This window comes from Lissotriton helveticus, chromosome 7 (assembly GCF_964261635.1).
Source record: "Lissotriton helveticus chromosome 7, aLisHel1.1, whole genome shotgun sequence".
NCBI classification, from domain to species: Eukaryota; Metazoa; Chordata; class Amphibia; order Caudata; family Salamandridae; genus Lissotriton; species Lissotriton helveticus.
In genome coordinates, this window is record NC_136068.1 from 175,780,897 (window position 1) to 175,852,985 (window position 72,089).

Sequence of the window (72,089 nt, forward strand, 5' to 3'; positions counted from 1 at the left end):
AAGCAGACAGGAGCCTAAATAACTAAAAGCAGACCGGCTGTGTGCTTGCGTTATACAAAAAATGAGTAAATCTATATACATTTAAATGGTTGGTTTTGCGTTTTGTGCTCTGTAAAAAAAAGAGAATGCACATACTTCTTTTTATAGAAATGTGATCCGCTTGACTCAACTAGAGCTTGGGTGACCAACCGTCCGTATATTTCACAGACCGTTTGTATTTTGGATCTCACGTCCGTTGTCCATGATGATCCCTTTTATGGATGCCTTTCGTCCGTAGTCTTGGGCATTGGGGAACTTCACTGTTCCCCTGCCAGAAGCCTCACCTCCCTGATGGGGCCGCCACACAATCATCCTCTGAGCGCACTGACCGCAAGGCAAGCCCCATCCACCCATTGTCATTCTGTATGGGTCTGATTGCCACATACAGAATGACAATGGGACATTCTGGGCTCTTAATGCATGTGTTGGCCTCCTGCCGGCTCGGTCTGAGGCAGGGCATTCAGTCAGGTGGAAGAAATGCACAAAAACGCCAATGCTGCTACACGAGAATCAGGTTCACAAAAAGAAGGCGGTGAAACAAGTACAAAAAAAAAAGGGTTATGGTTCTTTCACTGTCTCATCATTTTAAAACGGATGCATTTTCAGTGTTATATTCAACAAAGCCACGCTTGCTTTTATTTTATGCAACTGAAAACCATTGACAAAGTCAATAGTTCTGGCTTGTAGGTGTAACTCTACTTGTTGTGTTATATATCTGGATGCAATGAAAGAAGCAGCAAATTACCAGTCGGGCGACAAACTATGCTAAGCACAGATTTTTAGCTTAGTTGTTATAACCCATGCCCTTAGTTACATCGAACACCCCCTTTGGAAAGACCCCCCCAGTTTTTTCATCCCACTGAAAGCCCTGAAAACAACACCATGTCACAGTGGCACTGCGCTTCATGCATGACTCATGACTTCCACCTTTTTTGGATTGCCCATGTAAAGGGGTATAGTGAGCCCTACCCTGTCCCACCCCTTGATTTAGGAACTACAGAAGGGGTGAAGTACTTGATGGGCCCCTTCTGTCTGAAAGGGTATAGTGAGCCCTACCCTGTCCGACCCCTTGCTTTAGGAACTACAGCAGGGGTGAAGCACTTGATGGGCCCCTTCTGTCTGCAGACAAAGGCTCAGCTCATAATTAATGTGAAAAAGTGAATAAGTGAAGGGATGGATGGATGGATTAGTGAAAGGGTGAATGGATGAATGAAAGGGTGAATGAATGGATAATGGGAGAAAGAATGGACGGATAAGTGGATGGATGGATGAGAGAAGGTAAATACATGGATGTATGGGTGGAAGTGTAGATGGACGGATAAATAGATGGATGAGTGGATGGATGAGTGAAACGGTGGATGATAGGTGAGTGAATGGGTGGATGGATGAGTGAACTGATGGATTTATGGGTTGATAAGTGAAAGGACGAAATGATGGATGGATGAGTGAAAGGGTGGATGTAAGGCTGGATGAGTGAGTGCAAGGGAGGGTAAATGGACAAAAGGGTGGAAAGATGAGTGAAGGAGTAAAAGGGTGGATAGATGAGTGAAAGGATGGATGGATGAGTGACGGAGTGAAAGGGTGGATGGATGAGAGAAAGGATGAATGATGAGTGAAAGGATGGATGAGTGATAGGGTCAATGGATAGATTCATGAGTGGATGAGTAGATGGATGGATGGATGGAAGGATGGATGACTAAGTGAAAGGGGATGGAGAGAGAAACGGAGGATGGATGGATGACAAAGGGTGAATGGGTGGATGAATGAGTAAGTGAAAGTATGGCTGGATGGGTGAAAGGTTAAATGGTTAGATGGATGAGTGAATGGATGGATGAGTGGAAGAGTGGATGTATGAGTGTACGAATGGATATGATGAAATGATGAATGGAGGTATGGATGAGTGAAAGGGTGAGTGGAGAGATAGATGAGTGGAATGATGGATGGATGGAAGGATAGATGATGGATAGGCTTGCAAATGGTTGCATATTGATATGGATGGGCACACAGATGGAAGGATAGAATGAATGGTGAAAGATTGAATGATGGATGAAATAATGATTACACCTTGTAACCCCCATTATCTTAAGAAACATTTCCTATACATTGACTTTCATGTTTATATGAGTCATTGTCTCTGTATGATGAGTGTGATGTAACGCACCCAACACTCTGTCCTACTTACTTGGGATGAGTAGCACTATAAAAGAAATAAAATACACATGAGAGAGGGTCTTTGTGGAGATTAGGGGCACCATTGGAGGGTGGTTGCAATGCCGGACTGGTGACCGGGCATCATACGTTTCCCTGGGAGGCTGGAAAGGTGGGGTGGGGGCGGTTTTGTTACCACAAAAAAACCTGCTCATTTGCTCAAAGCTGCACATACTGAAAAACCATGAAGTGCACAATTGGCTCAACCTAATATAAACTTATTTTCACTTGTACTTAAGTGGTTGTCTATGTACTTACTGATATACTTTTGCGCAACCTCCTCTGATGTGTTTGTAAAACGTACCTTTTGTCCTGAATTCCGACTTCCTGTCCTTAATTTTTGTCCTGCATTTTAACCCTTTGTCCTGAATTTTTACATTCACTGTCCTGAATGTGCACTCATGGCAGTTCGTCACCCTAACTAGAGCTGATTAAGTGGGTTGCGAAGCGCTATAAAAGACTTCACGTACAAGATTTGCGATACAGCAGAAGAATGTGTAGGGACCCGCCTAGTACAGAATGATGCAGCCAGTCCAGGCGGAGCCTTCTTGACGTCACTGAAAAGGGCTTTACGAGGGGGTCTCTGAAAGGGGGGTGGTCTATGTAATTAAGGGTGTGACTTAAAGAAGAAACTTAATTTCTGTGATTCTGATAGTGTGCCAACCAATCGGTATTTTGGTTCCTCTCTGAGCTTTCTGTACTTGTATCCAGATATATAACATAACTTACAACCTAAAATCATCCAGGACTATTGGCTTTATCAATGATTGTTAGCTCTTCAAGATAAATAAGTAACAGCAATTATTTTGCTATAAATAATTACTATTGATTTTTTTAAATTATGGGACCTGTGGAAGCTGTAGTGATCTTCAGAGTGTTTAATCGCTCAAACACACAATGCACACACTCACCTATAAACACTGTGTTTTATTTTGCCTTATCAGCCTTTAGACAGCTGTGTATCTCCAGCGCAAACATTACACAAAATGGCAACTGGAATAGTGACCAATTGCTATGTGCACTCTACAGAGAGGCCAACGATTGGATGGCTGTCTTCTGAACAACTTTTTTGACCCAGTAACCGGAAGGTCGTAGGATTATTAAACCGCGGCTGATGAGGAGGCGTGAGGTGAGTGGCTGAGTGCTCCTGCAGCTGGTGCCTGGGCGGCTTTTGTTGATTGACCGTCTTCGTTTTCCTTAAAGGCACCTCCTAGTTACTGATAAGGACCTGCATAGAGTGCGTGGGTAGCACCTCTCTCACCCGGGAATAAGGGAGGAGCTATACCTGGGGCCCACAGTGTGTTTCCTGCTCCCTGTAGGCAGGGGACATGCCATAAATTTGAACCACAGGTGGTGGCCGGGGGATGTAGTCTCAGGTAAGGGTTCATGGGTGAGACACATGGGTACATGCAGGTAGGTGCACAGATGCAGAGACGTTTTAACGCATGGGCAAAGTGGGCTCTTGCCCAGGGCCCCAGCCTTTCAACTGGCCCCCTTACAAAGCCAGTTCTGTTCTGCAGAGTGTTGCCCTGATGACTGACAAATTTTTTAATGAAGTCTTTTAAATACAGTTTACCTTTAATTTATTTTTAATGTGGGTGATGTGTGAGAGTCTATTACGAGCATTTTGCAGCCAAATGTTGTGTTTAGGTTTCATCAAACATCCATAAATATTTTTCTTTTAGATCAAAACCAGACCCCATGTATGAGAAATGGGAGGGGGTCTCGAGAGATTATTTGCAGTAATATTAGTGAGCTGCTGCTGTGTTACAATATTGAAAACACACATCACTGTTCCTGAATTTTTAGAAATAAACACATTTAGAATTTAGATGAGCGAGTCTGTGCATTTTCATTGACCTGGCCAAAGATGGCATAATAGAGCTGAAATAGGATCAGAAATTCAAAACCGTTCTGAACAGGGGCCCCCTAAATCAGTTTGGCCCTGGGCCCCCAAATTCCTTAAGATGTCCCTGATCACTAACAAACACTCCTACTTACAGAGCCCTCTAAATGCATATCCCAGGCCTGTAACTCAGAGGGCCCCCACCCCATCCTTGTTCTGGGCCTGGCTGGTCGCTCTGACTGAAAAGAAACAATGTAAGTAGATACTTTGTTTCTCTTCAGTCAGAGGAGGAGCTCAGAGCAGGGTGCAGACTGCACCTGTTTTAGAGGGAGAACGGCTTGCTTTAGCGCAAGCAAGCCTCTCTCCCACAGCTCTCTATCGAAGAGCTGAGGGTGCCCCCTTCACCTACTGAAGCCTGGGGGGCCCTCCGCACTGCGGGGGCTGCGGGGGTGTTTGTTACACCCCTGGTCCATGTCTACAATTGCCATACAGATCCCTATGTTGGGGCTGATATCTGTAGTAAGGCCTAGTTAAATCCTCAATTTCAATTCAATACTGGACATCTTGTAATCTTAACCTATACTGCCATGGTGGGCCTCACACTACCTGCAAGCATTGTGCCTACTGTACTAGTCATGGGTTCCAGCCAGCGATAAACACCAAAAATAAAACAAGAACAGGAAAAAAAACTATTTATTGTATTAGAAACAGGAGCAGTAACAGTAATGACTTCTGGAACTCAGCCTTACATAAACCCACTGTTGCCTACTCTTGTTTTAACACACTAATGATGTCTTACTGTTTGTTGAAATGCTTTTTCTTTTTGTATACTTGTGGTGGTTTGACCAGCTTCTGCAAATGAACAACACACACCTAGATATGCTCTGCCGAGCAAATAGTGATCTTGTAAAACTGGTTAGGAACAAATGTTTATGCTTTTTATGATTTGGAGTTTCCCTGTAGCTAGTGGGTGTGAAGGAAAATTGCCATATAGCTAAGCTTTAAAAAGACATGCATCGACAAACGATTGGTGGAGTGTTTTTCAAAATTATACAGCCAATTGATAAAAGATCAATTGGCCTGCATGTTACATGCAAAATACGCAGTGGGCAAGTGGTCTGTCCACAGAATCCTGTTTAAATGATATTCAAACTGGATCAAAAGACCATCAATTTACATTCAATTGAGCTAAGAGGGGAGGGGGTCTGCCTTCTGTGACCATAGCAACATTGCGATTTGAAGATTGTGAGCGTGCTGGCCTGAACCTAGCCATATGCAAATCAGCCTTAACCCTGCTAGCCAAGGGAACAGTCCAGCCCGAACTGTCAAGCCAGGTCCTCCCTGGACCGGAAGCAAGCATCTTAGGGCCGGTTTCAGGATATCAGCAGCAGCAGCCAAGATAAAATAATTATTAGCTCCCTGTACATTTCATTGTTCTCAGCACATTTTTGACATTTTACAAACTATTTACAGGTTTTTAAAATGTTATAAAATATTTGAAAGTATTCAAGTAAAGAGAAAGTGTGTGGAAACGTCAGCAAAGAAAGTGAAATGATTGTAGCTAAGGAATCAGAGCAAGGTTTAACTGTGACTAATAAAACTGCAGGCACTGGCCAACACACCCATTCATTTTAAAAAGAGCTTAGCTGCGTTTTAGGCTCAGCTAAGCAGTGAGCAGCTGCCTAATTATTCTTTACAGGGAAGCCAACCAGGCCACATCACCCAGTCACCCCAAAGAGGCTTGCATTTATATTATTATTTTACTTACAAAGCCTTTGAACACTCCTTAGCCAGGGGTAGCTCCTCCGCTAAGGCGGAGAAGCATTGCCCCACTGCTCTTTGAGTAGGAAAAGGAAAATGATAATAACTATGGGCCATATGTATGAAGCAAATTCGCATTCGCAAATGCCGAAATTCGCATTCGTTTGCGAATGCGAATTTGCAAAATGGTATGTATAAAGGAAAATCTGGTGCAAAATAGGAATCGCAAAATTTGCGATTCCTTATTTTGCAATTGCATTTAAGGAATCGCAAATTTTGCGATTCCAAAAATGCAATGTATGAAGCAAAAAAAATTGCAAATTGTCCCTAAGGAATCGCAAATTACCACCAACTTCAAGTTGGTGGTAATTTGTGAATTCCTTGAAAAATGCCAATTTTTGCATTTTTCAAAGTTCCATGTGACGCACATACATGCCCTTAGGGCATGTATGTGCACCACATGTGCACCCATGCTTATTTCAGGGGTGCAACAGGGTGTCCTTTGGACACCCCTGCACCCTTGAAATTATTCTCAATTTGCGATTTTCAAATTGCGGATTGAGAATACCTTCCTATTCATTTCCATGGGCCTCCTGGCCCATAGAAATGAATGGGAAAGTATTCCTTAATTGTGAATCACAATTTGCTAATGGCAATTAAGGAATACTAAGAATTCACAAAAAATCGCAAATGGGTACCTTGATACATATGGCCCTATGTTATTATCTTTTTATTTTTTGCAGGTTCGGGGCTGGGTTAAGGCGGGGCGTGTCTGGAGGCACCAGGGGAGGAGTGGTTTGCACACTCCAAGCGCATATTACTGCTTGGTCGGCTGTCTTGACCTGGTCAAACAGTCATACAAACTTTACATGTTCCCCACCAGGCTGCATTACACAGCCTGGTGGGGAACATATCCAGGCCTCCAGCCACATCTGAGCACCGATCCATGGAGCTCAGACCAATCACAACTCTGTATTGCAGCCTTGTGAATGACTTTGTGGAGCCTGGGTGTCTCCTGGTTCCCCTCGCTGGAGAAGTGGAGGAGAGATGAGGCAGAAACGTTAAGTGGAATTTCTTTTTATTTGTATTTTGTCCCCCTCACCCCAAAGCTCCACCCTCATTCCCTGGCAGCTGCTACTGTCTCTAGCGAACCATGGCGCTGATATACAAGTTTTGCAGGATTTCCCCTAGGCAGAGGGGGGTAGGAGAGCAAAAAGGGCTAATAGGACAAGAGGGTCTAAGTGTTCTCCTAAAGAGGAAGTAGTCCATCTGCTGATGGAGCGTGAAAGGCATAAAGTTACACATTTTGTGCCCAAGATAGTAAGTGAGCACCCACATCCACAAGACAACAATGCTGCTCTCTGAACCTGAATGCAGCTAGCACATGTGCCCTGTTACAGTATAATCATCAATGTTTGGGCTGAGAAAAGGGTGTAGGAGGACAGATACCCTGACATTATGACTCACAAAGGCTTCCGAGAGGTGTGTGGGATGGTAATGTATAAGATAAATGGAGACATTAACATCAGTACCCACAAAGAGTAATCGAAGAAAGAAGCGCATGTGGTAGAAAGAGACCCTGTTCGATGTACTTTTCTCCTTTTCAGCTGTGATCTAAGAAACTGCTTTTTATTGTCATTTCTGCAGATTTCAAAGATATCCAATACAAGGGTTTTAAAAACATTACCTGCAACGTTTCACACATTTTTTTCTTCAGATTTAAACTTCCTCTTCCTGACTGCTTCCTCTGTGTGGGAGGGGCTAAGCCCCACAAAGTTGTCTCTGCAGCATTCAAGGTGCGGAGTCCTTATGAACTGTGCATGTATCCACTCATTGTGCGACTAGAGGGAGAGGTCAATCTGTTGTTGTGGCCCAAAAAAATAGGACCGTATAGCAAAAAATGGCACTGGTCCTAGGCCATCAAGGAAGAGGGATCACCTGAGGCTTGTATATTTGGTGTAGGATTTGTATATGTGCCTATGTCTCTTAACAGGATTTACTGCATTTATTCCCTCAGTCTTTCCAAAGAATATTCCTTGTCTATAATTCAATACCATAACTTACTTATTAAACAACCAGTCGGTTCTCATACAATAGGAAACAGTACTGACCCCAACCTGACCTCTGTGGATGCCCTGTCCTTCGCACCAATTAGAGAATCACCCTGGCATTGTAAATCATGAAGTACAGACACTATTTTAGCTTCCAAAAGATGTTGATATCAAGAGAGAGTAATAACAGAACCCCATGGAAGGTAAAAAGCAGGTGTTAAATCCACCTATGCAAGCCCCTCTCACCAATTGTTGTCGGTGTGAGTATCAAACTTGACTGTCCATAGCATAACCTCAGCCTACCAGACTGTCATGAAAAGACATACATTGTACCTATGTCTATAGCATACACATGCCACGGTTTGGGAGAAAACAAAAGAATTCGTGCATTGGAAAGCACTACAAATAAATGTGACATAGATGCTGCAGTCTAACATAAGTCAGGGCAAGCAACTTAACTCCCACCAGATTAATTTCTCCTCATACTCTGTAGTCCTAACTAAAATAACATCAACCGACTCATTCATGTTAAGTAACAACACTTTTCTTCAAATTTCCACAAAAGATTTTCTTCCACTCTCACTTTTTGCTATCATTGTCCATTTATGCCACTAGCCCAGGTTTCTTTGTAAGCTGCAGTTAATCTTTTGAGTCTTGTTTGTAAACCACCAGCCTCTGTTCTCTCACATATAAGAAACTCTACCAAGTCACACACAGCCAATTTACACTTCAGTAGGGTTACACCTAAATTTACTCAACGTTTCATAAATCAAGCACAGTCTGTTCATCCATCCAGAGATACCTCACTTACTGCCCATTGTGCTGACTGGCATCTAGGATAGCAAAGAAGGAGCTCCATTTTTGCCTGTCTTGGGTCAGTTTTTAATTGGTGCCCTCTCTGTGGTTTAAGAACTTCATTTTTGTGTCCGAAATTCGCATCTAGGTGCTCTTTGCCCTGCCTCTCCTGTTTGCCTGCTGGAGTCCAGTGTAGATCTTTTCATGTGAAGGAATCTTGTTCTTTTCTGATGGTGTGTCCTATCCAGCTACTTATTTTTCTCATGATAACAGTGCCCATGCTCTCTTGCCTGCATCTAGTGAGCAGTTCCTGGTTGGAGTTGGTTTTCAGCCAAAAAAGGTGCAAGATTCTCCTCATGTTACTGTTGTGGAAGGTGAACAGTTTAGTGATGTCACTTTTAATCATCTACCAGCATCCTGATCCATACAAGACTCTGGACAGGCTCTGGTAGAGACTCAGTTTGGTTTTGTTGCCGCACTGACAACCTTTCTTGCATATGATGGTGTGTGTTGTAGAGCAAGGCTAGATCATCCACCTAGCCAAGGTCCTCTAGTGTAGAGAAAAAGGTCTGCTGATGCCTCTGGCTTGGTCTTCATTTGTGCGTTGCATCACCTAGTTGATAACTAGGTTGAAGAGCAACGCTTACATCACACATTCTGGTGTCACACAACTCTTGACTTCAAAGCAAGTTTCAATATCTCCCACTTTTCAGGTAAAATTATCCTAGAAGCTTTTGATGAGGAGAATTATATGCTGCAGTATGTCAGAGGCTGCCACAGTGGACTCTGTCAATGGCTTTTTTTTTTAAATCTATGAAGTTGATGTTTAGTTATCTCTGCCTTTCTGTTCACTGCTGGGTGATGTTATGTAGAGTAAGTATCTCATCCACACAGACACTGCCCAACTTTTTCTTTTTCCCTGCTTGTACAGTGCATCAGAAATGCTCTACATAATGATTTTCTCCAGGGTTTTACTTTGGAATGACACCAGGATGATTTCACACCTGCTATTGCAGTTGGTTAACGCTCCTTTTTTTGAAATCTTGATGATAATTCCTTGGTACCAGTTATCTGGTACTTTCCTTCCCTCCCAAATTGTTATAAACAGTAAATGAAGGATCTTGGCTGAGCTTGGCTTATATTTCAGGGTTTGCCTTGACCATTTCTGCATTGAGGTTGTCTTGGTGCTGAGTTTTTCTGTTTTTGAGAGATTTCACAACAGTAACAATTTCTTCTTTCTGTGGTGGGACAGTTTCACAGTCAACTCTGTCTCTGCATCTTGGATGGCCTCTTCTTAGCTGTTTGGGACTGGTCTGTTCAAGACTTCTTTGAAGTGCTTGTCCCAAGGTGCTTCCATCTCTTTCTCAGTTGTGCATAGTCTGACTTGCTCGTCCATGATAGGGGTGTTGTATGTTGTGCAAAAATTAACACTGGCTATTTTTGTGATCTTAAAGACCTTCCCTAGTTCTTCTCATCTGGCTGCCTTCTCTGCTTGACTGACAGTATGTCCATGTACGCCTGCTTATTTGCATTTGTTTGACTGCTCTGTTTGCTTTTATGTACACTTGCCTGTACTTCTTCTGCATCCTCTCAGATTTGAACTCCATGAGTTTATTTTTGTTGCCCAACTGTCGCCAATAGCTTGCCATGTGGCTTTTCTTATCCATTCTTACCTCTTCTTTTTTATTGACTTTCTGCATTGCCATTGATGCTGAAATGCCGCACACATAAATGGCAAGCATTTACATTGGTTTTCGAGGTGGCAGATCCTGCCAAATAAGGAAAAATGTAACAATCTATTGTCTTGGGATGGAATAATTTGCTTTCTCCCTTCAGACAATCATTGAACTAGCTAGATGTATGCCCGTCTATCAGCACTTAGCTCTCACACATTCCAATACATGGGAAGGACACAATCCCTTAATTTTAGAGACATTTGCTCTAGTGGCTCAGATGACAAAAATAGCTGCATCTGCTAATCAGGATTTCTTTTAATGTATTCATACCCCTAATAACAACCATCACATTGCTAGCATCACAAAAGCTGGTCATTTAGAATTAAGTGGCGAAAAATGAAGGAGTCATGTGTGCTCCCAGGCCAACAAGCCAGAATTTAATTGATGGGTTACTTGACATTGTTCACCATTAAGTTGTTCAGTAAGAATTGGCTCTTTTTGTTACCATTTATATACTTTAATTCTGGGGTTGACATATCAAGTTGCGTGTGCTCTTCTCACGTCCTATAACACAAGAGAATTTGGTAATCCTGTACAATTGCACCTTTGTGTCCTGCAGATTGCTTATCTAAGAAAGACCACATGTGTACATTCTGAAATTACATTACATTCACAAATTGCATGAATGTGATCAATAGGGAATTTTGCCATATGGCACCTGCAAGCTGGATTGTTGATTGGCAGCGTTCAATGCTAGTAGGTGTAGCACACTCAAAACCTGAACATTTGAGGGTGGTGCTTAACTTGTGTCTGTGTTTGCCAGTGCTCAGCACTGGCATTTAATTCTTAACACTAGCACTTAATTATGACAATCCACCACATGATGGCGATGCCTGTCTATATTTGAACACAGATATATTAGTTTAGCAAGTACAATAAAATAATGCTTACAGCTTTGGTGGTGGAGGCTCTGGAGTTGCCAAACTGTCCCTTTTGAAGGCATGTGATCAGTGCTTAATTTGTGTCGATGTTTATCAATGCTCAGCACTGGCATATAGTTCAATACACCAGCACATATTTATGACAGCCGAGCACATGGAAACAAGAAAATGAAATATAACATGCAGAATCATTTTAAATATACTGAATTCTGCATGTTTTGTCTTTTTTCAGGCCCCTTTTCCTCATTTTAATGTTTAAAGCCAGGATAGGAAGCATTTAGTAGGGGTGTGAGAAATCTGCACTGTTTGTATTTGTGTAATTCCATCAAATGTCAGCAGAATTACACAAATTGGCTTCTTTTAAGGTATTTCATGTTACAACCATAACAAAATAATTAAACAAATTATACCAGTGTAATTAAACTTTTTCTCCAGGCCTAGTATTTACCACAGGTAGTAAACTCCTCACCCTGGAGTAATGGTATTTACTGTGTGGTAAAATACCCTTTTCTATTCCAGCCAACTTGTAATGAAGTTCAGAGAGATACCAATTCATAAATGCATTTTGTGGTACATAAAGTAGAATTTCTGTAGTCTTTTATGTAATCTTACCAACCTTTGAAAATTTGCAGCAAAACATCGACAATGGTAAAAAAAATGGGAATTTTAAGGGAATTTACCTTCTTGCATTATTACAAATAGGGACGAGGATGTTTCAGACAAATTAAAAAAAGGCATGTAAGAGTATGAAAGAGAGTTCAAACCTATTTGAAAACATTCCCCATTATCTTTCATTTGGAGCATTATCGAACTAGGATCTTCAGTGCCGGGTAATGTAGCTGAATTATGTCAATCCATTGTTAATACTGAGATGCTTGAACTACACTATGAGGTTTCAGGATGGACTTAGCCAAGAGCCCAAAGTAAGTAGGAGGGTGGATGTCTTAACTGCTAGGATTAGGCCAACCCATTGAGCAGGGAGATGAAGTGGAACATTTCTACAAAATAAATGTAGGTCCAGGCAGGAATTCCTTACTTCTGTAAGCGACCCTTGACCCTGCGACCCTTGACCCTGTGACCAGGCAGGTCGCTCCCTCTGCCACCGCGCAGACCCCCTGTGTACCGCTGCTACCGCTCCTGTTGTCTGCTGCCTTGCAGACTGGTCTGTTGCTCGGTTTTCACTGCTCCCTGTTGTCTGTTTATTTTTGGCTGTTTTTTTACTTCCCCCTCATTTCCTCTTGTGCCCCTAGTTTTTCTTTTGTTTAGTTGTGCCGCTGTGCCCGTCACTCCCCCCTGCCCCCTCTTGCCTTCTGTGACACTCTTTTCCCGCCGCTCGCATCCCCCGCGGCCCCGCCCCCTCGCTTCCCATTGGCCGCCCCACTCCCGCCTCCCAGCTGCTCCTCCCTCCCTCTCCCCTTCATATGGAGGCCGCGCCTAAGGCAAGCCGGTCTGCGCCCGTCTGCGCCTGGACCGCGCCCAGCGCTAGGACCCCTAAATTGATACTTGTATAGCGCACTACTCACCCGCAAGCGTCTCAAGGCGCTTGCACGAATACCGCTGTGGAACCCATCCTGGCTTTCCCTGTGAGGTGTCCACTCCTGGGCACCCCCAAGGTGGGGGCCAGGCATCCTTAGCGTTGTGGGGGCCGTTGTGGAGATTAAGCAAGCTATTGCCCAGAGTTGCAGAGTGGGACTCCATGATTGGAATAGGCACCGAGGTGAGAATTATCAGGTCCGTGGAATTTTTGAGCCCAAGACCCGCCGAGGCGGGGAATTGAACCCTGGTCCCGGGCTAGACCTCTGCATCAGGGTCTGCCGCTCTAACCATTGAGCCACACTTGTCCCCTGGCCCTCGACGTTGCCACCCAACCCGACGGAGCTACGCCGCCGCCACCCTCCGCGCACTCAACACCGGCCGGACCACCGCCTGCCACCAAGCCACCCCGAAATGCACCCACGGACCCTTCACCTGCAAAGCCTGAAAATTTACCGGCGTCCAGACATACACCGCACCCGCCAGACCAGGCACCAGCAACAACCACCTCAAGTGCATCCTGCTCAACACTCGCTCCGTCCACAGGCACGCTGTCGAACTCTGGAACCTCCTCGACACAACAGCGCCAGACGTCGCCTTCCTCACAGAAACCTGCATGAACGCCTCCTCAGCCCCCGACATCGCCATAGCCATCCCGGATGGCTACAAGATCACCAGGAGGGACTGCGCCAACCAAACCGGAGGAGGCATCGCCATCGTCCACAGAAACACCATCCGCATCACGACCAACTCCGACGACACCCTCACCACTGCCGAGGACCTTCACTTCCAGATACACACCGACCCCAAGACCACCCTCAGAGGCACCCTCATCTACAGACCCCCGGGACCACGCACACAATTCAGCGAAGCCATCGCAGACTTCATCAGCCTGCTCGCCCTCACCTCCTCAGACTACATCCTCCTAGGGGACCTCAACTTCCACCTGGAAAACATCAATGACAACAACACCACCACCCTGCTGGACAACCTCGCCAACCTCGGACTCAAACAACTGGTGACCACCCTCACCCACTACGCCGGCCACGCGCTTGACCCAGTCTTCTTCTCCAGCAACCACATCTCCTTCAGCCACTCCACCGAATTACACTGGACAGATCACAGCTGCGTCCACGACCCACCACCACCTGCAACAGGCTCCCCGAAGATGCTGGAGCAAGATCACCATCGACCAGCTCACCACCTCGCTGAGCCAGAACCCTCCCACCACCACTACGGACCCCAACGAAGCAGCCCACAACCTCATTCAGTGGCTCACCAACTGTGACGATGCCCTTGCACCACTGAAGAATACTCCCAGCACACCCGGCAACAAAAAAGCCTCATGGTTCACCAACGACCTCAAGAACTCCAAGAAATCCTGCCGCTCCCTCAAGAAAGCCTGGCGCCACGACCAGTCAACAGAAAACATGACAGCCCTCAAGAACGCCATCAGCAAACACCACCAGCTGATCCGCACCACCAAAAGGACAGCATTCAGAGAACGACTGGACAACAACACCCACAACAGCAAGGAACTCTTCAGCATCGTCAAAGAGCTCTCCAACCCCAGCGCCAGCTACAACGACATCACGCCCTCGCAAGACCTCTGCGATTCACTCACCTCATTCTTCCACTACAAGATCGCCGACATACACAACAGCTTTGGCGCTCAGACCACGCACCCAACCACCGAACCAACGCCCCCACCACCACCCTATGCATCTGGACCCCCGTCAGCACTGAAGACACCACCCACGTGATGAACACCATCCACTCCGGCTCCCCAACCGACCCCTGTCCACACCACATCTTTAACAAAGCCAACTCAATCATCACACCCCAACTCCAGAACATCATTAACAACTCCTTCACATCTGCCACCTTCCCAGAGAGCTGGAAGCATGCAGAGATCAGCGCCCTCCTGAAGAAACTCACAGCGGACCCCACGGACCTCAAGAACTTACGCCCCATCTCGCTCCTCCCTTTCCCAGCTAAAGTCATCGAGAAGACCGTCAACAAACAGATGACCGCCTTCCTCGAGACAAACGACTCCCTTGACCCATCGCAGCCCGGCCTCCGAGCTAATCACAGCACCGAGACCGCCCTCATCGCAACCACCGACGACATCAGGTCCCTGCTCGACAAAGGGGAAACTGCTGCCCTCATCCTCCTCGACCTATCGGCCGCATTCGACACAGTCTGCCACCGCACCCTAACAACCCGCCTCCACCACGCCCGGATCCAAGGAAAAGCTCTGGAATGGATCACCTCCTTCCTCTCCGACAGAACTCAGAGAGTCCGCCTCCCTTCCTTCCACTCAGCGGCCACCAAGATCATCTGCGGCGTTCCTCAAGGCCCCTCGCTCAGCCCCACCCATTTCAACGTCTACATGAGCCCCCTCGAAGCCATCGCACGCCAACACAACCTAAACATCATCTCCTACGCTGACGACACCCAGCTGATCCTCTCCCTCACCAACGACCGCGCCACCGCCAGAGCCAGCCTCCAGGAAGGAATGAAAGACGTCGCGGAATGGATGAAGCTCAGCCGTCTGAAGCTGAACTCGGACAAGAAGGAAGTCCTCCTCCTCGGACCATCCCCCTCCACCTGGGACAACTCCATGTGGCCCCCTGCACTGGGCACCGCCCCCATTCCCACGGACCATGCACGCAACCTGGGTTTCATCCTGGACTCCTCCCTCACGATGACCAAGCAAGTCAACGCCGTCTCGTCATCATGTTTCAAAACCCTGCGCATGCTCCGAAAGATCTTCCGGTGGATCCCCACCAAAACCAGAAAGACGGTCACCCAGGCCCTCGTCACCAGCCGACTGGACTACGGGAACGCCCTCTATCCTGGAACCACAGCCAAACTACAGAAAAGACTCCAACGCATACAGAACGCTTCTGCACGAGTCATCCTGGCAATCCCCCGTCACAGCCACATCTCTGCCCAACCTGAGAGACTTGCACTGGCTCCCCGTCAGCAAGAGGTCACGTTCAGGCTCCTCGTCCACGCACACAAGGCTCTCCATGCCATGGGCTCCAAATACCTCAACAACCGCCTCACGTTCTACACACCCACCCGCCAGCTCCGATCTGCCAGCCTCGCCCTCGCCACCATCCCACGGATTCGCAGAACCACCACCGGAGGAAGATCTTTCTCCTACCTGGCGGCCAAGACATGGAACTCCCTCCCCACCCACCTACAGCTGACCCAGGACCATCTCTCCTTCAGGAAGCAACTCAAGACCTGGCTCTTCAAGCAGTAGCAGCACCCCCCTACTCCCCCCAGCGCCATGAGACCCTAGCAGGTAAGTAGCGCGCTCTATAAATGTGTTTGATTGATTGATGGTACTGCCTTGACTTGAGTATTGAATTACAAATATCGAATAACAGCTTGCATATGATGAATCAATCTTTGTTAACTTGTTTCTTTGGAGGAAGGGTATGGCTCTGAAGTAGCTTAACTATTAAAAACAGGGTGTGAATGGCATGCTTCAACCTCCTGACAACCACTAGCATCTGTCTCTACTTGTAGGTGTATCTGAATATCATTGGCATACACATGGATGTCAAGTTGGTACTCTTCTATAAATTTAGCTAGCAGAGCCATAAAGGAGAAGACAGAGCCATAGGGTATTCGCAGTGAAGAGGAAATATTTTGCATAGTTTGTAGAACAATTTTATTAAGATGTTACAAAGCAGAGTGTGAGCCACAGAAAGAGGAATGTCCTACATAAGAAAGTGGACTATTATTTAGGGTTGGTTACTGCCCTCCTCAAGGAATAATAATACTCGTTGACATTGTAAACCCTCAAAGTCACTAAATGAATCTAAACTCAACTCCATGGTAGCTATGACACAGAGCAGACAGGCTTAACGAAAAACAATGTGCAATGTATTAATGCAGTTCTAAAATAGTAATAGAGTCAAAACACTGAATTAGAAATATAAAGTACAATTTAACTGTCTCACTCATATTTACATTCCAAGCCTTAGAGCTCCCTATTGGGCAAAGTTGATTACTCCACTCTACCACAGAGGGATAAAAAGTCTCCCCACACGAAAGGGCAATCAACAGTTATTGTCTCAGTTCCTGTGAAAGGAAGGCGTGGGGGGAAATCAGCTTCTGACGGTAAGCTTCATTCTGGGGCAGCCCAAGCCCACTGGAAGGACCTGTTGGGGGAAGGACCTGCTGTGTGAGTTAGGAAGGCTGCCCTCAGATTCTTGTTGAATAGTCCTTGACTTCACTGCTGCCACACAGCTGTCCTGCAAGATTCTCAGGACAGCCGACAACCTAGGGAGTTGGGGTTGACCTGGGGAGTGTGGTAGGCAGGGTGTTCTGCTTGGTGGCTGTGGAAGAGCTATGGAAGACGCCCACCAAGCAGAAGAGAGTCTCAGAGGTCTGGTGCATAGAGCAGTAAAGATCCATATCTCCACATAAAGCACCATTTAGAGGTCAAGATCATTGTAGAAAATTCAAAATGGGCACAAGATGAAGAAAATTGGCCTAATTGGGCCCGAGATATGCATTTTTTTTTTTAGATTAGCCGTTGTTCAAAGAAACCTGAACATAAGCATTTAGTGCTCCACCATTCTTTAGAGAATTTCTGCTGGGTAAGGCCAAGCCCCCTGGCAAGAACCCACTCGCTAGGCACGTTACCAACCCTGTGCCACTGTCATACGGGCAGGCGCGAGGTCAGGAGTGTGCTCCCTCCCTGCATCAAACATTTCATTGTTCCTCGGCCATGGGTGGGAGCTAAAGACCAAGCTGCTCTACCAGTAGGAGCAGCAGACAAAATTTCTCCTGTTGTAGCTGGAGCAGAAACCAAAATGCTGGCTCCCATATGCTGCACTGCAAGAGGGTAGCTGACAGATGACTTGTGGCTACTCTTGCAGCTCCCAACAAGTGGAAGAAGCTGTGGGTGCCCAAGGTCGGCACCCAAACATAAAAACAGAAAGAATATACAAAAAGTGTGGCATATGGCCTCATCAATTACCTATGCCATTATTTAAAAAATCATAAACTTGTGCATGGAGTGTCCCATAATGCCCTCGTAGGCTAATTTGAATTCTACAGTTTGCTTGTGGTGGCCCTAAAATGAATGCTCTGGTCTGCAGGACGTACAGTAGGAATGTATCAGTAGAAACTAATCCTAAGTCTACTGGGTCCCTAAAACTATGACCGCAGAAAAGGTTTTTGCTGTTTTCAAGCACTCCTAGAGCTGGAGTGTTTATTTAGGAGTTCTGGAGTGTGGTGACCTATTTTAGTTAGTATTATGGCAACATTAAATGGCCTGTAGATTGTGAAGAAAGACTCAGATGCACATGTTACGATTTTATTAGAATGATTGTGTGTGACTTTGTTTCCACTGAGTAAGGAATTAAAATAGTGGTGTTACATTGAAACATGATACACGGCTTACTATCCTAATGTTGTGGCACTCTGACAAAGCCAGTAGTCCTGCCTTATGAATATTGACATCCCTTATAATATGTTACTCTTCCAAAACATAACCTGTGTTTTTTTTAATATCTTGACTACTATGACAAATCCTGTAGGCCTGCCATATTTAAAGTAACACCTTCTTATATTGTGATGCTACATCTGGTAGAATTGAGGGAGTATGGTGACTATAGGGCTCGGAACCAACTAAGGGTATAATGTGAGATGTGGATGTCACTAAAGTTAATGACATCTAACTGACTGAATACATTTGTTGTTTAATGTGCAATATTTAGTAGTGTGTGTGTAAACAAATACTTTGCCAGGCGTAGCTTGGACGGCAGAGCTGATGGCTGCCTGATCCCGTCTCTTCCCTCAACTCGGAGACTTCCATGCGACCTTCACCACGCACCCAAAGCTAAACAGCAAACTATAGCCAGAATCTGGGACCTCATTATGTGAGTCACCACGCAGACTCGCCAAACGACAATGGGACGCACCAATTCCGGCATACATTCAATCCGGAAAGTTGTGGACAGAAATACACGGATTGGATACAAAATGGCGGACACCAAGACTCACCTGACCACAGTGCCTTCAGCCTAGTGGTGCATTGGATTCCCTCCCCGAGCAGCTGTTCCTCGAGGGTAAAGTCATCCATCGACTCTCCGGTCAAATTGCTACCTAAAGTACCCAATATTATCAGGCTGTCAGCGCTATTTAGTAATACACGGCGATCGTTTCCGTAATGCTGCCTGACCCTAAGATGGCACCCTTCCTAGAAGCGATCGAGCCGCGACAGCACCCAGATCAGTGCACAAAGTGACCTCCAAGTATTGCCGAGCTTCACTTAAACCAGCACACTATCCTTCTGTGGACCCTTGGCCCATTAGTCGCCCGTGAGCAAGTACGCTCATATCGGACCGCACCACTACCAGCCCTTAGTGAATATGGACTCAAAATGGCGCCCACCAAGTGATAGTGCTAAACTTTCAAATTACTTATGGTAAACTGTGCCAAACAACAAGCTAATGCTAAGTGACATCACTTTCCTTTACAATTAAACCAGTGATCCCAGTGCTCCCCACAATACATATCTGACTAATGTCTTACTGCTGTACCTGAAAACAAGTCTACTATGCCTACCTGATCCTAAAAATGGAGTATTTCGCCTCACTGTTATGCCACTGTTAGTAACGTGATAAGACACCACCACAGTAGATCTCCTTAAGGTCAGTGCAGGCTTAGGCCACACTGAGTGTCCGAACTGTCTGGAGTTTCTTATAGTGACTGGCACATCTAGCAGTAATTAGCAGCACTTTGCAGAATAGAGGTCTAAATAATCAGTACCGATAATCAGCACCAACAAGGAGAAGCTTCATTTTCCAAACCTTAACTGGCACCTAGCAACACTAGCAGCACTCAGCAGAGACTTGCCGTACACAAAGCTGCCTTCCGCAATTATACTCAGTACTAACAAGGAGAAGCAGCTTTACCCAAGCTTTAGGTTAAAAGTATGCAAAAGACGAGCACTAAAGTAAGATATCTATGCAAAGGACTAACACTGCTAAAACTCTACACCTGAACTGTTGGCTATACAAACATTACCACCATGACAGAAAAGGATTCTAAGGCACACTACAAACACTCCAAAGCTAAACTATCTCCATTAGATTCTCTTATCAAACCCAAGGCCAATATGAGCAGCACAATGGAAATGATCCTAAAAAAACTGGCTGACGTCCATGGCCTGGCAAAGTCAATCAAACAAAACATGGATGCCGTGCAGCTAGAACTGACCGACATTCGTGCTGACCTGGACACAATCAACTCTAAGTTTGACGCAGGGGAACAGAGAAAAAGTAATGTAGAAGACTCGACGAATCGTTCCAACAAAGATATAAAGGTACTCCTTGCCATCACCAGCAGTCTTAAAAGACAAGCAGCTGAACTTGAAGACAGGAATAGTAGAGGCAGCATTCACATTTTTGGAATACCTGAAGGATCAGAGAACTAGCAGAGTCTTGCATCTCCCTTTTAGAGACTGGATTCCTCAGATCACAGGCATAAAATTCCACAAGAACATGGAACTGGATCGAGCGCACAGAATACCAACATATAATTCAGCCGCAGGGAAAACGACACGCCCAATAATTTGCAAACCTCTGAGATACCAGCACAAGGAGGCCATTCTCAACTTTGCTCACAAGAATCATAAGATCATTTGGAATGGGCCAAAAATAGCGTTCACACAGGACTACTCAAAATATACTGTTCACACAAGGAAAGGTTTCCTCAGGCTAAGAGACAAACTACGTGATAGAAACATCCAATTCTCATTTGCAGGCCCATCAATATTTAAAATCAGCAAGAACGGAATGCTCCACTTATTCACTGACCCAAATATTCTGTTGGACTTCCTAGACAGCCCGGTCTCACAGGACATGGATCGCTCTAGCTCCTTCTCTAACAAAAAGAAACCATGATATCCTTTTTCCTGCACAATGGCTAAGTTCTGTCTCCCAGGAGGAAATGTCCCTCCTTAGATTTGAAAATATGCAGTTTGACATTTTGCTCATGTTTACCGTTTACTATTTACTAAGCATATGTAAGTCTTACTGTCAACTTACTGACACTTTTATACCTAGATGCAGTTAAATGCTTAAGCACTCGCTGTTTAAAAGACAATCTTGTAAGTGATTTTGTTGACATCCTGGGCGAGGGTGGATCAATTCCGATGTTACTTATGCAGAGGGGTATACACTACGAGTCTCTGTACCTATTTTAAAGTTAAAGGCAAGTGTGACAATAGTTTTACTAAAAGTAAATGGTCAATACAGTCAGTATGTTATATTGTTTGTATGCAATATTTTCCTAGACTGTTCATTATCATAGAAACTAAAAGTTTACAAAATGGTTTGTTTTCACAGTTACATATATTTTATTCACCATGGTCCTCTTAGGGTCACATGCCGAGATGTTTTAGACCTAATTGTACCAAAAATGAGATTTGTTTAGACCTTCTTACACTTATTCTATTAGTACACTTTAGAAGGTAATCTAACTTATAATCATATCTTTCTCCAAGTTGACTGATTGATGCTCCTGCTGTCGCACCTCCGACGTTCGATGCCCTTAGAGTTAGGGTGGAGCAGGTGGGGGTTTTGGGGTTCTGTGGTTTTTAGGGCTCGCCTGCTGATGCGCATGCGCATAGCTGGCGAGCTCTATTGTGGCTTAAACAGAGCTTAACCATCTCGGCGATTTGTTGCAGTGCCCGAGAAAAAGCTCGTGCACATCAACGCCAGCAGCACATCAAAGCGTCCCTCCCACAGGCATCTCTGCTTCCCCCAGCCGGCATTTCTCCTCCCCTAATTATTCACTGCACGGCCGGCTGCAACATCAAAGGCTGCTGCTGCCCTGACTCGCATTTCTCCTCCCTCCTCCCCTTTCACTGCCCAGGCCAGCAGTACTTTCACTTTACATGGCACCCAGGCCCTGTCTGATGTTTATTTTAACATGGCAGCTTTTATGTTTGTATAGTCAGAAATGTTTGTAATTTTTTTCCATCAAAACCTAAACAAGAATACTGAATTTAAAAGTTGCCTTTAATTGGTGCATTAGCTAGTATCTAGTCTCTCTGATATCATAATTGCAGGAAAGACCTCTAGTAACTAACTCTGTAGTCAGATACCAGGACACCGAGGCACCCACCATACAGCTCCACCGAGGCACCCACCACACAGCTCAACAGATGCACCCACCACACAGCTCCACCTACACAGCTCCACCGATGCACTCACCACACAGCTCCACCGATGCACCCACCACCCAGCTCCACTGATGCACACAGCTCCACCGACACAGCTCCACCGATGCACCCACCACACAGCTCCACCGATGCACCCACCACACAGCTCCACCGATGCACCCACCACACAGCTCCACCGAGGCACCCACCACACAGCTCCACCGAACGACCCACCACACAGCTCCACCGAGGCACCCACCACACAGCTCTACCGAGGCAGCCACCACACAGCTCCACCGACACAGCTCCACCGATGCACCCACCACCCAGCTCCACCCACCACACAGCTCCACCGACACAGCTCCACCGATGCACCCACCACACAGCTCCACCGAAACAGCTCCACCGATGCACCCACCACACAGCTCCACCGATGCACCCCCCACCCAGCTCCACCGATCTACCCATCACACAGCTCTACCGATGCTGCCACCACACAGCTCCACCGACACAGCTCCACCGATGCACCCACCACCCAGCTCCACCGATGCACCCACCCCACAGCTCCACCGACACAGCTCCACCGATGCACCCACCACACAGCTCCACCGATGCACCCACCACACAGCTCCACCGATGCACCCACCACAGAGCTCCACCGAGGCACCCACCACACAGCTCCACCGAACGACTCACCACACAGCTCCACCGATGCACCCACCACACAGCTCTAGCGATGCACCCACCACACAGCTCCACCGACACAGCTCCACCGATGCACCCACCACCCAGCTCCACCGATGCACCCACCACACAGCTCCACCGACACAGCTCCACCGATGCACCCACCACACAGCTCCACCGATGCACCCACCACACAGCTCCACCGATGCAGCCACCACACAGCTCCACCGACACAGCTCCACCGATGCAACCACCACCCAGCTCCACCGATGCACCCACCACACAGCTCCACCGACACAGCTCCACCGATGCACCCACCACACAGCTCCACCGACACAGCTCCACAGATGCACCCACCACAGCTCCACAGATGCACCCACCACCCAGCTCCACCGATGCACCCACCACACAGCTCTACCGATGCTGCCACCACACAGCTCCACCGACACAGCTCCACCGATGCACCCACCACCCAGCTCCACCGATGCATCCACCACACAGCTCCACCGACACAGCTCCACCGATGCACCCACTACACAGCTCCACTGATGCACCCACCACACAGCTCCACCGATGCACCCACCACACAGCTCCACCGAGGCACCCACCACACAGCTCCACCGAACGACCCACCACACAGCTCCACCGATGCACCCACCACACAGCTCTAGCGATGCAGCCACCACACAGCTCCGACACAGCTCCACCGATGCACCCACCACCCAGCTCCACCGATGCACCCACCACACAGCTCCACCGACACAGCTCCACCGATGCACCCACCACACAGCTCCACCAAAACAGCTCCACAGATGCACCCACCACACAGCTCCACAGATGCACCCACCACCCAGCTCCACCGATGCACCCACCACACAGCTCTACCGATGCTGCCAACACACAGCTCCACCGACACAGCTCCACCGATGCACCCACCACCCAGCTCCACCGATGCACCCACCACACAGCTCCACCGACACAGCTCCACCGATGCACCCACCACCCAGCTCCACCGATGCACCCAGCACACAGCTCCACCGACACAGCTCCACCGATGCACCCACCACACAGCTCCACCGATGCACCCACCACACAGCTCCACCGATGTACCCACCACACAGCTCCACCGATGCACCCACCACAGAGCTCCACCGAGGCACTCACCACACAGCTCCACGGAACGACTCACCACACAGCTCCACCGATGCACCCACCACACAGCTCTAGCGATGCACCCACCACACAGCTCCACCGACACAGCTCCACCGATGCACCCACCACCCAGCTCCACCGATGCACCCACCACACAGCTCCACCGACACAGCTCCACCGATGCACCCACCACACAGCTCCACCGATGCACCCACCACACAGCTCCACCGATGCAGCCACCACACAGCTCCACCGACACAGCTCCACCGATGCAACCACCACCCAGCTCCACCGATGCACTAACCACACAGCTCCACCGAGGCACCCACCATACAGCTCCACCCAGGCACCCACCACACAGCTCCACCGATGCAGCCACCACACAGCTCCACCGGCACAGCTCCACCGATGCACCCACCACACAGCTCCCCCGATGCACCCACTACACAGCTCCACCGATGCACCCACCACACAGCTCCACCGAGGCACCCACCATACAGCTCCACCGATGCACCCACCACACAGCTCCACCGACACAGCTCCACCGATGCACCCACCACACAGCTCCACCGACACAGCTCCACAGATGCACCCACCACACAGCTCCACAGATGCACACAGCTCCACAGATGCACCCACCACCCAGCTCCACCGATGCACCCACCACACAGCTCTACCGATGCTGCCACCACACAGCTCCACCGACACAGCTCCACCGATGCACCCACCACCCAGCTCCACCGATGCACCCACCACACAGCTCCACCGATGCACCCACCACCCAGCTCCACCGATGCACCCACCACCCAGCTCCACCGATGCACCCAGCACACAGCTCCACCGATGCACCCACCACACAGCTCCACCGATGCACCCACTACACAGCTCCACCGATGCACCCACCACACAGCTCCACCGAACGACCCACCACACAGCTCCACCGAACGACCCACCACACAGCTCCACCGAACGACCCACCACACAGCTCCACCGAACGACCCACCACACAGCTCCACCGATGCACCCACCACACAGCTCTAGCGATGCAGCCACCACACAGCTCCACCGACACAGATCCACCGATGCACCCACCACCCAGCTCCACCGATGCACCCACCACACAGCTCCACCGACACAGCTCCACCCATGCACCCACCACACAGCTCCACCGATGCACCCACCACACAGCTCCACCGAGGCACCCACCATACAGCTCCACCCAGGCACCCACCATACAGCTCCACCCAGGCACCCACCACACAGCTCCACCGATGCAGCCACGATGCAGCCACCACACAGCTCCACCGGCACAGCTCCACCGATGCACCCACCACACAGCTCCACCGACAGCTCCACCGATGCACCCACCACACAGCTCCACCGACACAGCTCCACAGATGCACCCACCACCCAGCTCCACCAATGCACCCACCACACAGCTCCACCGACACAGCTCCACCGATGCACCCACCACACAGCTCCACCGAGGCACCCACCACACAGCTCCACCGAGGCACCCACCATACAGCTCCACCCAGGCACCCACCACACAGCTCCACCGATGCAGCCACCACACAGCTCCACCGGCACAGATCCACCGATGCACCCACCACACAGCTCCACCAATGCACGCACCACACAGCTCCACCGAGGCACCCACCATACAGCTCCACCGATGCACCCACCGCACAGCTCCACCGATGCACCCACCATACAGCTCCATCGATGCACCCACCACACAGCTCCACCGATGCACCCACCACAACGCTCCACCGAGGCACCCACCACACAGCTCCACCGAATGACCCACCACACAGCTCCACCGAATGACCCACCACACAGCTCTACCAATGCAGCCACCACACAGCTCCACCGACACAGCTCCACTGATGCACCCACCACCCAGCTCCACCGATGCACCCACCACACAGCTCCACCAACACAGCTCCACCGATGCACCCACCACACAGCTCCACCGATGCACCCACCACACAGCTCCACCGATGCACCCACCACACAGCTCCACCGATGCACCCACCACACAGCACCACCGAGGCACCCACCATACAGCTCCACTCAGGCACCCACCACACAGCTCCACCGATGCACCCACCACACAGCTCCACCGATGCACCCACCACACAGCTCCACCGATGCACCCACCACACAGCTCCACCTATGCACCCACCGCACAGCTCCACCTATGCACCCACCACACAGCTCCACCGAGGCACCCACCACACAGCTCAACAGATGCACCCACCACACAGCTCCACCTACACAGCTCCACCGATGCACTCACCACACAGCTCCACCGATGCAACCACCACTTAGCTCCACCGAACCACACAGCTCCACCGAGGCACCCACCACACAGCTCCACCGAACGCCCCACCACACAGCTCCACCGATGCACCCACCACACAGCTCTAGCGATGCAGCCACCACACAGCTCCACCGACACAGCTCCACCGATGCAACCACCACCCAGCTCCACCGATGCACCCACCACACAGCTCCACCGACACAGCTCCACCGATGCACCCACCACACAGCTCCACCAAAACAGCTCCACAGATGCACCCACCACACAGCTCCACAGATGCACCCACCACCCAGCTCCACCGATGCACCCACCACACAGCTCCACCGACAGAGCTCCACCGATGCACCCAGCACACAGCTCCACCGACACAGCTCCACCGATGCACCCACCACACAGCTCCACCAATGCAGCCAACACACAGCTCCACCGATGCACCCACCACACAGCTCCATCGAGGCACCCCCCACACACAGCTCCACCGAACGACCCACCACACAGCTCCACCGAACGACCCACCACACAGCTCTAGCGATGCAGCCACCACACAGCTCCACCGACACAGCTCCACCAATGCACCCACCACCCAGCTCCACCGATGCACCCACCACACAGCTCCACCGACACAGCTCCACCGATGCACCCACCACACAGCTCCACCGATGCACCCACCACACAGCTCCACCGAGGCACCCACCATACAGCTCCACCCAGGCACCCACCACACAGCTCCACCGATGCAGCCACCACACAGCTCCACCGGCACAGCTCCACCGATGAACCCACCACACAGCTCCACCGATGCACCCACTACACAGCTCCACCGATGCACCCACCACACAGCTCCACCGAGGCACCCACCATACAGCTCCACCGATGCACCCACCACACAGCTCCACCGACACAGCTCCACCGATGCACCCACCACACAGCTCCACCGACACAGCTCCACAGATGCACCCACCACACAGCTCCACAGATGCACACAGCTCCACAGATGCACCCACCACCCAGCTCCACCGATGCACCCACCACACAGCTCTACCGATGCTGCCACCACACAGCTCCACCGACACAGCTCCACCGATGTACCCACCACCCAGCTCCACCGATGCACCCACCACACAGCTCCACCGATGCACCCACCACCCAGCTCCACCGATGCACCCACCACACAGCTCCACCGAACGACCCACCACACAGCTCCACCGAACGACCCACCACACAGCTCCACCGAACGACCCACCACACAGCTCCACCGATGCACCCACCACACAGCTCTAGCGATGCAGCCACCACACAGCTCCACCAACACAGATCCACCGATGCACCCACCACCCAGCTCCACCGATGCACCCACCACACAGCTCCACCGACACAGCTCCACCCATGCACCCACCACACAGCTCCACCGATGCACCCACCACACAGCTCCACCGAGGCACCCACCACACAGCTCCACCCAGGCACCCACCATACAGCTCCACTCAGGCACCCACCACACAGCTCCACCGATGCAGCCACGATGCAGCCACCGGCACAGCTCCACCGGCACAGCTCCACCGATGCACCCACCACACAGCTCCACCGACAGCTCCACCGATGCACCCACCACACAGCTCCACCGACACAGCTCCACAGATGCACCCACCACCAAGCTCCACCGATGCACCCACCACACAGCTCCACCGACACAGCTCCACCGATGCACCCACCACACAGCTCCACCGATGCACCCACCACACAGCTCCACCGAGGCACCCACCATACAGCTCCACCCAGGCACCCACCACACAGCTCCACCGATGCAGCCACCACACAGCTCCACCGGCACAGATCCACCGATGCACCCACCACACAGCTCCACCGATGCACCCACCACACAGCTCCACTGAGGCACCCACCATACAGCTCCACCGATGCACCCACCGCACAGCTCCACCGATGCACCCACCATACAGCTCCATCGATGCACCCACCACACAGCTCCACCAATGCACCCACCACACAGCTCCACCGAGGCACCCACCATACAGCTCCACCGATGCACCCACCGCACAGCTCCACCGATGCACCCACCATACAGCTCCATCGATGCACCCACCACACAGTTCCACCGATGCACCCACCACACAGCTCCACCGATGCACCCAGCACACAGCTCCACCGATGCACCCACCACACAGCTCCACCGATGCACCCACTACACAGCTCCACCGATGCACCCACCACACAGCTCCACCGAACGACCCACCACACAGCTCCACCGAACGACCCACCACACAGCTCCACCGAACGACCCACCACACAGCTCCACCGAACGACCCACCACACAGCTCCACCGAACGACCCACCACACAGCTCCACCGATGCACCCACCACACAGCTCTAGCGATGCAGCCACCACACAGCTCCACCAACACAGATCCACCGATGCACCCACCACCCAGCTCCACCGATGCACCCACCACACAGCTCCACCGACACAGCTCCACCCATGCACCCACCACACAGCTCCACCGATGCACCCACCACACAGCTCCACCGAGGCACCCACCATACAGCTCCACCCAGGCACCCACCATACAGCTCCACCCAGGCACCCACCATACAGCTCCACCGATGCAGCCACGATGCAGCCACCACACAGCTCCACCGGCACAGCTCCACCAATGCACCCACCACACAGCTCCACCGACAGCTCCACCGATGCACCCACCACACAGCTCCACCGACACAGCTCCACAGATGCACCCACCACCCAGCTCCACCGATGCACCCACCAAACAGCTCCACCGACACAGCTCCACCGATGCACCCACCACACAGCTCCACCGATGCACCCACCACACAGCTCCACCGAAGCACCCACCATACAGCTCCACGCAGGCACCCACCACACAGCTCCACCGATGCAGCCACCACATAGCTCCACCGGCACAGATCCACCGATGCACCCACCACACAGCTCCACCGATGCACCCACCACACAGCTCCACCGAGGCACCCACCATACAGCTCCACCGATGCACCCACCGCACAGCTCCACCGATGCACCCACCATACAGCTCCATCGATGCACCCACCACACAGCTCCACCGATGCACCCACCACACAGCTCCACCGAGGCACCCACCACACCGCTCCACCGAATGACCCACCACACAGCTCCACCGAATGACCCACCACACAGCTCTATCAATGCAGCCACCACACAGCTCCACCGACACAGCTCCACAGATGCACCCACCACCCAGCTCCACCGATGCACCCACCACACAGCTCCACGGACACAGCTCCACAGATGCACCCACCACACATCTCCACAGATGCACCCACCACCCAGCTCCACCGATGCACCCACCACACAGCTCTACCGATGATGCCACCACACAGCTCCACCGACACAGCTCCACCGATGCACCCACCACCCAGCTCCACCGATGCACCCACCACACAGCTCCACCGACACAGCTCCACCGATGCACCCACCACACAGCTCCACCGATGCACCCACCACACAGCTCCACCGATGCACCCACCACACAGCTCCACCGATGCACCCACCACACAGCACCACCGAGGCACCCACCATACAGCTCCACTCAGGCACCCACCACACAGCTCCACCGATGCACCCACCACACAGCTCCACCGATGCACCCACCGCACAGCTCCACCTATGCACCCACCGCACAGCTCCACCTATGCACCCACCACACAGCTCCACCGAGGCACCCACCACACAGCTCAACAGATGCACCCACCACACAGCTCCACCTACACAGCTCCACCAATGCACTCACCACACAGCTCCACCGATGCAACCACCACCCAGCTCCACCGATGCACACAGCTCCACCGACACAGCTCCACCGATGCACCCACCACACAGCTCCACCGATGTACCCACCACACAGCTCCACTGATGCACCCACCACACAGCTCCACCGATGCACCCACCACACAGCTCCACCGAGGCACCCACCACACAGCTCCACCGAACGACCGACCACACAGCTCCACCGATGCACCCACCACACAGCTCTACCGATGCAGCTACCACACAGCTCCACCGATGCACCCACCACCCAGCTCCACCGATGCACCCACCACACAGCTCCACCGACACAGCTCCACCGATGCACCCACCACACAGCTCCACCGACACAGCTCCACAGATGCACCCACCACACAGCTCCACAGATGCACCCACCACCCAGGTCCACGGATGCACCCACCACACAGCTCTACCGATGCTGCCACCACACAGCTCCACCGACGCAGCTCCACCGATGCACCCACCACCCAGCTCCACCGATGCACCCACCACACAGCTCCACCGACACAGCTCCACCGATGCACCCACCACCCAGCTCCACTGATGCACCCAGCACACAGCTCCACCGACACAGCTCCACCAATGCACCCACCACACAGCTCCACCGATGCACCCACCACACAGCTCCACCGATGCACCCACCACACAGCTCCACCGAGGCACCCACCACACAGCTCCACCGAGGCACCCACCACACAGCTCCACCGAGGCACCCACCACACAGCTCCACCGAATGACCCACCACACAGCTCCACCGATGCACCCACCACACAGCTCCAGCGATGCAGCCACAATACAGCTCCACCGACACAGCTCCACCGATGCACCTACCACCCAGCTCCACCGATGCACCCACCACACAGCTCCACCGACACAGCTCCACCGATGCACCCACCACACAGCTCCACCGAGGCACCCACCATACAGCTCCACCCAGGCACCCACCGTACAGCTCCACCGATGCAGCCATCACACAGCTCCACCGGCACAGCTCCAACGATGCACCCACCACACAGCTCCACCGTTGCACCCACCACACAGCTCCACCGAGGCACCCACCACACAGCTCCACCGAGGCACCCACCATACAGCTCCACGAGGCACCCACCACACAGCTCCACCGATGCACCCACCACACAGCTCCACCGATGCACCCACCACACAGCTCCACCGATGCACCCACCACACAGCTCCACCGATGCACCCACAACACAGGTCCACCGAGGTACCCACCACACAGCTCCACCGATGCACCCACCACACAGCTCCACCGAGGCACCCACCACACAGCTCCACCGAACGACCCACCACACAGCTCCACCGAGGCACCCACCACACAGCTCTACCGATGCAGCCACCACACAGCTCCACCGATGCAGCCACCACACAGCTCCACCGAGGTACCCACCACACATCTCCACCGAGGTACCCACCACACAGCTCCACCGAGGCACCCACCACACAGCTCCACCGAGGCACCCACCACACAGCTCCACCGAGGCACCCACCACACAGCTCCACCGAGGCACCCACCACACAGCTCCACCGAGGCACCCACCACACAGCTCCACCGATGCAACCACCATACAGCTCCACCGATGCACCCACCACACAGCTCCACCGATGCACCCACCACACAGCTCCACCGATGCACCCACCACACAGCTCCACCGATGCACCCACCACACAGCTCCACCGATGCACCCACCACACAGCTCCACAGATACACCCACCACACAGCTCCACAGATGCACCCACCACACAGCTCCACAGATGCACCCACCACACAGCTCCACAGATGCACCCACCACCCAGCTCCACAGATGCACCCACCACCCAGCTCCACCGATGCACCCACCACCCAGCTCCACCGATGCACCCACCACCCAGCTCCGCCGATGCACCCACCACCCAGCTCCACCGATGCACCCACCACCCAGCTCCACCGATGCACCCACCACCCAGCTCCACCGATGCACCCACCACACAGCTCTACCGACACAGCTCCACCGATGCACCCACCACCCAGCTCCACTGATGCAACCACCACACAGCTCCACCGATGCACCCACCACCCAGCTCCACCGATGCACCCACCACACAGCTCTACCGACACAGCTCCACTGATGCAACCACCACACAGCTCCACCGATGCACCCACCACACAGTTCCACCGAGGCACCCACCACACAGCTCCACCGAGGCACCCACCACACAGCTCCACCGAATGACCCCCCACACAGCTCCACCGATGCACCCACCACACAGCTCTACCGATGCACCCACCACACAGCTCCACCGATGCACCCACCACACAGCTCCACCGATGCACCCAGCTCCACTGATGCAACCACCACACAGCTCCACCGACACAGCTCCACCGATGCACCCACCACACAGCTCCACCGATGCACCCACCACATAGCTCCAACGAGGCACCCACCACACAGCTCCACCGAATGACCCACCACACAGCTCCACCGATGCACCCACCACACAGCTCCACCGATGCACCCACCACACAGCTCCACCGATGCACCCACCACACAACTCCACCGACACAGCTCCACCGATGCACCCACCACAGAGCTCCACCGATGGATCCACCACACAGCTCCACTGATGCACCCACCACCCAGCTCCACCGATGCACCCACCACACAGCTCCACCGACACAGCTCCACCGATGCACCCACCACACAGCTCCACTGATGCAACCACCACACAGCTCCACCAACCCAGCTCCACCGATGCACCCACCTCAGAGCTCCACAGATGCCCCCACCACACAGCTCCACCGATGCACCCACCACACAGCTCCACCGAGGCACCCACCACACAGCTCCACCGAGGCACCCACCACACAGCTCCACCGAACGACCCACCACACAGCTCCACCGATGCACCCACCACACAGCTCTACCGATGCAGCTACCACACAGCTCCACCGATGCACCCACCACCCAGCTCCACCGATGCACCCACCACACAGCTCCACCGACACAGCTCCACCGATGCACCCACCACACAGCTCCACCGACACAGCTCCACAGATGCACCCACCACACAGCTCCACAGATGCACCCACCACCCAGCTCCACGGATGCACCCACCACACAGCTCTACCGATGCTGCCACCACACAGCTCCACCAACGCAGCTCCACCGATGCACCCACCACCCAGCTCCACCGATGCACCCACCACACAGCTCCACCGACTCAGCTCCACCGATGCACCCACCACCCAGCTCCACTGATGCACCCAGCACAAAGCTCCACCGACACAGCTCCACCGATGCACCCACCACACAGCTCCACCGATGCACCCACCACACAGCTCCACCGATGCACCCACCACACAGCTCCACCGAGGCACCCACCACACAGCTCCACCAAGGCACCCACCACACAGCTCCACCGAGGCACCCACCACACAGCTCCACCGAATGACCCACCACACAGCTCCACCGATGCACCCACCACACAGCTCCAGCGATGCAGCCACAATACAGCTCCACCGACACAGCTCCACCGATGCACCTACCACCCAGCTCCACCGATGCACCCACCACACAGCTCCACCGACACAGCTCCATCGATGCACCCACCACACAGCTCCACCGAGGCACCCACCATACAGCTCCACCAAGGCACCCACCACACAGCTCCACCGATGCAGCCATCACACAGCTCCACCGGCACAGCTCCACCGATGCACCCACCACACAGCTCCACCGTTGCACCCACCACACAGCTCCACCGAGGCACCCACCACACAGCTCCACCGAGGCACCCACCATACAGCTCCACGAGGCACCCACCACACAGCTCCACCGATGCACCCTCCACACAGCTCCACCGATGCACCCACCACACAGCTCCACCGATGCACCCACAACACAGGTCCACCGAGGTACCCACCACACAGCTCCACCGATGCACCCACCACACAGCTCCACCGAGGCACCCACCACACAGCTCCACCGAACAACCCACCACACAGCTCCACCGAGGCACCCACCACACAGCTCTACCGATGCAGCCACCACACAGCTCCACCGATGCAGCCACCACACAGCTCCACCGAGGTACCCACCACACAGCTCCACCGAGGTACCCACCACACAGCTCCACCGAGGCACCCACCACACAGCTCCACCGAGGCACCCACCACACAGCTCCACCGAGGCACCCACCACACAGCTCCACCGAGGCACCCACCACACAGCTCCACCGATGCACCCACCACACAGCTCCACCGATGCACCCACCACACAGCTCCACCGATGCACCCACCACACAGCTCCACCGATGCACCCACCACACAGCTCCACAGATGCACCCACCACACAGCTCCACAGATGCACCCACCACACAGCTCCACAGATGCACCCACCACACAGCTCCACAGATGCACCCACCACACAGCTCCACAGATGCACCCACCACACAGCTCCACAGATGCACCCACCACCCAGCTCCACAGATGCACCCACCACCCAGCTCCACCGATGCACCCACCACCCAGCTCCACCGATGCACCCACCACCCAGCTCCGCCGATGCACCCACCACCCAGCTCCACCGATGCACCCACCACCCAGCTCCACCGATGCACCCACCACCCAGCTCCACCGATGCACCCACCACACAGCTCTACCGACACCGCTCCACCGATGCACCCACCACCCAGCTCCACTGATGCAACCACCACACAGCTCCACCGATGCACCCACCACCCAGCTCCACCGATGCACCCACCACACAGCTCTACCGACACAGCTCCACTGATGCAACCACCACACAGCTCCACCGATGCACCCACCACCCAGCTCCACCGATGCACCCACCACACAGCTCCACCGACTCAGCTCCACCGATGCACCCACCACCCAGCTCCACTGATGCACCCAGCACAAAGCTCCACCGACACAGCTCCACCGATGCACCCACCACACAGCTCCACCGATGCACCCACCACACAGCTCCACCGATGCACCCACCACACAGCTCCACCGAGGCACCCACCACACAGCTCCACCAAGGCACCCACCACACAGCTCCACCGAGGCACCCACCACACAGCTCCACCGAATGACCCACCACACAGCTCCACCGATGCACCCACCACACAGCTCCAGCGATGCAGCCACAATACAGCTCCACCGACACAGCTCCACCGATGCACCTACCACCCAGCTCCACCGATGCACCCACCACACAGCTCCACCGACACAGCTCCATCGATGCACCCACCACACAGCTCCACCGAGGCACCCACCATACAGCTCCACCAAGGCACCCACCACACAGCTCCACCGATGCAGCCATCACACAGCTCCACCGGCACAGCTCCACCGATGCACCCACCACACAGCTCCACCGTTGCACCCACCACACAGCTCCACCGAGGCACCCACCACACAGCTCCACCGAGGCACCCACCATACAGCTCCACGAGGCACCCACCACACAGCTCCACCGATGCACCCTCCACACAGCTCCACCGATGCACCCACCACACAGCTCCACCGATGCACCCACAACACAGGTCCACCGAGGTACCCACCACACAGCTCCACCGATGCACCCACCACACAGCTCCACCGAGGCACCCACCACACAGCTCCACCGAACAACCCACCACACAGCTCCACCGAGGCACCCACCACACAGCTCTACCGATGCAGCCACCACACAGCTCCACCGATGCAGCCACCACACAGCTCCACCGAGGTACCCACCACACAGCTCCACCGAGGTACCCACCACACAGCTCCACCGAGGCACCCACCACACAGCTCCACCGAGGCACCCACCACACAGCTCCACCGAGGCACCCACCACACAGCTCCACCGAGGCACCCACCACACAGCTCCACCGATGCACCCACCACACAGCTCCACCGATGCACCCACCACACAGCTCCACCGATGCACCCACCACACAGCTCCACCGATGCACCCACCACACAGCTCCACAGATGCACCCACCACACAGCTCCACAGATGCACCCACCACACAGCTCCACAGATGCACCCACCACACAGCTCCACAGATGCACCCACCACACAGCTCCACAGATGCACCCACCACACAGCTCCACAGATGCACCCACCACCCAGCTCCACAGATGCACCCACCACCCAGCTCCACCGATGCACCCACCACCCAGCTCCACCGATGCACCCACCACCCAGCTCCGCCGATGCACCCACCACCCAGCTCCACCGATGCACCCACCACCCAGCTCCACCGATGCACCCACCACCCAGCTCCACCGATGCACCCACCACACAGCTCTACCGACACCGCTCCACCGATGCACCCACCACCCAGCTCCACTGATGCAACCACCACACAGCTCCACCGATGCACCCACCACCCAGCTCCACCGATGCACCCACCACACAGCTCTACCGACACAGCTCCACTGATGCAACCACCACACAGCTCCACCGATGCACCCACCACACAGCTCCACCGAGGCACCCACCACACAGCTCCACCGAGGCACCCACCACACAGCTCCACCGAATGACCCACCACACAGCTCCACCGATGCACCCACCACACAGCTCTACCGATGCACCCACCACACAGCTCCACCGATGCACTCACCACACAGCTCCACCGATGCACCCAGCTCCACTGATGCAACCACCACACAGCTCCACCGACACAGCTCCACCGATGCACCCACCACACAGCTCCACCGATGCACCCACCACATAGCTCCAACGAGGCACCCACCACACAGCTCCACCGAATGACCCACCACACAGCTCCACCGATGCACCCACCACACAGCTCCACCGATGCTCCCACCACACAACTCCACCGACACAGCTCCACCGATGCACCCACCACAGAGCTCCACCGATGCATCCACCACACAGCTCCACTGATGCACCCACCACCCAGCTCCACCGATGCACCCACCACACAGCTCCACCGACACAGCTCCACTGATGCACCCACCACACAGCTCCACTGATGCAACCACCACACAGCTCCACCAACCCAGCTCCACCGATGCACCCACCACAGAGCTCCACAGATGCCCCCACCACACAGCTCCACCGATGCACCCACCACACAGCTCCACCGAGGCACCCACCACACAGCTCCACCGAGGCACCCACCACACAGCTCCACCGAGGCACCCACCACACAGCTCCACCAACCCAGCTCCACCGATGCACCCACCACAGAGCTCCACAGATGCCCCCACCACACAGCTCCTCCGATGCACCCACCACACAGCTCCACCGAGGCACCCACCACACAGCTCCACTGATGCACCCACCACACAGCTCCACCGAGGCACCCACCACACAGCTCCACCGATGCACCCACCACACAGCTCCACCGATGCTCCAACTAAGCTCCACCAATGCACCCACCACACAGCTCCACCAATGCACCCACTAAGCTCCACCGATGCACAAACCACTCAGCGCAACCACAGCATCACTCAGCGCAACCACAGCATCACTCAGCACCACCACAGCATCACTCAGCGCAACAGCATGACTCAGCGCAACCACAGCATCACTCAGCGCAACTACAGCATCACTGGTTCAAATATGTTCTTTCAATGTTTCAAGCTGTTTTCAAGCTTTCATGCTTTATTACAAATCACAAAAACATTTAATATTTCACTTCTGTTCTTGGATTTTCGTCACTATAAAAAACACTGAACATAATCTTCACAAAAGTTATTTACAAAAGTTTAAGCTATTGCCATTACAAATTAAATAAATTATTTAAGTATTAATTATTTTAAAAAATTTAAAGCCATTGTTATTTGTAATATCAATACATCTAAGTCACTTAAATACAAAACATGTTGCATTACAAATGCTATAGGTATTTGCAAAAGTTATAACTATTGGCATTGTAAATGACAAAGCTATTAATTTAGCTATTTTAAAAAATAACACATAAATAAAAAAAAAATCAATTTTAAGACCAAGAGCTCAAACTTTCCTAATGCGAGCCCTATTGCATTTCCAATGCTTGTTGTTTTTCTTATCTTCATTTTCACTATCGTTGTCATCTTTGGCCTGCTCTTCATCTCACTTTCCCTTAAAATTGTTTCCTGATCTGCAAGTTAATCATTCATTAGTTCTTTATCCGTGCACATGCAGAGCTGTCTGCTTTTTCGCACTCCCTATCAATCGGTTCCATGTGATTACCAGTGATCCAGAGACACTAGTCCAAACAAGCATTCGTTTCAACGCAAATTCAGACCACCACAATATACACATACAATGACATGTAGCATTTCAGACAACCTCAATATCGTTTCCCTAAACGTGAAGGGGCTTAACCACCCATTAAGCGTCACAAAATTATGGACTATCTAGCAAAAACAAAAGGAGACATCATACTGTTACAGGAGACAAAACTTTCTATTAAAGAGTCGGAATTCATTCATCAAACACCATTGGATATCGCAAGTATCCTGCTCACCAGCGGAACACAAAAAGAAAGGTGTAATCACACTAATTGCAAAAAAATCCAATATCACCCTTGAATCATGCTCACATGAGGAAGAAGGCAGACTCCTGATTACAAACCTATGCAGAGGCAATGACACCTTACATGTCGTAATCATTCATTGTCCAAACACTGATGAGCCCAATTTCTGGGGAAAGTCTCCAAAAGCATAGAATGCCTACCCCAAGAAGACCTACCTTCAAACCCCTGATTCCTGAGACTATACATTTTACTCAGCCCCACACAACTCATACACAAGAATAGACTATATACTTTATTGACCAGACATATATCTTACCAAAACCTGTGTCTGATCACTTATGCATTACCACCATGTTAACTGGCAGTCAAACTGAACACTCAATTATGAATGATCTAAAAAATAGTGATCTCCCGTAAACAAATTTGAACACTCTCTGGGACGCCTTGAAGGCGACCCTGAGGGGGTTTCTCATAGAAATCAAAACAAAAATCAACAAAGGTTATAATGCAGAACTAATTAAGCTAGAGCAGGAGATTAAACAACTGGCAATACTGCATGCTAACTCTCTAAACAACAATACACTCAACAAACTAACACACAAGAAGTCGGAATACAACAAACTTTTGAGCAAAAGAGCAGGGTGTGGATAAACAAATGTTAAGGTCTCAAACAAAGCAGGTAAGATCCTCGCTTCTTACCTCAAACACAAACAAATCCAACATAGAATCATTTCAATCAAAGATGTGAACAACCAAACGCATACTAAACCAAATGAAATATTAAACTGTTTAATGAAAATGATGAATCCTTATATCCTAATGATCTGGGCTTCAACCTGCTAAAATGTACACAATACCTGGAAAGAATGAAGTACTCAAAACTATCAGAAATAGACATACTCGCCCTCAGCAAACCAATAAATGCTTCGGAAGTGTCTAAAACCATTAAAACCCTGAAGGATAATAAAGCTCCAGGGCCAGATAGCTTTACAGCCAAATTTTACAAATCATTCACTGACTACAACTAACCATATTAAAAGTATTTAATATTATAGCTAGCTCAGGTGGAACAACAGATTCAATGGCAGAGGCCAATATTAGAGTTATCCCAAAAGAAGGGAAAGAGCCATTACAACCGAAAAAGTATAGACCGAAAACACTCATTAAGGTAGACTGCAAAATGGATGCATAAATATTGGCCACTAGGCTTAACAAATTCCTCCCAAAACTAATAAGCTACTCCCAAACAGGCTTCATTAAACTCTGCATGTCAAATGATAAAATCTGTCTTCCCTCGAAAACGCAAACTATTATCCCAAACCATCCGCACCTATCACTCTAGTCGCAGAAAAAGTGTTTGACAGAGTATCTTGGTCATTTTTAAACCAATGCATGAGGTCATTTGACCTTGGTTATCCCTTAATAAAGATGGTCATGGCACTATATGCAAAACCCGCTGCGCGAATTGAGATTAATGGTTCCCTCTCCGAGCCTCTCATCCTTCAACAAGGCACAAGACAAGGTTGCCCACTTTCCCCTTCCCTTTTTCTTTTAGCTCTGGAACCCCTTTTACAGGATATAAAACAAAATACCTAAATCACTGGGATAGGTTTTAATAATGTACAGGTTAAGTTAGCTGCTTACGTGGACGACATTCTGAAAGTCACAGAAAATCCAGGACCCTCAATCAAGGCCCTTATACACATCACGGAAAATTACTCCAAACACTCCGACTATACGTTGAACAGAGCCAAATCTGAAGTAAAACCTTTAAATATTCACTGTACAAAGGAGGTCCTAGGTGATTCAAGTCTGGCTTGGCAACCCGAATACATAAAACACCTGGGTATCAAGTTTGGAAGCAACATAATAGACACATTACACCACAATGAAAACACTTCCCTAGAGAAAATTTAAAAACTATTAGACAAATACCCCCCCCCCCCCCCAAATTCATCACCTGGTGGGGCGGGATCAAAATGGTAAAAATGATGATCACCCCATTAGTCAATTGTCTCATCAATATACTACCCCTCTTATAAACCGAAGACTTCCATCATAAACTAGATGTCCTGATCTCAAAATTCATTTGGTAAGGTAAGAAGGCTAGAATAGCCCTCAAAAAGCTCAGGCTAGATATATCTCTGGGGGAGTTAACCTGGCCAATTTTAAAACATATCAAACTGCCTTTCCAGCAAAGCAGGGTTCATATTGGCTTTTCCTGCCTAGCAACTACACACCGGTATGGTTGGAAATAGAAAAAGCCATCTTAGATAAACTAAACCCACTTACCTTTTTAACCACTAACTCCACAAAACTAGTCAGATCTAAATTTATATTCAAAAAGTCAAAAATCTCCCTCCTAAAACTAGACAAGAAACTCCATACAAACATAAGATTTTCAAAATTTGAATCACTGTGGAATAACCGCAAAGTTAATTACAATGTTAAACCCATTTACTTTGAGGCTTGGATAAGTAAAGATATATTCTTTCCTCAACAGCGAGAATGCTCATCATATCCTTCAACTTTCTCAGAAATCCAAAGATTATACGAACTTCATAATATGGAATTTTTCAACTTCCTTAAAATTAAAGTGCCCATATTGAAATCGAAACTGCATAAAATAACCCTGTCTCTCCCTAGCTTCTTTACTTAAATTAACAGCTTGGGACATCAAGTCTCCCACATATACAAACTCCTATGTCCTAAATCCTCGAACTTAAACAAAAATCTAACCATGTTCTGGGAACAACACTCCTCTAGCCTCCGATCTGAATAACAGTGGACCCCAATATGGAATTCGGTACATATCATAAAATTTCTCATGTGTTATTACAAACAAAACTATGGCTCATCCACAAAGCTTACTGGACACCAGCGCTCTTACATACACAACTTCTAATGTCAGACCCTACTTGCTGTTACTGTAAAGAAAAAGTAGGTGATTTAGCGCAGCTCATCTTTCACTGCAAAGCTTTATCCTCTTTCTGTGACGAAGTGTTCACGGTTTTTTCCACCTTATTCAAGTGCAAGCTAAAAAAAAGAATTTTCCTCCCTGATTACTGGCTTTTTCAATGCAGATCTAGAGAACCAAGCAGACAAACACTAATGGATCTCTTAATCACTACTGCTAGAACAATAGTCCTAAACAACTGGAAAGATACACACAAAGCCTCAATCAAATGTTGGATTAACTGGATCATACATATTAGAGGGTCAGACAATATCACTTTGGAAATCTCTAGTCAGACACATCTGGTATAGGTTGGACAATTACTTCACCTTAAACATATCGCCTTAGACATGCTTGCAGGTACACACTATCTCACTTAGGTTCCAATGCAATAATCCCCTTATATTCACTAGTATCCGTCAGTGAATTTCCTTCCTATTTCCACTCGAATGACAAGGTAGAACATCCATGGGAAAGTAATCGTTATTTCTTATCTCTGCTCACTCTCTCTTTATTCTCAATATATTATCGTAAGTCATCCTGTATACATATTCTCGGACCACTTATTGTTTCGTACTGTACTGTATTGTATTGCAATATTATTATTTCATAGAATTATTGTTTGTCTTATTGGTTTGTACTTTTGTTTTAAAATACTGCGGTCTATCATTGCTTTGTATCATCGCCTAATATAAGCAAGTATGTATTATTTGAAACTGGTTGGTTTCTAAAAACTAATAAATCATTTAAAATATGCAAATCCTCCAAAAAAAAAACAATACTTTGCCTTTATAAAAGAAGAGCACTGACTGGACAATAATTTATTGAGTGTTGTTGCGTGACAGTGAACTGTGATTGCTGATTCACTCCACCTCTGCTATGTAGGGCTTAGCTACTCTGTTTCGTTACCCTGAATGGGTCAAGCACTACAATTGGGTAATTGACTCCCACTAAAAAGACAATTGTGGATTTAATTTATTGTCTTAAGGACTTACATTATTTGCAAGTAATAACCCAATTTCATATAACAATAATATAAAAGCAGCAATGTAATGAAACAAAATATCAAATTATTTCTTAGTTCAAAATAAATTGTAAATAAGATAACATCTTCAACAAGGTTTTGCAATATTATTATTTATAATTGTACAAAAATCAGAGGACAAAGTTATTTTTGTTAATATTTAGTCAAAGGTAACCATAATTTGCTATATTTTATTAACATCTGGAATGTAGAACAATTAATAGTGTTTATTTTATGTTCATAACGTAGCCCATTCTCTCATGCTTTACATGAAAGTTTGTAACAATCTTTCTAATTCAGTGAGGTTTTTTGTAAATGGAATAAATATATTTATTTATTTATTTATAGGCTTATATAGCGGTAGACTCGACTCCCGAAGGAGTATCTCTGTGCTCAGTTCACCCTACAGACAGAAAAACAATGCTCTAAAGATCTTAAGAAAAGAGGCACTATATCTGAAACAAAAAAGTCTTCAGCAATTTCCTGAAGACTAGTTGATTGGTACAAAGCCTGAGGGTAGCAGGCAGATTGTTCCAGAGGCTGGGACCCAAGAATGAGAGAGCCTTCCGCCTAGCCTCGCCCTTCTAATAGGGGGAATTTGTAGAAGAGATTGGTTGCTAGAGCTGAGGGTACGTACAGGATTGTAGGGGACAAACTTCTCAGCCAGATACAGAGGGCCTAAGCCATGAATACCCTTGTGGATGATACAACAGGTTTTGAATTTAACCCGTTGTCGGATCGGAAGCCAATGAAGCTTTTCTAAAAGGGGTCGAGAGGGAGTTCTGGGCGGAGCATTTAAAACTAACCTTGCGGCAGTATTTTGAGCCACCTGGAGTCTACTTAGCAAGTTGTCATTTGCTGATATTAGTAGCCCATTACAGTAGTCCAGGCGGCTAAGCACTAAGACCTGAACAAGAGTCTTTCTAGATGAATCTGGCAGTAATGGAAACGCTCTTCTAAGTAGTCCAATTGTATGAAAACAAGACCCAGCTGTTTGATTTACATGCTCCTGTGAGGACATCCCTTGGTCCAACCGAACACCCAGGTTTTTCACTGCCTGCTTAGGACTGGATCTAATGGCCACCAGTCCGGCGACCACAGTAATGGGGCTTCCCCAAACAGCATAACCTCAGTTTTTCCTACATTACACTGCAGGAAATTCGAGGCCATCCATCGCGACACAGCCCTCATACCTTCTGAGAAGGAGTGCTTAACTGCCGCCGTCAGGGTCTGAAAAGGGAAGAGCAGCTGAGTATCGTCAGCGTATGACACCGGAATAAATCGGTAGGATCTCATAAGGGCAGCCAGGGGGGCCACATACACATTAAAAAGAGTGGGATTTAAACACGAGCCCTGTGGCACCCCTTTGGTGAGCTCCACAGGTGCCGAACGGAAGGAACCCAAACTGACACTCTGTGAGCGGCCAGATAAAAAACTCTTCAACCAGGACAGGGCCGTACCCCTAACCTCTACCTCCTGCAAACGACTGAGCAAGATTTCGTGCGATATCGTGTCAAAAGCTGCGGACAGGTCCAACAGCACCAGAATCACAGAGCTCCCCTCATCCTGTGACATTCTGATGGTATCAGTCACAGAGAGGAGCGCCGATTCCGTGCTATGGTTGGGCCTGAATCTGGACTGGGAATGATCTAAACCTCCAGTTAGCTCGATGAAATTCGACAGGTGGATATTGATATGCTTTTCCGTTATCTTGCTCAGGTAAGGGAGGAGAGATATGGGGCGGAGGTTGGATAAATCAGTCCAGGGAAGAGTAGAGTTTTTTTGAATGGGATTTACAAGCGCCTTCTTCTACTCCTGTGGTACCTGACCCTCAGCCAGAGAGAGATTCACCAAAATCCTGATCATAGAACCAAGAGAATTGCCCAAGGAGGAGACAATTCTGGCAGGAATAAGATCTAAAGGAGATCCTGTCTTAATTTGACATATTAGTGTCTTGATGTCACCCTGACTTACTGCTGCGAAGGCCATAAGTGTGGTGGAATTGGTGGTCCGGGAATAATATGGTGGAATGGGGGCGGTCCATAGGGTTTGTTGTCTTGATGATTGTATCATAAATCATCTCTATTTTACTACTAAAAAAGAGAGAAATGTCATCACATAATGATTGTGAGGATGAATCAAGATTGTAGAATCCGATATAATACCTTAGAGGAATTGCCTGCCTCAGTTAGTTGCGTTGCGAGGCGATGTAGTTTTTTCGGGCCAGTCTAATGTTTTTATGGTATATAGACAGGGCAGTATAATAACCATTTTTATCTTCATCAGAATGAGTTTTCCTCCAGGCTTTTTCTAACTTTCTACAAGCCTGTTTGTCAGACCGTAGTTGATCAGTATACCACGCCTCTTGGCGGGACGTAGGGCGCTGTCTACATAATTTCATGGGAGCCAACTGCAGTTAAAATGGCAGAAATTAACTTAAATAGGGCCGATTCGATGTTGTCGGAGGCTGTAATAAGAGGCTTGACGAGTGCCTTCAGAAAATCATCTGATGTCACTTTATACCATTGTCTACGTAAAAAAAGGGGGGGAGGGGGGACGTTTACTAGGTTTGTCCAAGCCCAGCAGGGAAAATTCAATGACAAAATGGTCTGACCAATTAACCTGAGTGGGGGGGGCGGCATACAATCTTAGAGGAGTTAGAAAAGATCATATCATCATATCATAAGATAGCGTAATGATTGTTTTTACTGCTTTGTGGCCGTTAAAAAATAAAAGAAAAAAAAAGAAAAGCCTCCGAGAGTCTCAAGTTGTGTGAAAGTTCAACAGGGTTATACAATCCATAATGCCCATTGTCAATATAAAAATTCTTTAAAAGCCCCCTGTAAGACCCTGGTTAAATTTCGAATTCCAGTGATTCCAATAGCTTTGCAAGAAATTCCTAAATTAGGTGACAACTAGCATGATTAGAACACCAGATGCCAAATGACAGGGTCCTTGAGTTCTGTGGCCTTTTGATGAGAATCAAGTGCAGTTCTGACTTGATGGATAAACTTACCAACCCTAGCAAGAAGGCACGTCGTAATTTCTGAAAAGCACCAATCTGAGGCCTCTCTGCAAGTTCTGTGGCCCAAATTCCGTAGGGCCAGGCACAGCAAACGGTGACGGTCGCTAGCCAGTTTTGTACAGCAGCATAAAAGGTGTAACCAAGATTCCCTACGGTAGTTGCATAATCGGCAGGCAATAGTACCATCAGTTCGTGCCCATTTTAAGTTAAAATCCATGATTCTAAGGGCCAGGAGGCGCAGATACAGAATTTTCTTTCTTGCTTGAGTAGAGAGTGAGTCTTGCAAGTATGGTTGGGGTTTGCCGGGAATGTATGACTTATTCAGGGCCAATGTGAGAGGGTTGTCCCGGAGTGATGACCGATCCAGTTCAAACGAGATGATCTGGACTTGGCGCTTTACTGCTTGGGCCCAGGCAGAATAATGTGTTTGGAATGTAGCAAAAATAATATATTCCCATACAAGATTCAAAAATAACTCAACTAAACTGCATTCAAAAAACATATTTTTAAAAGTATTAGGATAACATGACACAGGAAGTGATGTCGATTTGTTTAAATAGGAGGAAATAATGTTGCGCATTGTTTGCTTTTTCCCCCGTGAGCAAGGTCTCGGTGGAGACTGAAACGCGTATGGGTTGCTGGAATGCTACAATAAACATCTATGAAAAAGCACAATGGAGTGGAGTAAATAATTTGTGGATAACTGTGAGTGCATGAGGAATCCCATCTGGGAGTCAAGGGTTAAGGAGAAGTAATAGCGGGGCTCTGTCGTACCTTATCACACCACCAAAGAGCGCCCTCAAGCCAGGACAGTGAGCCACACACAGAAACAAGTCTTATACCGGCTGGGTGAACGCCAACTCGAGTGCAATAGAAACAGAGTGGACTCACGTCATACTGAAGCAGGGAAAGAACCGGAAAGGACAACCGAAGGGCTGGACTCTTTGTCGAAAGCCTGAGAGTAGGTGAGTGAGCATGAGAAAGTCAAAATTGCGAGTAACTGAATACTCAAGTTGGCTGGTTTCAAATAAGACCCGTCATATGTTGGGAAATTAAACAGAGGTTATGCAAACCTGGGGAACTTTTTACCTGCAAGTAATTAACCAAACAATGTGTCATTGAAGCAGAATCCACGGTTCTCAAAAGCTAAGAAAAGCCTCAGAGTGGACGTTTAAATTAATGCAAACAAGCATAATTGCCAGCACGATGGACAAAAGGGAAGCCAAGAGAACTGAAATATTAAGTACTTTTTTTGAGCAAGAAAGCTCGATGAGCTCAAATAAAGGAAATGGAACTGGTATAAACCAAAAGAGCATGGACATTAAAAACAAACTGAGAACCTGGGAAAAATTATCAAGACTTTGTTTCTCAGATGATAAGATAATCCTGCAAACCAGTTAAAAGAATCCTTTAGAAGTGTAATTAAGGACTGTGTAAGAATTATTGATTATAATGGTTTCCCTTTTTGTGATTTTAATTCATTATTTTCAAAATTCATATTCTTTACAATTATACCTCTACAAATTATGTGAAAAATGTAAGACCAAATCAAATTTGAGGGTATGAGGAAAAATGTTAAAAGCTGTTTCATATCAAGAGAGAAAGGAATTGACCCACTGGAGGGCTGATATGAGAAAGCATGACCATAACGAAGAGAAACGCTGAGGTGACATTTTTGCAATAAATGATTTGAAGTCTAAATGTATTAGGGCTCACCAGAGGGCTGGACCTCAATGAGTGTTATTCAACATAAAATTAAATGAACTGCATCAATGTTAAACGAGATTAATTTTGAACTCTCATCTAATCATATATTCGTTGACAAATCATGATAACAATAATTGTTTCTTCTCCACATATATGAAAGCATTCCAATTGGAAGGAATATATTAGAGGGAAAATACACAAATTAGATTTATAATGTAACACAAACTTAAAGAATATTTTATAGAAAAACTACAGATACACAAAGCATAGCGACATGACACATGAAGTGATGTTGATTTGTTTATATAAGAGGAATTAATGTTGCCCATTGTTTGCTTTTTCCCATGAGCAAGGTCTCGGCGGAGACCGAAACGCGTAGGGGTTACAGGAATGCTACAAGAAACATCTATGAAAAAGCACGACGGAGTGGAGTAAATAATTTGTGGATAACTGCGAGTGCATGAGGAATCCCATCTGGGAGTCAAGGGTTAAGGATATATATATATAATTTGTTTACAGGGATGTTATAGTTAAGCTGACATTTCACCTGTACAAAAAAGAGAAATTCAGCAGTTATGTTTAGCTGAGCTAACTATAACTCGCACCCATGCAATGCACTGCTTATAACCTCACATATTACATCACTCATGACATGGTCAGTGACATCACTGATGATATCACTGATGTTGTCTCAAAAGACATCACTGATTACATCATCCGGTGACTGTGAGTGTTTCAAAAAATTTTATGATAGTTAAATATATATACACCAAGGTGTGTTGATGAATCCGTGGGTGTATGAGTCCTGTATGGATGATTTAGTGGGTGTGTGACTGACTGTATAAGTGAGTGATTTTACATGTCTCAATAAATGTATTGGTGAGTGAAAAGGCCTGGGCGGTAAATTCTGTTCCGCTCGCGGAATTCAAGGAATTTGGGTAATTTTGCGTTCCGCGGAGAACAAGGAATTGCCCAAAATTCTGCAAATCCACAGCTTTGCAAATTTTTTGCCTGTTCGCTTTTTCAAAATGCATGTTCGCAAGATATTTTGGCCCGAGCATGGAAACAGCGTTCACGAACAGAAATAAAGCATCGCGAATGGCGGAACAAGCAATTCTGTGTGTTCGCAGAACTCTGCGTGCTCGCGAAGATTTTCTTCCGTTTCGCAGAGCTTTGCGTAGCGCAACTGCACTAATTCTGCCCACCCCTAGTGAGTAACTCACTTGTGTGAAGGTCAGCCAGTCTGTCAGTTGGTGTGTGAAAGGCTGCATGGGTTTGTGAGTAGGTACATGAGTGGCTACATGGGTTATTAATTGGTTGTCTGAGTACCTGTATGAGTGTTTGAGTGTCTGTGTGGGCGGATGAGACGGGCTGTGACTCCCTGCATGGATGGATGAGTAGGTGATCACTGTCTGTAAGGGTTCATCAGTGTGTTTGAGAGCGGCTGTAAGTGTGAGTGAGTGTGCGTATGGCTGTGTTGGTGAGGGAATGGATGTGTCAATAGTATATGGGTGAGTAACTGCATTCGTGAAAGGCAGTATACGTGAGGGTTGGAGTATATAAGTGATTGTATGTGTGAGTGAGTGATTGTGAGAGTGGCTGGAATGGGTGTATGAAAGGTTACATGGGGTGATAGTGGCTGTGTCTGAGATTCTGTGGATGATGTCATCAGTGATATCATCAGTGAATTCATTTGAGATGTCATCAGTGATGTTATCAGTGATGTCACTTACCATGTCATTAGTGATGAAATATGTAAGGTCATAAGCAGTTCATACCGGGGGCGTGAGTCACAGTTAGGTCAGCTAACTATAACTTCTGAATTTATCTGGCTTTATATAAGTGAAATTTCGGCCTACCTATAACGTCCCTGTAACCTCTTTTTTTCAGTGAATTTCTAAGGTTTTTTAAATTCTATTCCCTGACTATAACATCCCTGTACAATGGAGAAAACAAAAGAATAGGATTTTTTAACTTGTATACTAAATTGTACTCTTAATTTACAGAAAATTTGAATTCTGTCTTGAGAAAGGAGCTGGTCACCGAAACGCGCGTCGACACACAACCTACATTCCATTGTTAAAAGAATTCATAAAGTATTGTCTTAGTTAATCCTTGACTGCAATTCATAATTTTAATTGATATGGTTTTATAATTCTACAAATGTTTTTTTCAATTAAAATTTATTGTCTGTTTTTCAATTGATGCACTTGTTTATGTTTATATTTTATTAATTATAAAATAGTCTGTATAATAAAAATTAGTTTTTAACTGGAAGCTGTTCAGTCCTAGTCTCTGTCCTACCACCATTGGGTGGGCAATCACATGTTACCGCCTAGGTTGTTTTCTCCATTGTGTTTTTCCCTGTCCTAGGGGTTTACTTCTAAATGTCTAAACAGGGAACCCTTGTTTGATACAAGTGTAACATCCCTGTATCCTTTGTTTTTTTCAGTACATTTCTAAGGTTTTTTAAATGCTAATTATTAACTATACCTTACCTGTAACCTTTGATTTTTTCCAGAGAATTTCCATGTTTTTAAGCAGAAATAGTCATTGCAGAATGGTGTGGAAAGGGGATGGGGCCTCTGACCAGCTCTCAGAAATCCACCTGAGTTGGATTTATAGAAAGCACCAGGAGGGTATCTTGGTCCCCAAGGTCCCTTAGCATCCAAGACAATATTAATCCCCAACCAGTAGTATGCCAGGAGACGTGTTTGCAGAGTGGTGCAGATAGGGGTTGTGGCATCCGAAGACCTCTTAGCAAACTGACTGTGTGGAACTTGTTGGAGGTAACAAGAGGGATACTTGGCCCCCAAATAACCTCAATAGCCAAGGAGACTTTATCCCCCAACTAGTACTATGTCAGGAGGTGTGTTTGCAGAGTGATGGAGAATGGACTTCCTTGATGATTGCACATGTGGTGCCTGTATGTTTCTATGAGTGCCATTGCAAATGACAGACTGCGAATACCGGGTGTTTTTAACAAAATGTAAAACACATATATCGACATATTTTACATAATATTTCAATGTTGCTGTTTAGTAAGATACTAATCTAACTTTCCCCTTTGTATTCTTTTGTCGCAAATACTACATTCTAAATCCTCAGCACACGAAATATGTAAATGACATGAATTACAATCGCTAGTCACATAGAATTTGCACAAATAATCAATCCAAGTTATTTCTTTGCTCTTTTATTCTTTCATTGAGCTTTACTTTGTGAATAGATTCCAAGCCACATACATATTACGTGTACTGAGGATTAAGAATGTGGTTGTTTGTAGCTTAGGCCACATTTGCTAGAGAGGCTGGTGGTTCTCTCTACCGTACAACACAGTGACAACTATTGTAACATTTCTAATAATAAGTGGAATTACCATTTTGGCGCTCATTTCCTATCAATTATACCACCATTCCTCTATAAACTGTCGAGAAAACTACATCAAAAATGCATTTTCCTTCTTCATAGTGTGGAAATGTGCTTTTGAAATGAGCACATTGGTGCAGGGTCACCCCATCGTCCACGGGTCCGGAGACACAAAAAGAGAGAGATCGGCACTGGAGTTTGAGATAAAAATAGCCCGTTTATTAATCACTCATGAGTGGGACCACGTCCACACAACACTCTCGTGTTGCAGGAGGAGGTACACTGGCTTCACAAATCAGTGTCCCCTTATACTGGTTTTGTTGCAGTGTAAGCATATGACAGAAAAAGAACAAGTTTAACCCCTTCCATGGTCATGACGAGCCCAGCTCTTCATGAGGCACAGTGGAGCTGTGCTCATGACGAGCTAGACTGGTCTTAACTGCCGCAATGCGTGCACATGTGATTGATTCCCCGCCTGTGCGGGAAATTAATCAGTGGGCGGGGTTGTGACGAGCCCAGCTTGTCATGAGCACAGCTCTACTGTGACTCATGATGAGCTGGGCTCGTCACAAGCACTGCGGCGCCACGGCCCCCCCTACCCCACGTCATGGGTGAATTACCCCCGCGGCGAAGATGTTAAACATAGGAATATCTATTGGCAAACAAGGACAAATGAATGACCGCTTAGTCAGCAAATGGGGAAGGAGGAGCAGGATTGTTTACAGCAGCAGTAAATAGTTGACAGCTAACATTCATGGACAAGTGCACTGGCAGCTACAACTGCCCCTAGTAAGTAACAGGAGGGGCGGTTGGCCCCCAAGGAGGACCTTGGGGACCTATTACCTCAAGTAAGTCACATACAACAGCATTACTGAGTTCTAATAGCAGACCATACCCCCTTTCTCCACCACTCTGCAAATTCACCTCCTGACGCGTTTCTTTTTAAAACTTCTGTTTATTATTTTCTTAGTGCAAAACAAAAACAAAAGTCATACATGGACGTCATTTGCAATCACATTGCCATACATGGGATAAAATCAGTACTTTTACATGTTTCATAATAAAAGTTGAGGGCATTTCAGGCATCAGTACGCTACAGCAGAATACACAACAATATACATATCAAATCTTGGCACCCAAATGGACCTGGCACCTCACGCGTTACTAGTATGTAAGCATTAACCAAGTATTTTCAACATTATACATCTATAATAGGATACAGTGCTGACGAGTACCTCTATGTCGCATTTCGTATATAGTTCTGCATATCACACAGCTCAGAATGCAATGCAGTTATAGCAGCTCAGCAATACCTGACTCTTCAAGGGGACACTTAGACATACGTGATGTGTATGGGTGACAATTACGGTGCATTAATTGCTGGACTTTCTTGCGGGTGCTCTAATAAGTAACACTTCAAGGGGGCCCAGATGTCTGTAGGCTTGGAGGCACTAGGTAATAGTTCCGCATATGTAGTGAGTTGCTCTTGACAATACACCAAATCGTTAATCCATATCTTGAACTTGGGTGCCCTCTCCCTTCCCCAACGGCACGCCACCTGCCTTTTGGCCAATAGCAGTGCGAGGGCCACGTATTTGCTGTGTGCTGCCTGTAATGGTTTAACATATCCCAACAGGGCCAGCAGAGGTGTAGACTCAATATGCACATTAACCATTAAATCTAGGGCTTCAAAAACAAGCTTCCAATATTCATGTATCCCGGGGCACTCCCAGGCCAGGTGTAGAAAATCTGCCCCTGGGGCCCCACATCTATCACATCTATCTGTATCCCTCCATTTATAACGATGCATTCGGGCAGGGGTGTAATATAACCGATGTAGAAATTTGTAGTGAATGATGCGAAGTCTGCTACTGGCTGAGACCTGTTCCGTCTGTGACGAGCAGTATTCCCACTAGTCGTCCGACACAACAAATCCTAGCTCCGAGTCCCAGCGCTCTCTAGCCAACGCAGGGGGGTCTATTCTCTGCGTGTGTACTGTGTGATAAATCAATGAGACAAGGCGCTTGGCCGTCGTGTTTGGAAGAGTTAGCTGTAGCGGCGCAAGGATTGTGGGCTCAGCCGGAAAGCCCGGGGTGAGGGCCCAGATTCCTTGTCTCAGACGTATTTATTAAAAAAATCAAGGGGCGTCTGTGGCAAATCCTGAAACGTGTTCAATTGTCCTGAATTATCCTGCATGATACATATCCCCCCAAGTTTTAATGTGTGTGCGTTCCATGAACTTGTGAAATACCGCTTCTTGGAGTAGAGGCACAGTGGGGTGATACACCAGTGGGAGCAGCGGGGAGTTTAGCGGTGGGGTACTCAATATCCGACCTATGTATGTCTATGCTGCGACGGTGCAAGTGACTGTAGTCTGTGCTTTTTCCCTTACAGCCTGTGTGTCCAGTGCACCTTCGGCGGGACCGGGATGTGCTAGCCAGTGTTCCGCCGCCACTTGCGGCATATATCGGGCTGGTGCAACCAGAAGGGAGCATAATGGGCCTGTGAGCTGTGGTAATATATCTCAAAGTTAGGAACCCCTGAACCCGCCTTGGGAGTAGGGCCGAGTAAGGACACTCCACTTCAGTCTCGGTAGCTTGTCTCCCTACACCAAGTGCAGCAATTCGGACCTGAGCGCCTTAAAAAAAAATAGTCCCTAGATAGAACTGTATGTTTATAAATAGATAAAGCAATTGGGGTAGTATCACCATCTTGATTAAGGACGCTCGCCCCGCCATGGAGAATGGGAGCGTGATCCAACGAGAAATGCTCTCCGTTATGCGCATCAGTGTCGTACCATAATTCAGTCGCATCAGCTCATCTTTTTCCTTCGTGATGCGAATACCCAGATACCTCAGCTCGTCCTCGCACCATTTGTTGCGGATCTTGAACATACAGTGTAATATCGTCCGCTTATAAAAAGATTAATATCTGCCTCATGTTGCACCGCAATGGTCTGTCTCTATGGTGTTGCCATTGCTTTGCCGCCAATGGTTCAACTGCAAGCGCAAACAGTAAGGGTGACAAAGGGCATCCCTGGCGGGTGCCTCTCGTGACCGGGAATCCCGGGGACACCCGACCATTGATAAGTACCTTGGCGACTGGTGAGCTATATAACAGCTGGATCCAGGAAAGAAAGAGGGGAGGAAAACCCATCCGCAGCATTGCCCCAAAGAAATAGTCCCATTCTATTGAATCGAACGCCTTTGTGGCGTCCAAAAAAACAGCCGCCACAGGCAATTCCGAGGAAACATTGTTTAATACAGTAAAGAGTGTCCGCAAATTGTCAGATGTGGCTCTTCCGGGAACAAATCTGGACTGATCGGGCAGAATTAGATTCTCCATCAACAAGCTAAGCGATGTAGCAATGAGTTTGGCCAGTATCTTCACATCACTATTAAGGAGAGACAGCGGCCTATAAGAGTCGCACTCTTGGGGCGACTTTCTGGGTTTCAGAAGTGAAGTAATGAGTGCCTCTCTCATGGATGGGGGAGATGGCCAGTTTCCAAAGCGTCCTCATAAACTTCACGCAGTATGAGGGCCATTTGGTCAATGTAAGTCTTGTAGAATTCAATAGGAATGCCATTCGTGCCGGTGGCCTTCCCGGACTGCATATGCATGATTGCCTCCCTTACTTCATCCAGCTCAAACAGGGCACGCAGAAATTTTTGCTGGACATCGGTCAGCCACCCCAATGTCACATCCCCCAAATAACTATCCAGGACAGCTTATCTACTCTTTGTGTGGTGTACAATTTGGCGTAATGTGCGATAAGGCATTGAGTATGTTTGAGGTGTCTCTATATACTATCTCCCCCGGGCCCATAAGCTCCAGCACGTAGTTTGTGTATCGTGGCCTTCTAATCGTGTCTGCTAGGCACTTGCCTGGTCTCTCCCCTTCTCCATATCATCGAGCCACCCAGTAGTGGCCCCTGAACCACGATTCTCTGTTAGCTGAATCCATACATTGCGTGAGCTTCTCTCTGAATTTTGATTGTGTTGTGCTATCTGGATGCGCAGCTAGGTTAATCTCAAGCGCCTTCAGTTCCGTTTCTAGCTTGTGCAATGAGTTCATTATGTCTCTGAGTACCCCTGATCCCTTGGAAATGCAATAACCCCGAAGTGTAACCTTAAAAGCCTCCCATATGGTCTCCACATTCACCACTGAGTCTTTATTCCGTACAAAAAAATCAGGCACTTCCTCCCTGAGTTCCTCCTGAAAAACTGGGTCTAGTAAAATAATGGCTTGCAGTCTCCAACTGTTACGTGGTGGGCCATAATCTGCTGAGGATAATGTAAGCCTGACAGGTCCATGATCCGAGTATGTTCGAGTCAAGTGTTGCACTTGGAAAATAGCTGGACCCAACCCCCTAGATAGAAACAAATAGTCCAGTCGGGCCCACAATGCTGCCTGTGCAGTGTAATGTGTTCCCTCTAATTTGTGGGGGTGCATATGTCTCCAGGCATCTATCAAGTGGTATCCGGTTAGCGTATCATGCAAGACAGCACGTGCCTTAATGTAGTGATGGGGCGGGTGAGACCTGTCTACGTCCGGGCTGCATGCAATGTTAAAATCACCTCCCCAAATGATGTGGTTGGAGCCTATGGCAATTATTTTAGCCCACAACGCAGTGTAAAAATCCGGGTCATCCACATTCGACCAGTAACAGCAAGCTAGGGTAACCAAATCTGATCCCAGTCTACCCCATACCAAACAATACCTCACTGGGTGTCCCAGGTGTCCCCAGCCAGTACAAACGGTGTACGCTTCTTTATGAGTATGTCCGTGTCCCCCGCATATGTTGAGTAAGAGGAAAAGACTCTGTGCTCAGCCCATTTACTGGCAAAAGTGTTTACGCCCTGAGGGTTGAAGTGTATCTCCTGTAGCATGGCTATCTGCAACCGATGCCTGTAAAAGGAGGCCAATATATTCCACTTTTTGCGTGGGTCCCTCAATCCCCTGATGTTCCATGTAATTATATGCAGCTTCTCAGGACGTGTATCAGCCATGTATCCGTGTGTCTGCCTTTGAAGTGGTCCACATCCAACGGATGTAGAGCAGGTTAGCCATGCGCGAGTACTGCCTCACCAAGCTGTGTGTCACCAGATCAAAGATTAAGTCTCCCAGTAATAATGCTGAGCTATGCTGAATACTGTTCTGCTCTATGACGACCATGTAGAACTTCCAACAGTCCCCCCAACTACCCCCCTCCACCCACTGAAGCAGCCCTAACTTGCCAGAAATACTTTCCCACACCCCAAGTGCAAACATAAAAAAGAAAAACCATCTCCAGTCCGCTCTAGCCATGCAGTAAACAACATAAGGGGATCATCCGATGGGGGTGATTCCAGGTGACGGCACATATACACCCCACTCGGAGGGTCCACCTTTGATGGAAGATATGGACTCTGAGGAGCCGGGGGTGCCCTGCGCATATAAATAAGAGCTCAGAATAGCCAGCTCACTAAACGATTCGCAGTAGGAGTATTCAATTCTTCTCAGAGCAGTTGTCGAACATGGAACAGTACATCATTTACTGTGAGTCATCCTCCGCTCCCGTAGAAGAGGATTGCTGCGATTAAGCTAAGGGTTCACCCGCTCGAATTGATCGTTTCAAATGCTTGAGAAATTCCTCCACCTGTTGTGGCTTGGTGAAGAATCTTTGTGTTCCTTGATGGGTGACCCTGAGTCGCGCGGGATACAACAGCGCATAGTCAATCTGGGCTAGTCTCAGTTTATTCTTGACATCTGTAAACTTGCGCCTTTCTTCTTGGACCGTAGGCGTAAAGTCCGGATAAATAGAGAAAGTATTTCCATCATAGTTCAATTGCTGTTTATTCCTCGCCACGCGTAGTGCAGTATCACTGTCCCTATAGTTTATAAGTCTCGCTATGATGGGTCTTGGTGTACTGCCAGGAGGCGGGTGTGGGCCCAGGGTGAGATGCGCTCGCTCTATTATGAATTGATTGGTGAAGGCTTCTGCCCCCACTGAGGATAGTAACAACTTTTCCACGTATTCCTCCATCCGTCCCGTGTTGGTGGACTCTGGAATTCCTAAAATACGTATATTATTGCGCTGGCTGCGCGCTTCTAAATCCTCGGTCTTTGCGGCTACCATTTTCAGCAGTCTATCCATGCGGGTGACCTGCCTGGTGACCTGAGCTGTCGCGTCCTCAGTATCCGAGATGCGCCTCTCCGTCTCCTTAATACGGTCCTCATGACCCTCCAACTTGTGCGCAATGGCGTCCATTCTTGACGACATCTTATAAACCTTGTCCACAATGGTGGCAAAGCCCTGCCGGACTTCCTGTAATATACTCTGCACATCAGTGCTCTACGTGGGTACATCGCCCTGGTTCTCAGTGCAGCCGTCCACATCGTGATTGTCTTGCAGGTTGCGGGTGCTCCGCTTTGCGGTGTCAAAATTCAGTTTGCGTTGTCGGGTATCCGGCTTACCCATGGTGCGTAGCGTCTCCCAGCGCTTCCTCCTACTCTATATGTCTCAGCTCAAGTCCTACAATAGCAGTAGATGATTCCCACAGCTACCAACACAGCAAGGTAGTGTGGGAAGTCAAGTGTCTCGCACAGGTGCGATCAATCTCACAATTATCCAGCCGTACACCAGTGTCCCAGTGTGGAGTAGTCCAGTTCTCAAAGATAGGGGCGTAGCAGTCCACAGATTACCGGTGGCACAGTGTTCCGATCTCTTCAGAGTGCAAATGTAGGCTCTCTGGGGGATCCACAACTCGCACGGGCAGCATCACATGGGGGAGGAGCTCTATTAACATCTTGTAGGCCATTCAGATCATTTCTGCCACCACAACAATTCCCCCGATATTCGCCTCCACCTCAACTGCAGCGCGCCATCAGTCAATGGTACTGTGTAGCAGAGAGCCCCGTTATGGCGCCTTTTCAGAGCGCACTCCACATCTCCCTGGTTACTAATCAGAATGGGGGAAGATCTTTAGTGCAGCAGCTCCCAGTCTCTCCCGATGTATATAATGGCATAAAGTTTATTACACCAGCGCCCACCACAAGGACAGCGCCACAGGAGTTGCGAGGCACACCTCACCCCGGTCCAGCGCTCGTCAGTGCGGAACTGCAAGGACGGTGCAGATCAGGCAGCGGATCCTCGTTACGCAGCACAGTGCGGGGTAGCTGCGGCGGGTCCGCTTGCCAGTAAACGCCGATGCACTAAACTAGCCGGACCTCCGCCTAGCTTGGGAAGCCTCCCGTCTGCCACAGCGGAGCACTGATGGTTCACGGCGGTAGGTCACTTTCCGCTCCTCTGTGTAGCATACTTGCAATAGCGGTCAAGCATCGCTCCTCACCATCTCCGCTGTCAATCCCTCCACTTCCACTACTTTTCCTGAACCATGCCTGGTCAGGGCCCCACTCTCGTCCCACAGATGCCGGTTGCGGCGCCACAATCGCGATGTATCTGCTGAGCCCGACACTCAAGGCCTGCACGCCTCGTGGTCAGCAGCGGAGTTGCGCAGCACCACAGGCTGAGTCAGGGTTCCATGGCAGTCCGCTTCTCAGTCCGGTCGGATCTGCAGGGCACCACCGTTGGAGCAAGGGTGGCCCAATTCAGCCGATTTTTTTCGTCGAGTCTTCCACTAGTCCACATCACCCTCTGGGCATATGTAGAAGTAGCGAGCAGGGCTCTCAAGCAGGATAAATTAAGGATATATTCACAAGGCTGCAGGAGCCTCACGACAGTGCGGCCATCTTGCTTGTGCACCAACTAGCGCCCCCCACCTCCTGGCGCATTCTTCGTTGGGGGATAAAGTCCCTTCGCTGGTGAGGGTCCTTAGGGGCCAACTAGCCCATCTGTTACCTAGAGTCAGTCCCACACAGTAAGATTGCTGAGAGGTGGTCAGAGGCTACGCCCCTTTCTCCACCACTCTTCAAACGTGCCTCCTGGTGCACTGCTGCTTGGGGGATGAAGTCCACTTTAGTCCTGAGGCCCTCAGGATGCAAGCAGACCTCATTGCCCCACCAGCAGTATGCCAAGAGGTGCTTTTGCAGAGTGGTGGAAAAAGGGGCTTGACCTCCGACCACCTCTCAGCAAGGGGATTACTGGAGGAGACAGGTGGCCTAGTTGTCCCCTAAGGACCCTAAAAACCCTCAGGAGCGAAGGGGACTTAACCCCCTAACCAAGAGGGCACCAGGGGGCATGTTTGCATAGTAATGCAGAAAGGGAGCGAGGCCTATGGCGAGTTGCTTGCTTTTTTTCTTATTTGTATTTTAGGAAGGGTGGCTGTGTGGCCCCCCCTTACCTTTCACCCTTTTGGACCCCAGGGACCCCATTCATTAGGGCCTGACCCATTTTTTTTATTTTATTAAATTAAAAAGGAAGGGAGGTCCCTCTCCTGAGGACAATTTTGTCCCACGTGACTCCATGCACGGGGCTAGGCCTATATTTTTTTAATTGAAATGGGGAGAGGGGCCATGAGGCCCCGTCCCCAGGTCAATTTCGGCCCTGGGGACCCCATCCTCCAAGGCCCTGCTAATTATTTTTGTTTTATGTAGGCTGAGTATCCCCCTCCCTCAGGCTATTTTCGGCCTTGGGGGCCCTTCTCCAGGGGCTGGGCCATTTCTTCTTAAAAACTTGTATTATATTTTAAGGGAGGGGGTACGCATTGCCACCCTGCAAGTCATTTTTGGGCCCCAGAGACCCCATCGTCCGGGGCTTGGCCTAGTCGTTGGGTACCACTGGGGAGCCTCAAGGCCCCCGCCGTCCCTGGGACATTGCTGGAGCCGGCCCTCGGGGGGTGGCGGTCCCCAGCGCCATAGAGGGCTCCTGGAGGGGAGCCACGTGCCCAGACCAATCTACTTTGTAACCCTGGGAAGGTAATGGTTTCCGGGGTTGGGAGCCGCAATTGACCCCTCTTTACTTAATTTGTGCCCTGGGGAGGCCTCCGGCATTACAATACAAGAGCCCCAGGTAGCTGGCAGTCCCCAGGGCTTTACAAAAAATTAGCTCCGGGGAGGTGGCGGTCCGTGTGGGACCCCCTGGGTAGACCTAGGTGGTCAGGGTGTTTCTACCTTGCCCCCTTTTCTTGTTTTTTTAGGGTTTTTAACCTTTTATCTTGTGAATTGGTTCAACCGAGTCACAAGATGGCTTCCAACACTTCCTGGTTCCAAGAATTGGCAGCCAAGGGTTTTATAAATATGGTGTTTACCAATTGGTAGTTATAGTTAGGACCTGGTTTCCATTGGTAAGCATTTTTGAACTTGCCTATAACTTTGGCATCATGACCAATCTGCATGGAATTTTGCCAGAAACATGTCACGATGGGGACTAGTAGTAACTTTGCTTTATTCGAGAATTAACTCATAAAATGAGGCTAAAAAATGTATAAAAAATGCATCAGTTACATTATCACTTAAAATTTTGCAGATAGAATACAGTGTAAACACTCTGATAATAACCTCGTCTTAATTTATCTATCTAAAAACTTTTGTCTAATGGACCATGACCAGCCAAGAAATTTAGAAGTGGCTGTGGCTATAAATAGCGAGGAACTAGTACATATAATTCTTAAAGCCACAGCACTGCTGATCGTACCTAAATTCTTACACATGGGGGTAAGCCAGATGCGTCTGGGCTCTGCATAGGATTTGCATACGAATAAAAAATGTCCAATTGTTTCATTTTGCACTCCACAGGATGGACAAGAACTATTTGATGGGCCTCCTCACCTGCCTGTTAGAGATCTGAGGGGAAGAGCACCTACTCTGATCTGAAAAAGCAACTTCCTATCCCTCTGGCTAGTGATAATATCCCAATAAGGTTCGAGGGTGGGAAGAAGCTTTACTTCCAAGAATTTTCCCGCCATAGTCTCCGAGCTAGTTTCATTCCAGGTTCGTTCGACCACCTTCTCCCAATAGATCTCTTTTAAATTAGTCTTTGTTGGGAATGAGGCAGTCTCTGGATTTTCCCATAGCGTATAGAGGCCAAGTATACCCAACATTTTTCTAAGTTCTTTTAGCCATCCTATTTTGTGGAAGACATCTGCCTTAATTATGTCCATAAATCCCTCAGCATAGTGTAAGAGTTCAGGTGTAGTCCAAAGTCTGCGCCAGTACATAATAGGTCTCAGTCTTGCTAAATCAGTTAATGCCTTCCTGCCCAGATCGTACCTTAGCGGCAACAAAGGAGTACCCTTGGGGAGGCTAGTGATAAGTCGGAAGAACTTATTTTCCGAAATGTGCAATTTCCCAAGGTTCTCATAACCCCACAGCTCGGCCCCATAAAGTGATGATCCTAGGTCTTTGGCCTCATACACCTGGAGCACAGGTTTTACTGGTTTTGTTAAAGATTTCCTGTGCTCTGAACCAAGTGGTGATTAGTGCAGTGGGGACCGATAATTTGCGGAGTGAAATAAGGGTGCATTTATAATGTTAATTCCCATAGGAACCTTTGGGCACACCTACAGCCCAAACCGCTAAAAGGACTTACAACAAATTTTGCGGGGAGGTACATGTCGGTGTATGGAAGCGTCTTTTGCTCATTTGCTGTAAATCTGTTCAGTAGTTTTTGAGAAAATTAAGTTTAAAATTATAGTGATGTCTCTGGCCATGGATATTTCGCACAGGCTTTGTAATGAATCACAGGCGCACGCACCAAAAGGAATGCTCTGATTAGCTGGATGTAACCTGAATAGAAAGTTGCAGCTACCATTTTATCTATTGTGAACACTTCCCAGGGCTGAAAATCTGTGTGAACGCCCACATAAGGGGTCAGGATGGAGATACTCTGACCCCATGGTTCAGAAATAGAGGTATTAGTGACACAAGTCATGTGTCCAAAATTGACAACGCTGGGACTTCCAACGTGGCCCCTGTGTACCATCATGGGGACATCGTGACAGTCAACGTCATCGTGAATATTGGTGAAAATATAAAAAAAATATATCAATGAATCATTGTTATTGACATATTGATAAATGCTTCTATAGAGTTATTTATATAGTGAGTTATGTACTGTGATGGTTAGAATTAATTATATAGTTAGAATTTTTGATTAGGGTGATAGCTATTGAAAATGCCGCTTTTGCATTTTGCTTACGAAACGTAACGTGGTGATCACGATTGCCGACTTCAGTGCAATCTCTAGTCTCACTGCGAAAACAGAAAATCTATTTTTTTAGATGGTTGTTCTACAAATACGCTAGAATAATATGAGTTTGAAATGTACAGTAAAAAACCCCTAGTGAGTAAAATACTGTAAAGTGTATGCATATATGTGTTTTCACTTTATGGAAAAGGCGTGATCTTCGCAGTTAATAATGTCATCTCGACTTCCTGAATAACTGTGAGTAAGGAAAATAGGTCTGAAAGATGGTTTATAAAGATATTTAGAACAAAAATATGAGTTTAAAAATGCTTTGAAAGAAGCGTGTATATAGTTTTATGTGCAGGGCAATGTTCAGAATGGATGTTTTAATATATTGTTTTGGGATGTGTCGAGGCCATTGAATGTCTTCTTTTGTTTTTTGTTTTCGCGACATAACCACGGGGATCACAGCGTTGTGGAAAGATCCCTAAACACTAAAGAAAAAATACATATATTAGTTCATAATTTTAAAGAAGAGAATAAAAAAATTGAACACAGTATTGTCTAGAAAAAATTAGTATGTATATGTTGTCGATGCATTTAGTAGAAGATTTAAGCAGTGAAAAAGTAAATTATAATAACAAGCAAAAGTTACCTGTGTATTTATTTGTATAGAGAGGGTTTGAATTGTCTATACAGCAAGTTATACATAAGTAGTGTTACATTAAATAGGAGGATAAAATGAACACATAGATATTTGATACCTATTTTGTAAGATAATAAAATGCGTGCTAATGTAGAAAAACTATGAAGGGCCCAAAAAAAAAATCAACATTTATTATTCAAATTTCAAAATTCAAATTATGATTTATTCGATTTTGTAAAAATATAAAATCATAAAAGCCACAAGTTTAAAAAAAAAGCCAAATAAGCTGATACATACATACATGATTCCTAAGCTAATTCCACAGATGCTAAAAATACAGGAATATATACATCATTTAACACTATTTAACACTATTTACATTGTTTAATACATTTCTTTACCTTAATATACTTTTTAAAAAGCCGGTCATGAGCACTGTACAATATTTACCATTTAATTGTTGCAAAAACAGATACGCTAGATGGTATTGCCGCCAACCACCTTGTCTCAGATATTGTTTTAACCATTTTGTGCATTCTTCGCTATAGTATTTACAAAATAGTACAGTATGTATTGTCGTTTGCTGCGAGAGATTATCGCAAGGGCAGTGTACTAATTCCCTCGACCAGTTATTTTTAGTTGGAAAAGTCACCAACCGGTGGAAAGATTCGAATCTAAACCTTGTCAGGATGAATCTATCGGAGCCTTTCAAACAATAACATAAATAAGGTTGGATCCTAAAGCTGGTCAAGGTCATTTGATGCCGTGTAACTGAGCTTTTACATAGCTCCCCCGTTAATCTCAGCTGTTCAAGGTGGCTCATAGATAGCGATTTTAATGACTTTCTTGGTATGGCGCAGATCCGCTCAGGGTTATCAAAATGTTCTGGTCTATTAAGGTCGATAAAGAACTTCCTTACATAAGTTAACCAAGGAATATTTTTTGAATGGTCCAGACCCATTCCATCCCTAATAATTTCTCCATTTAGGCTTAATGCCTGGGAGGACCAAACTCTGTGCCATAGAAGAATAGGTTGCAACTTAATTAGGTCAGTGATGTAATCAATACCCAGTTCGGCGTGACAATTAAAAACATGCGCACTCTGTGGGACTGCAAGAACGTATCTAAGGAACATGTTTTCGATAATTTGAATAGATGCCACATTATTAAAACCCCAGACACCCGCCCCATACATGGCAATGCTCCTGCACTTTGCTGCGTATATCTTCAGCAGTATTTCGGGTGATCTTTTCCCCAATTTGCGTGCAAAGTTCATTAGGGCCGCTATAGATCTTTTAAATAGAAGGGTCCTACTTCTAATAACAGGGACCCAGGAGCCTGTTTCCTCTAAGAGGACCCCTAAATAGGAGAAAGTTTTGGTAGATTCGATAGTCTCACTGGCCACTATGAGGTTCTTATTTTGCGTTTATGTTTCCCGCATTCCATAACAAAGGTTTTCTTGGGATTTAATTTTAAGCCCCTATGTGCCATAAAATCTGAATATGTGGCGAGTGCACTCTGGATACCTACTGTAGTCCTGGCCATTAGTACCGCGTCATCCGCGTAGAGAAGGGAGACGACCTGTTTGCTGTTATATTTTGGACAGTCGGTGACCTTCACCTCAATTCCTCCTCCAAAGCGTTGGTATATATGGAGAAGAGGAAAGGGGCAAAGACTTATTATTCTTTGTAGCATTGCGATAAGCTTTTATGGACTGCTCTCCAGCACTCACCACAACTGCACAATCCATGCAGTATGATGCCATCGGGGAACTGTGGAGCCAAATCTTGAGGTTTAGATTGGACTTTTGAATGGACACTCTGCTTCGGTGTTATTGTGCTGCTATTGAAGTTGAGGGCCCTTCAGCTTTGTGTTGCCTTCTTACTGCTCACTATGAACTCCTCTCATGAAATGTGCAAGAAATATAAAAGGGCAAAACATTACCATGTATGATTCTTGGCAGCATTGTGAATAGCTGTAACACACTGCTCACCAGCTGTTATAAAAAAACAACAGACCATGCAATACGTGGCCATTCTTGCCATATCTGTTGTGGTAGTCTGTACCACTAAAGAGACTTTCTGGCCAGGTATTGTTGCTGCTCCCACTGATGCAGATGGCCTTCCAGCTTCCTTCAGCTTGATCGGCAGTTAAAGACATTTTCTTTGATAAGTTTTAGGATGATATAACATGAACGTCATCCAAAAAAAGTCTCCAGACAAAATCTACCACCTGCTCACAATAAACTCTTGGCAAATATGATTCAAGAAGAAGGAGTGGGTGTATACTTCCTATTTATTTTACTGATCAGTATATTATCCAATGATATTCCTTACGTTCCTGGTCATGTTATATTTTCAGATTGTGCATTACAATAGTTTGGCAACAGTTTTTTAATTCCCCATGAGTTTGGGTGACAATGAGTAGTTTGATGGCTGTTTGGTAGTTATGTTCTGTTTGTGAGTTCAGATGTTGAGTTATTTTTTTAAAGTTTTGTTTTTGTTAAATGTGTTGTTAAAATAAAGTTAAACAATTATGTTACTAAACAGTTAGACTCAAACTTTGTGGAAAATATGTCTATACATCTGATTTTCAATTTGTCATTTGTATTTGTGACTACTGTTGTCATTTTAATCTCCGATGTTGCTTTTGTGTAAATGTGTACTATTTCACGTTTGCATAAGCAGCAGCCATTTTGGCTGATTCCAGTGCTTTTTTCAGTTTCCACGCTGCTTGGTGGCTTTTTTTACACTTGTATTTCCATTGAACGACATAAGGTGGGGCTCAGAGAGGTGCTGTCTATGCACTTCCCTTGTATTATACGCGGTGGGGTTCAGAAAGGTGCTATCTATACCCTTCCCTTGTAATACCTGAGGTGGGGTTCAGAGAGGTGCTGTCTATTCCCTTCCCTTGTAATACAGGAGGTGGCGTTCAGAAGGGTGCTGCCCGTCTACTCTCTTGTAATACATGCGGTGGGTTTTATAGGGATGATATACATGTACTTCCCTTGTAATACAGGCTGTCAGTCAAACTTCCCAAGTGCAACAGATGCCGCTCTAAGGTGGCCCGGGCTGCGGCTTCCCTTTATTTATGCAGCCTCGCATACTTCTCCCTGGGAGCCAGATTGCCATAGCGACGGGAGGAAAGTTCGCTCCATGGCCACAAATCTTCTGGCCTGTACAGAAGAAAGGACCCCCAGTCAATGGCCGACCTTGCCTGGACATGGAGAGAAAGTGCGCCCAAACACAGCTACTTTTGCAAGCAGCACCGCTCTGTAGCTGATTCTCACAGCCTCCCTGCAGCAGACACACTACTGTGAGCAGCACAACACCTCTGTGTGTCCGGGCCGCTTCCTGCGTCCCCTAGAGGGTCTCTGGTGGTTCATCCCGACACATGGAGATGGGTTCTTCTGGCTCGGACACCACTGAATGCAAAGTGTTACTGAATCGATATTCTGAACTGTACAGCGCTCCGAAAAGGCCGGAAGTATCCGTGCTGCGCTACATAATACCATCTAAAAATAAATAAAACATTGATAAATAGGAAACAAAAGTAGTGAGAAGAGCATTGTCAATTCCTTGTAGTTTATATCGTTTTCAGGCTTGTAGCATCCTGCTACAAAGAACCACAGACACAGGTTCTTACATCTCAGAGCTTTATTTAATACAACTTGTCTCGACCCTGTCCCTACTCTAACTACCCTCATCCTGTTCTGACCCCTCCTCTTCCCCTCAGCCCACCTAGCTCCGCCCACCCCAGCTACTAGACTGTCAACTATATTACATCTCCCCCTTTCTTAACAAAATGAGCTTAATGTCTTCAGTGTTCGCAATTCTTCAATCCACCACACTGGTCGGCGGACAGTCGGTTCTTCAAACCTCAGTAGTGTCGAATCAGTGGTGGGCTTGGCTTTGGTCAGTCTTTCTGTTGTCTGGATCAGGGTATTCCTGACCACGTTGCGTTTGAACTGTTTACTCTCACACTCCGCAGTCATCATGTTTCCTTCCGGTGGTGTAGCTACATTTAGTTCAGATGCTCGATCTCTTTCATGAGTGAATGATGTTCTGGTCCTCTTCCGAGTACCCGCATCTGCTTTTACTTCCATTTGTCTTGCCCGGTTGAGGGCAACACTGTCCTCCAATTCAGGGTCATGTATATCAGACAGTATGGTACTATCTGATGAGACTGTCTTGGCTTGATTCGATGACTCATTCACAGCCTCGGGTTGTCTGGCAGACTCGTGAGCTGTCTGTGCATAGGCATGTTTCTCTCTCATCTGATGATCACTCTCTACTGACGCGTCCGGTTTTCCTTGCGGAGTGACTGGCTGGTCCCTTCCCGTCCGGTGACCAGGGTCCACTGTCTGTGTTTTCCCTCTGTAGGTCCTTTGAGTCAGCCTCGCGGACCCCTTCAGGGGTGACGGTGTCTGATCTGTGTCCAGATATACTTGTGACTGACATGACAGGTTGTCTTGTGGCATGACTGAGTGGTCAGAGTCCTTAGTGTGTGACGTGTTGCTCTTGACGTGAAGGATGTCCTTTGGTTCCATGGTGCGTTTGGGTGGTTGACGCCATGACTGTTGTCGGGACCATGACTCGGTCAACTCACGGGATTGAACAGACGAATCCTCTGGGTCAGAGAAGTCTCTTGTCGACTTCCAGGATCGGACAGACGTGCTCTCTGAACCAGAAGAGTTCCTGGCCATAAACGTGTTTTCTAGGTCAGAGAAGTATTTTGTCGACTTCCAGGATCGAACGGACGCGATCTCTGAATCAGAGGAGTTCCTGGCCATACTCCTTTTGAAGCGTTCCTTCGAGGGTGTATCGGGTGCTGGATGTCTGAAATAAGTGGGCCGTGATGCGTTGTTCGGTGACTCAGGGTTGTCTTTGAAACGATTCTCCGGGCGCCTTCGTCGACTTGTCTTTGGCATTGTTTCATCCGAGAAGTTGTTCAGCAACCACGTGCTTGTTCTTTGTGTTTGCTCTTGAGATTTTCCATCTTTGTCTTTCTCACATGTCAACGACGTCTTCTCAGTTTCTTCGTTGTCCCCGGTGTCATTGATGCGTTGGTCTTTTCCTGTTCGTTGTTGGGGAGGTTCGGTTCGTCTTATGCGACCTATTTCTTCTTCCCACTTGTTTGGTGCTCGGATACCCATGATGTGGGTGTGATGTGTTCTCCTGCTGGATGATGTTCCTTCAGACTCCTCTTCACAACTTGACGAAGAGTGTTCCTGCGCTGACTTCCAGTTTTGACCATTCGGAGCTCTCCTTCTATAGTTCGTCTTCCTTACTCTCTTGTTGTGTAAGTTGCCATTTTGTCCAGGGGTGCTATCTGTCCCACTGGACGCTCCCCCCTCGTCAGACTTTGAATGACATCCTGAGGGTGAAGAATTCCTTGAGGTTGTCCTTTGACTGATTGACTCGGAGTATTTCTTGTCACTGTGTCTCTCCCGTTGGCCAGACTTTGGATGATACCCTGAGAGTGAAGAACTCCTTGAGGGTGTCCTTTGACTGATTGACTCAGAGTACTCCTTGTCATTGTGTCTTTCCCATTGTCTTTTCATTGGTCTGCCTTCCCTCTCTCTATTTTTTGTTTTGTCTGTTTTCCGAGTTTCATCTGTCCGGGCGACTTGATCATTTGCCTTCAGGTTCGGGTCCCTTGATTTGTCTCTTGCCTTGACGTGCATTCCAATTTCAGCCTTCCTGATTATTTCTTCTAGCGACCACTTTCCTCGCAAGATCTTGAGCTTTGTGTCGGGGTTTGCGCAGCCTTCAATTATCCGGAGTCGAACTGCGTCCTCGTTCGTAAAGGTGTTGAAGTGGCAGCCTTGCACCAGGTTTTGCAACCGAGTGATGAAAGTGGGCAATGGTTCACCTGGTTCCTGCCGAGCTGTGTTGAAAGCGATGCGCTCATGATCCACTTCCGCTTGTGCGGAGAGACGGGCACATAGCTTTTCTTGGAGTCTTTTATAGATTTCTGTGTCTTCTTTGGAAAATGTTTCGATTGGGCATCGGCCCTCTGGACCCACCAAATGGAGGAGCAACATTAGACATTTCCTCTCTCTTTGTTCACCATTGGCGTCCAGGAAGTCACCCAATGTCGCCAGCCATCGGTTTTGTTCAAGACACAGACTCCAGGTATCATACTGCACTCCTGGGGGTGGTGCTCTGATGCAAGGGTTGCGTCGTTGTGCTACTTCTTCCTTCGCCATGAGAAGAGGATTCTGATTGATTGTATTCAGGCGGGTTGCTCACTCGGCTTCTCGTAGTTTTTAGTTAATCCTCTTTGGTCAAGGCCTTGGGTCTGGTCATCTGCTGGGGCGTTACTAATCCTTGCAACCCCCACCGTATGCGCCAGTGACTAGAACTTGGATTTCCTGCGTTCCGAGATGTCCACTACCCAGCCGCACTGTGCCAGTCGCAGGGCTCCTTCTCCGCGGTGAGGCTAGTGCAAGTCCTTTAGTCACCTCCGTGTATGTTGTGCTTGTTTCCGGGACCGTCCTTCGCAGTCCTGCCTTCCTCTGAACTTCGTGCGGTTCTGTCCAGCAGCTCCTCCCCTTTACGCTCTTCGGTATGTGTTCACCATCACCTTTGGAGGTGCTCGTGCCGGTTCGCTGTTTCTCGCTAATGTGTGTTTATTTGCTTTTCCAGTGCTTGTTGGTTTCTACTCGCCACTGCTTGTTTGTTGGTTCTTGACAGTGCTTGTTTCCTTCGATTGGCCAATGCTTGTTTATATGTTTTTATCAAGGCTTGGTTGTTCTTCGCCAATGTTCGTTTGGTTTTTTGCCAATACTTGTTTGGTCTTCGCCAACGCTTGTTTGGTCTTCCGGTGTCAATGCTTGTTTGTTTGCCAGTGCTTGTTTTATTTCTATCGCCAATGCTTGTTTGTTACCAATGCTTGTCTCCTTCTGCTGCACTTCTATCGCCAATGCTTGTTTTATTTCTATCGCCAATGCTTGTTTTATTTCTATCGCCAATGCTTGTTTGTTACCAATGCTTGTTTCCTTCTGCTGCCAGTGCTTGTTCACTTTGCTTAATGCCTGACTCAAAGATGGCCGCCTACAGTTCACACAGGGATTGTGTCTCAAGAGTTGCCTGACTCAAAGATGGCCGCCGTGGTTATCTGCAGGCACTACTTTCTCTCTCTTCATTCAACCTGATTCTTCACACGGGACTCACCGGCAGTTGCTTCCAGGGTCAGCATATTCCAGATTTGGCTCCCTCTGGTCACTGCTACAATCAGGTGAGGTTGGGGTGGGCTCCCGCCTTACTTTGCAGGGTCCTCGGCGGTGACTTGCCAAGTCTCACGCATCGGGGGTGAGGTGCCAAAGCTCACGCATCGGGAGTGAGGTTTTCCGACGTCGGACCTCACTCGGGCTCAAATTTCAGCGCGCTCAGCAGCGCTTAGCAGTAGACCTTCGTGGGGCGATCCACCCCAGGATTCACTCTTCTCTGGCCACTTCAGTCTTCAGGTTGGGTTGGGGTAGGCTCCCAACTCACTTTCGGAGTTCCCGCTCTCCGGTGCCGACAGCGTGCCAAAGCTCACGCATCAGGCGGAGCTCGCGTTTTCGGCGCGAAGGCTTCTTCTTTTCTCGAGCGCTTCAGCGCACGTGGTAGCGGCTCCCTCTGGGCTCCCACAATGACAGGAGGGGCAGGGTCACCTACTATTTATCTCTCCTTTGGCTGGCAGCATCACCTACAGCAGCAGACTTTCTCTTTCCGACGCTGCAGGGGACAGGGTGTCTTCTTGGGGTTCTGCACGCAGTGGGCTTGCTTATCCCACTCTCGTCGCCAGTTGTAGCATCCTGCTACAAAGAACCACAGACACAGGTTCTTACATCTCAGAGCTTTATTTAATACAACTTGTCTCGACCCTGTCCCTACTCTAACTACCCTCATCCTGTTCTGACCCCTCCTCTTCCCCTCAGCCCACCTAGCTCCGCCCACCCCAGCTACTAGACTGTCAACTATATTACAAGGCTCCTACAGCTGAGACCAAAACAACTTCGAAGTCACATTGCTTCAAAAATGTGAATGTTGTATTGTATTAATTTTTATGACTCAAAAACATGGACGGCAGCAAATGGTGTGAGTTCCATACAGTTTTGTAAACTTGTTTTATTGTTAAGAGAGTGTTTTTGTTGTTTATTATTGACGCTCGGACATGACAATAATATCAAAATATTCAGTTAAATAAACATAAAAAAACGTTTTCATGAATACGGATGTCTTCTTTTCCTGGCATTATATGAATAATAATAATTAGTATTATAATAACAAAAAACGAAACACACCTAACATATCAGAAGATAGAAAAAAATAACAATAACATGAACAACAGGAATTTTAACTTTAATGATCGGCTTGAAAAATATTGCAACCATATCAAGGAAAGAATTAACAGCGTTTATATTGTGTTTCTTAAAGGCGCGGAAAAAAAACACATTAATGAAATGCACCCAGATGCCCAGAGTACGCAGTTTTCATCGAGTGTAGCATGAAGGCACAGACAGTCAGCTTAGTGCCAATATCGGCAACATTCATCCGTTCTCATGCAGCAATATACATAAATAAACCACACAATACCTTCTTAGTGGAGAAATCTGCTGCAGGTTTATTTGCATAACCAATATGCCAACATGGTGGGTTATCTTACGGGCGATCCCAGGGCAGGACAACCCCTATGCTGCCTGCCCGCCTGATGAGCCAAATTGCACCGTGGCCCTCGCCAATAGGTGATCACCAATCATTGGGAGGGGCTACCCCTCCCATCAGTGGACCGCCAATCCACTCCCTTGCTCACGCCCCCCAAAAGGTGGGCGGAGCATTCCAGGCAGCCTCCGGTTGCTCAGATCCACAACCGCTCGAGGACTAACGGGCGCCGTAGTTCTTCCAGGGGACACGCTAAGACATCCCTGGGTATCCTTGGCTTAGCACCCTTGTTGTGCTGCTGCAGTATAGTACCCTTCTGTACCTTGCAGACTCTGGATCACCCTGTAACTCCTCCTGCAACACAAAACAATAAGTTAGATTTTCCCCTTCCCCGTACCCCTTTTTTGGCCGGGGGGGGGGAAACAGTGTGACAGGCAGCGGTCAAGAGACTGCCCAGTGCTAGGGGGGAAGGTTTTCTACCCTTCCCACTGCCGGAAGTGACGCGGCCAGCAGACCCCTTTGGTCTCTTGCCCAGGGAGTCTGGGCAGCCAACTTCTGTGCCTTCCTGTGGCACTAAGGCGGCCGCCCTGTTGGAGGGTCCCCTACGGGGCCCCCGGGGCAGCCTTGGCATATTGCCAATATCCGCAACATTCATCCGTTCTCATACAGCAACATACATAAATAAACCACACAACACCTTCTTAGTGGATAAATTTGCTGCAGGTTTATTTGCATAACCAATATGCCAACATGGTGGGTTATCTTACGCGCGATCCCAGGGCAGGCCAGCCCCTATGCTGCCTGCCCACCTGATGAGCCAAATTGCACCGTGACCATCGCCAATCGGTGATCACCAATCATTGGTAGGGGCTACCCCTCCCATCAGTGGACCGCCAGTCCACTCCCTTGCTCACGCCCCCCAAAAGGTGGGTGGAGCATTGCAGGCAAGCCCCGGATGCCAAGACCCACAACCGCCCATAGGACTAACGGGGCACTGTAGTTCTTCCAGGGGACACTCTAAGACATCCCTGGGTATCCTTGGCTTAGCACCCTTGTTGTGCTGCTGCAGTATAGTACCCTTCTGTACCTTGCAGACTCTGGATCACCCTG